The sequence below is a fragment of the Panicum virgatum genome, chromosome 6K (assembly GCF_016808335.1).
Source record: "Panicum virgatum strain AP13 chromosome 6K, P.virgatum_v5, whole genome shotgun sequence".
Taxonomy (NCBI): domain Eukaryota; kingdom Viridiplantae; phylum Streptophyta; class Magnoliopsida; order Poales; family Poaceae; genus Panicum; species Panicum virgatum.
The window spans coordinates 3,417,123-3,488,873 of record NC_053141.1 but is presented as its reverse complement, the minus strand read 5'-3'; the positions used below and the strand labels follow the sequence as shown (position 1 = coordinate 3,488,873).

Below are 71,751 nucleotides of genomic sequence, written 5' to 3'. Positions count from 1 at the left end.
CACCAGTTAGGCGTCTCCCGTTCGAAAAAGGTATGGTTGAAAATATGCAGATATTTGCATATCGATGGCCGTATCTGTTTCGAATTGTCCACATTTTTGGACAGCCCGAGGATGCGTAGATGTGGTTAGTTTATATGGTCCACTCCGATCCGAGGTAGAGTTTCGGCATCATCTCCCTATTGTTCTTCGGATACACAATCTCCCTTTCGGGACGTGTATCTGGAGAACAGTGGGGAGGTGTTGCCGAAATTCTGTGTCGGATAGGAGTGGATCATATAAACTGACCCCATCTACGCATGGTCGGGTGGGATTAGGACCTATCTTTACCTACTAGACTCTAAACCGAACGTCTATATGCATTTAAGTTTGATAGTAATCGCTGACATCTTGGAAGATGGATGACCGTGAGTGGATGTATACCGGCCGGGTAACTCGAGCTAGCATGACCAATGAATGGATTGAGAAGACCAACGAGTTCTTGGAAAGGGCATGGGCGCAAGCTGAAGGGTCGAGTTTCATGTGGTGTCCCTGCAGCAGTTGTGGAAATCAGAAACGAAAGACAAAGAAGGTCATGGGCGAACATCTTGTCAACTATGGGGTTACGCCAGACTATACCCGGTGGATCTTTCACGGTGAAGCGCATTGTATGAGGGACGGGGTCGTGAGGCAACGCATCGATGAATGTGATGCTGCTAGTGGGATTGGAGACATGTTAGACGACTATGAGGAGGCACATTTTGGTGAAGGACCGCAGGAGGAGCCAGAGGCAACCACAAAGGCGTTTTACGAGATGTTGGAGGCGGCACAGAAACCCCTTCATGGCCAAACAAAGGTTTCTCAGCTGGACGGTATTGGACGCCTAATGGCCTTGAAGTCCCAGTTTGGGCTGAGTCGTGACGCCTTTGATAGTATGTTGGCCGTTTTTGGCCGCATGCTTCCGGAAGATCACATTCTGCCCAAGACAATGTATCAGCCGACGAAAATCCTTAGTGTACTGAAGATGCCATATGAGCAGACAGACGAGGCTTTGCCGAGTGCTATGATCTAGCACTCAGCAAAGCCGCCACGTGGGGCGACCGTTGCCGGGGACTTCACCGAGTGCCAGATGCCGACACTCGGCACAGTTTAAAACTTTGCCGAGTGTCTGCCGTCAGGCACTCGGCAAAGCCCCGGGCAAAGGTCGCCCCACGTGGCGGCTTTGCCGAGCGCCAAAGCTCTTGGCAAAATCTTTGCCGAGTGTCCGGGATTAGACACTCGGCAAAGCCCCCTTTGCCGTCAGGGGCTTTGCCGAGTGTTACACTCGGCAAAGGCTTCGCCGAGTGTAAACAGGCCTTTGCCGAGTGTAACTGGCACTCGGCAAAGTCTGGAAGTCCGGTAGTGTTACATGTTGGATCCCTTAAATTAGCATTAGAAATTCTATGCCTCATTGTTGATCTGTGTTTCTGCATTCTGTTTCGTTCATGTGTGGCCTTATCATTCTGATGTTCAGAGTGGCACTGCTGATCTGCCCATGCCCTATCTGTTTGTTCAGAAGTCTGAAACTTTGGCGTTGTCTGGCTTGGCAGTGAAGGCCAGACTTCCAGGAGAGACCATGTGATGATTAGGGCAAAGCAGGCACACTCTAAACAAGGCGAGGCATCGGGATTATGGGGCCGGCCGGACGACGGACGGAGAGATGAAGCAGCTAGCCAGGGAAGAGGGAACAGCTGGCCTGCCTGCCTGCCTGGGACTGCGATGCTTGCTTGCCGGCAGACCGGACAGCACGTGAGATGGCGACGCGCAGGAGACATGGAAGGGAAAGCGTGCCGGGAAAGGCACGCGCGGGAGCGGAGCAACCAGGCAGCCGCACACATAGCGGCCTAGCTAGCACAACTCAACGGCGACATCGACCACGACGCCGGCGGTGCATGGAAAGGCACGCGCTGGAGCGGAGCAACCAGGCATTCCGCTGCAACATAGCTGCATAGCGCCACTCAACGGCGACATCGCCCACGACGCCGGCGGTGAGCCTGATGAACAGCTCCGCCACCGCTCCGCCGAACAGCTCGGGCGCGCGGTCGTCGCGGCCAGCCTCGTCGCCCGCGCCGGACCGTTCTGGCCTGGCAGTAGGTACGGAGAGCGAGCGCCCGAGCTTCGCCGTCTCGGCGCATGGCATGTTGCCGTCCTTGAGGTGGAGGCCATGGTGTCGCAGGAGACGACGGTGCTTGTTCCCGGAGCCGCCCGACTGACGCTTTCGCCCGGGCTCCGACCCGAGCCACGCCGCCGCGCAGCATCGTGCTCTCGTCGTCCGGCGGCTCTCCACCTCGGCGCGGCGCTGCTCCCGCGCGCGCCAGCTTGACGCGAGGGTGACGAGGACGACCGAATCCGCGCAAGATCTGGGCCGACCGCTACCGGGAGCCGGGGGTGGACGGTATTTGAAATACCGTCCACCCCCCGTCCACCCCGGGTCTTTTGCCAATGCCAGGACGCCTCTCTCGCTCGCCGCACGCCGCGGCTCGCCAGAGCGCCGCCTCGTCCCTGGAAGCGGTTTCCTCAACATACTACTCCTTCCCGGCGGCGCCCTTGCTTGCATCCTCCGACGGGATTTGCCCTTCGTTGACCAGGGCGGTTCAGCAGGCCGTGGACTAAACGCCGGCCGGCGACGAGGTGCCGGCGCTGCCGCTCCTCAGTCCGGCTTTCTCCCGACGCCCAGAAGGTGTATCGACGCAAGGGATCGGACCAGGTCTTCCATCTCTGCGCCCGTGGAACGCCGCCGCGTTCTCGTCGAGGAGGCGAAGGCCGCTCGCATCCCAGAAATCGCGCGGCGCGGCGCCGGACGGACACCGTGTCAAGCACCGACCAGACCACCAGCAGCACCGTGCCTCGTCCCGGCCGCGCTGGCGCGCCCCTGCGGGCGGGCAGGTTCCTGTTCAGTTACCGCGACGCCCCGGCGGGCATGACGTCTAGCTCGGGGCGCCCTGGCTTGATCCTGCGAGCACTAACTGTGTCGCACTCGCACGCCCTGGCTCGCCGTCGCCGGAGCCCTTCGCGTGCTAGGAGTTTGCACGGAGCCAGTGAGCCACCATCAGAGGAACAAGAAACAGGACTTGCATGGACCAAATCGGGTGGTGACAAACATCGATCTGAGTTCTGAACCCCCTCTCTATCAGACACCAGCACAGCGCTTATCTGAATTCTGAACCCCTCCCTAACTGAATTCAGTAGTTAACTGACAGAGCTATTCCTTGCTTGCAAATGCCTAAAAATTTAGAGAGTGGCATGGTGATGAAGAACATGCCTTGGACCTGCTCCTGCACCAACCATTGTATCTCTGCTTATTTCAGGAAACTTTGGAACGGACGCTTTCGCCGCCGAGGGCTCCGAGCCCGACCCACGCCGCCGCGCGCGCAGCATCGTGCTCTCGTCGTCCGGCGCCGGCGGCCTCCACCTTGGCGCGGCGCCGTTCCAGCGCTCGCCAGCCTGACGCGAGGTTGACGAGGACGACGAACGAGTCCCTGGCCGCTCAGTCCGCGAAAGATCTGGACCGCCCGTGCTCGATCCAACCGCTACCGAGGGCCCGGGTGGACGGTATTTGAAATACCGTCCACCCCCGGACGTTGTTCCAGCTACCGTCCACCCCTGGACGGGTCTTTGCCAGGACGCCCCGCCCACCGCACGCCGCGTCCCTGGAAGCGGTTCCCTCAACCTAATCCTCCTTCCCGGCGGCGCCCCTGCTTGCTTCCTCCTTCCCGGCGGCGGCGCGTTCTCCTCGAGGAGGCGAGAAGGCCGCTCGCATCCCAGCAAGCGCGGCGCGGCGCCGGACACCGTGGCGCTGGGCGACCAGATCCAGACGGGAACACGGCGTCCGCACACCGCCGCGCGCGTGGTGCCTCCTCTGCTGATGCTTGACGAACACGATCCACCATTCAACAATGGCGGGTGCTTCAAGCACCGACCCGACCAGCAGCACCGTGCCTCGTCCCCGCGCCGGTGCGCCCCTGCGGGCTGGCTACCGCGACGCCCCGGCGCGCACGAACTATCGCACGCTGTTGCTCGCCATCACCGGAGCGCCGCCGCGTTCTAGGAGGAGCTTGCACCGAGCCAGTGAGCCACCAACAGAGAAACAAGAAACAGAGCTTGCACGAACCAAATCGGGTGGTGCCAAAAATCCATGGCCACGGCCCACAGCAAGCAGCGTGTGCTTGGAGGTGGAAACATCTGAGTTCCGGACCCCCTCTCTATCAGACACCAGCACCGCTGATCTGAATTCTGAACCCCTCACCAACTGAACATGCACTCTGCAAAACTCCTACTAACATTTTCAGATACTTTTCAGTCCTCCAAAAGTCCCTCCTTGTTCTACTCCTAAACTAATTCTTCTAACAAAGATCAGCGAAATGGTAACGATGGGGGCCCTGAGCTGGATGACACCGGATATACTGTGAAGTCTGAAGAACCTACAGTCTGCTGGCATTCGTTCATGCTCGTTGCTGACCCACCGACCATCGTCCCCTTCGATCATGTGGCAGGGGATGGGCGGTGCCGGCGAAGGACGCTTTCGCCCAGCCGAAGATGGCTTAGTTTCCCGCTGAGAGCTCCGAGCCCGAGGCACGCCGCCGCGCAGCATCGTGCTATCGTCGTCCGGCAGCCTCCACCTTGGTGCGGCGCCAGCCTGACGCGCGGCTGACGAGGACGACCGAGTCCGTGGCCGCTTATTGGTCCACGCCCGATCTGGGCCGCACTTGCTAGATCCGACCGCTACCAGGGCCCCCCGACGGTGTTTTGGCTGCCGTCCACCTCGGGACTCGGGTCTCTGCCAGGACGCCTCACGCCCTCACCTGCCCGAAAGGGATCCGCTGCAGTTCGGCAGCCTGCAGTTGGGCCACTGACAGGTGGGCCTGCGTGTGTGGGGCCCACGTGTCAGGGACACCACTGCAGGGCACTCAACTGCAGCGGATCTCGTTCCTCACCTGCCGCACGCTGTGGCTCGCCGGTGGCGGCCAATCTTCCTGCCCGCCGTTCTCGCGCTTGCTTCCGTCTAGTTCACGTCCGCGGCCATAGCTCGTTTAATTTGGGGATACTGCTCGGCGCCGAGTGGAGATGTAGCACTCCACGGGCCGCGCCTGCGGACGGCGGTGCTGTCCTCGAGGTGGTGCTGGCGGCCGCGCGAGCATAGGCTCTTCGTCCCCGGCAGCTATGGAGCCAGAGACTCTTTGTCTGTTTCCTAGCGTAGCCCAACTCGGGTCTGCTGCTCTATGCTATTTCAGAGTGTCGTTTATTCTAGTGTCAACAAGTGTTCAGCTGTTTACAGGGAAAGCCTTTGAGTGCTGCGTCAGTTAAGAGTGATGCTGGGGTTCATACTCATCATACTCTGTGTTTCTTGAGCTGTGTTTGTTCTGATACATGGAGCATGGATCGAATTGTTATCTCGGTTATAATGGCAACTGCTGGGCTGCTCTCTCCATTGGTTCAGTTATGTTATTCATGTCCAAATATAAACCTTGTTCATTGCACATTCAGCCACCGTCCACCCCGGGTCTCTGCCAGGACGCCTTACCCGCCGCACGCCGCGGCACGTCGGAGCGCCGCCGCGTCCCTGGAAGCAGTTCCCTCAACATACTCCTTCCCGGTGGCGCCCTTGCCTGCTTCTCCGGCAGGAACGCGTTGCCCCTGACCTGTGTACCCCGATAACGGAGACCCCGACCACGAAGAACGCCTCCTCCGGCATTGTGTGATCGTACGACCTCTGCTCCTCTCTTCAGACTGACCGGTAACAAAATCGGTACCAACATTTTCAGTCTCACAAAAGGCTGTGATCATCCTACCAGGCTGTAGTGCCAGAAGTTCAGGCTGAGATTTCTCCATTTTGCTTTCTGACTCAACGAAAGATCGGCCAAATGGTTTACCGTGCTTGAAGCTATCGGTATAGCTGCATAGACGATAGATGCAGTAGTTTGCTGACAGGGCTATACCTTGCTTGCAAATGCCTAAATTTGGAGAGTGGCATGGTGATGAACAACATGCCTTGGACCTTCCCTGCACCTACCATTGTCTTTTTACCACACATCTCCGATTGCCCTGGTTTCTGAGGTCAATCCATGATTCCACAGTAGATGTTGAGTGATCGCATACAATGTAAGGCATTTGCTTCAACAGCCACATACTTAGTCAGGTCGTCTGCAACCAAAGTGTAGCATTTTGTAGTTTCCACAAGGCTGAAGATACTTTACTCTGAAAAAAAAACACCCACCCAGCCTTTTGATACTAGCTTAGAAATTAGATGAAGAAAATATTCAGAATTTCCAAGTTCGTGTTGGTGCTTTGGAGTAACAGACCAAAGCTACTGTCAAAAGATTCAAAAATTTTAGCAAGGCTACTGCTTTCTTCTATTCAACCTCTGTTTTTTTTATGGGTATTCAACCTCTGTTCAGTAGCAGACGCAAGGCCCACTAGGATTAGCTTTTTCTCAAACCCCTAAAAAAGCTATTTTTTCATTGGTCATCAGTTTTTTTTTTCATTCACCCGCATCGCTTACTCCAAATCAGTCACATCGATCCCTGCAAATTAAAAATTTATTTAGTTCGAAACTGATTATCCAAATGAATTCAAAACTGGACTACACTTAATTATATTTAAATGATACTTTCTGAAACACTTTTATTTGTTCCAGAACACCTGTTCAAATAATATCTTTCTGAAATATTTTATCTTGTTCTCAAGAACATCTTGTTTTGTCCTTTGAACATTTTCTATTTTTAGTCATAATTTTATTTGTTATCCCGGTGATGGAACGTTTTTATTTATTTCAGAATAATTTCTAATTGTAAATGAACATTTTTAGTTGTTCTAGAACATTTGTTTTAGAATATTTTTTCTTAAATATTTTTCTTGTTTCAAGCCATTTTTTTTTTGACGTGACATTTTATCTGTCTCAATTTTTCATAAAAATTATTATTTGTTTCACTATTTCTCCCATGAGTTGTTATAGAACAATTCAACGTTGCTAATCACGTTTTTCTTCTCCCGTAGACGGAGGCCTTTTTCTTGTAGCCTGTAGGCCTTGCAGTTGCAGACGCGCGGTAGCATAGTATGGGGCTCGTGGCCTTCTGCGATAGCATGGCAGCCAATAGCCCGTGTGATGAATAGACGTCCCCGTTTCCGCCTCCTTTTCCTTCTTGAGCCAATGCCCGCGCCGCCTCATAAATCGTGTGGGCACGCCGACGAGTCCTTGTTGGTCGAACCCTAGCGCCGCCGTGCGATTGACTGCCGAGGACCAGAAGTCTCCAGCTCACCATAGCCACCCAATCCTGAGCCAACGGACCAGATTTTTCTCATGAATCAAGTCAACCAAGTCAAAGCAACCTATGTACGCATCGCGTCCTCGGCTGAGTATATATGGGCAATAGTATAGTATATTAATTGTCATTCTGTTCCTTCAGTCAAGGAAAGTAGAATTTAAATAATGATTTGGTAGCCAAGTAGTGTACGTGGCTATGTGCAAAAACAGTAGATTAATATGCATTTTATTAATCCTTCAATGAATAAAATGGAAATAAAACAAGTGATGTGGTAGTCAAGTATATCCACACACCCTAAATTTCATCATAAATGCAATATAGAAAAGCCTGAAATTTGTTTAGAATTATTTAAGGCTCCAACGAAATTTCTAGGATTTAAAAATTGTGTCCCTAGCCTTTTAATTATTTAAATATCACTTCAATAATTTTAGTTCAAATAAGTGCATTGTTGCATTTATGATGTTACATCTTTCATCATTTCTAGTGTTGTTCAAGTTCAAATTCAAACTTGGTTTGAATTGCGGATTTGAATCTAGTATGTTTGTGTCGTCTCTTTTGAAATAATAAAATCAAATCCAACCAAATCTTCTTTGGGCCTTTACCCTTCCGACCGACCCATCTTCTCTTGGGCAACCCAGCCGAGCTCCCCTTGGGCCTTGAACCCTTCTTCCTTGTGGCATGTCTTCTTCTCTTCCATAGCCGGCCTAGCTAATCATCTTTGCCCGACACTGCGAAAGGGCCTGTAGCCTAGTGGTTACAAGAGTCTCAGTAACAATTATCAGACCCGGGACAGCGGGACTGCTTATAGATATAGAATGTTCTAGAGTAAGGGATAGCTCATGGATGTACCTTACCTCTTTTGTAACTACCCGAATAGGCATAGAACTAGCTGCATTACAAAGGAAACTACCCAATTGTGTTGTAGTAGGACTCCAACTGTACTCGGTTAGGACTTTCCATATAACCCTGTCCCCCCGGATATATAAGGGCGGGCAGGGAGCCCCTCCAAACAATCATCAACACCTAAGGCAATACAAACCACACAGGACGTAGGGTATTACGCAAACTCGCGGCCCGAATCTGTCTAAATCTTTGTGTTCCTTGTACCATCGAGTTCTAGAGCAGTCGATCCCTACCTACAAACCCTACTGCTAAGGGTATCCCTGAGCAGGCTTGGTGGTAAACACCGACAGCTGGCGCGCCAGGTAGGGGATTCGGCAAGTTCACCAACGAATTCGATGGCCGGATCAAGCAACGCCAACAGCGTGCCAGATGGCACGACTTCCGTTTTCGGTTCCTGGGCTTGCACGGCTGATGGAACGGGAGGCTTTTCCAGCCACCTTGTCACGCCTAACTCGCCTAAATCGAAAACCCGCTCCCAACTCACCGGCATCCGCGAGTCCGCGGATCTCGACGAGAAAAGAGTTCTACCCGAACTCGACTCGGACAACCCGGAAAACATGTCAATTCAAAACTGAACTCCTGGTTTGGTCGAGTTCGACATAAATTCTGATTCCGAAAAGCCTCATTTTTCTAAAACTCTTGGAAAATACCTAGCTCATCTCAAGACAATCAAACGCCCTAAGATCAAAAACTCAGAACTACTCGCTGGAGTAGATCAAGTTTCACGATCAATTGAGAGCTGCATCAAACTTGCAGAAACCGCTCTCAGCTCATCTGCACCACAGCAGAACCCTAAAGCACTAAACCCACTGCAAAAGAGGTCGGACCAATTGCATTAAGGTGGCTGAAAGCATTCTGCAAAACAAAGAGCAAGAATTGGGAGGAGGAATCTGCGGGAGAGCTGGTGAAACAAACCCTCGGCTTGTTCGGATGGGACCGTCAATCTCTAGGATACCTCAGAGCTTTTCACCGAAACCTGCTCACACTTGGACTCCGAAACCAGTCGAGTCCAAGTTCGATCAGGACTTTGATCGCTTCATGAACGGTCTCGAGAACTTTGAATCATTTGACGATCTTGAAGTGTGGTCAGACAACGGTCTCAGGGGTCGATCTTGAAGAGTTGTTCATGGATGCTATGACCAAACCAACTGAGCATGGCGACACTCTTTGGGAACTATCCAAGCTTTAAAAAGGAAAAGCCCAGGCCCCAGAACAATCCAGCGACTCAACTATGACAAACCCTGGATTAAGGAGCCTGATGGGCTAACTCCTGCTCAATCATGACTACACTGGATGAACGAGAACGCCCTCCGTGTAGAGAAGGGCATACCACTTCTCGCTCACCCAAAGCATACATACTCAAAAATCGGTGGGTTAACCGACTCCGAATCCGAGTACTCCTCCGATCCGGAGGAACAACTGGATGACATAATCCAGTATAGTAAACAAGCCGAGTCCAACTCAGCTAAGAACCTAAAGTCCGATCAGGACTCCCTCCCTAACCTGATTATATATGCAATGCCGCAAGGACGGACGGTGCACCTGAGGAAAGCACAAGATCCCAACGCTCCTGGTTCACTGCTAGCGGATCTGCCTTATCAACAGAGCACTCATTTAGACCGGTCCTCAAGCAAACAAGACCAAGAAGTTCAAGATCTCTGCTGTGAAATTCTCATGGTTCGTATCGCCGAAGAACCTGAGGGCGATCCCACGGAGCGTCTTAACCTCGATGACTACAATTCTGATGATTTCAACGAGTACCTTTCCGACAACACGGAAGCTACTCCTCCTACAATCACAGAAGCCCAAGTTACTACCAAGGAGAATCTACCTGCTCCTCCTCCTCCTCCAGCGGTGACCATCACCGTCCAACTGGACGAGCATCATCCAGCAAAAGATCTCTATGAACGCCGTCGCCAGCTCAACCAGAAGAGGGCGTTCAGGCGTCAGCGCCTTGCTAACAGCCTTCAAGAACAGCAAGGCGACAACTACGACTACTCCAACTGCGACCTCCGTAGTGTGATCAACGTTGGGCACGATGCGCGCAACATCATCATCTCAAGGAGAAAGGAACGGGAGGAAGTCGAGGCATATAGCCCTTCTTCCAACTACCACATCCTCCCAACAGCTTCCGCATCCTTCAAGACGCACAAGCCGACAACCTTCACCACCCGTCCTCAGGGTAAACCACGCACCCAGCATCAAGCTGAATCGTCTCAGAATGAAAACAGGATCAACAAAGCACTGCTGTGCAAGTGCTTTATCCACCCAAAGAGCTCTCACACCATCTTTCAGTGTGACTCACTCCGCAAGGCCCTTGGGGCACCTCTCCTGAAGGATACCCCACCAACAAATCCAGTCGACCTTTGCATCGACTAGCACTACCCCAAATCTAGTCGACCCCCATATCGACTAGTACTATCTTCGAATAAGTTTTATTCAGTCATGTAAATCATTGCTCACGTCCAACGAGCAAGGGGTAGGTCTTAAGAGTCAGAGTCTGTCACTTTACAGTTATTGTAATTTTGACAAATCCAAATAAAATTGATTTCTCCTATATCGACTACTTGGCTCTCGCTCACACGACCAATACCCCATCTCGAAAGTCTTGCTCAACATTAGAGCAGCTATCGAGTAGTTTTTATGATTCATACTCGGGTGTTTTTTGGACATTTATGTCGTGGGCAACCCGACGGGGTTCGTACCTAACAGTTCTGTCCTAAAAGACACTCTAGTCCTCTGGTAGGACACCCTACTCGCTCCGCTCGAGTAGGTCTTGGATACTCTTTCGGCACCTTCATCTTGGGCAACCCGACGGGGTTAGTACCTAACAGACTTGCCCTAAGAGTTACTCCAGTCCTTGGTTAAAAGGACACCTTACTCGTCCTGCTCGAGTAAGTCTTGGATACTCTTTCGGCACCTTCATCTTGGGCAACCCAACGGGATTAGTACCTAACAGACTTTCCCTAAGAGTTACTCCAGTCCTTGGTTAAAAGGACACCTTACTCACCCTGCTCGAGTAAGTTTTGGATATCTTTCTGACATTTACGTCTTGGGCAACCCGACAGGGTTCGTACCTAATAGTTCTGTCTTAAGGATTAATCCAGTCTTTGGTTAAAGGACACCTTACTCGCCTTGCTCGAGTAAGTTTTGGATATCCCTTCGACATTTACGTCTTGGGCAACCCGACGGGGTTCGTATCTAACAGTTCTGTCTTACGGATTACTCCAGTCCTTGGTTAAAGGAGACCCACGCTGGCTCGAGTAGGTCTTGGATACTCTTTCGGCACCTTCATCTTGGACAACCCGACGGGGTTAGTACCTAACAGACTTGCCTTAGAGTTACTCCAGTCCTCAGGTAGGACACCTTACTCGCTCTGCTCGAGTAAGTTTGGGATGTTTCTAGAATATTCACGTCTTGGTTAACTCGATGGAGTTCAATCCTAACAGTCCTATTCTAGAAATCAATCCAGTCCATTAATAGGACATACTACTCGATACGATCGAGTAGTTTAGGCCATTTTCGTAAACAACTGCATACTATCTGGGTAACCAAATAAGGTCTATCCTAAATGGTCAACTACGAAAACCCCTCAAAGAGTACATATAAGCCCTTGATACTCTAAAATAAGTTGACACAAGTTTCCCGATTACTTAGTTTACTATGGGAATCTCTGTTACAGAATCTTTTTGCCTCGAGTACTTGACGGGTACTACTCGCTTGCTTGAGATACAAAAAGAACTCCTGTTTTCCCTTAGTACTCTGAGTAGTTGTCGAGAGCTGCCTGTCTTCTTATCTATCAAGAAACTTATTATACCTCCTAAAATACTCAATAAGAGTTCCCCCCGATTGGACAATAAAGTTGATATTAGCCACGTGCTAATTGAAAATTTTTCCTCCAAAAAGGAAATTCATACTAAGCTACGGCTTCTCACACCTTTAAGTGTTATTCCCACTTGGTTAATCCCGCGGGATTCAATCCTAACCGGTCAGCACTATGGTTATGATTCAGAACCATACAAACTCGATTTGATTCGAGAATATGTTGCCTCCTAAGGCACCCACGGATACAATGCATCGTATATACTATTATGATTGAGTGGGCCCAATGCTGCCTACACTCAGGACCCACGAGTACAACTACTCGACACATTAAGGGATTTCACAATCCTAACAAGTACTTGACTTTACACAAACATCCAGCATTTGTTCAAAGTACTTCTGGCTCACACGCCAAATACAAAGAAAAGCTTAAGGAGACTCTGCTCTGCTCAAGGCTTCTACAATCTGATCAGCCACCCCGAAATTTTCCGCCAAATATTGATGGAACTGATCATCAGTACAATCAGCCTTGGCTCCTCATCCAAGAGCATCTAGACGAGTGGTTGGCCAATAAAATTTCATCAACCCAAGTATGTGACCCACGTACTGGCGGGTGATGGTTGAAACAAACCTCTCAAAAGCTCCGGGAACTTTGTGAAGCCTCCCTGCTAGTGTGAGCGGTTCATCTCCATCTCTAACTGAGATATCCATGGCCTCAGCTACCTCTAGGGCAGCATCTCTGACTTCTTTCAGATCCACGAGCTCACGCTGCATCGAGTCTCGAGACTCTGACAAAGTCTTGAGCTGTTGCAGCACCGTCGCTGCCTCACGGTCAGAGTCCTCCTTGATCTTCTTGAGCTTATCCATTTCATCTGCGTTTCGGTACATAAGAATCTTTAAATCGAGTACCAATCTTTTCTGAATCTCTAAAGATTTGGCACAAGCTGCGTACTCGATAGAAAGAAAATCTTATAAACACTAAGCAGATCTACTAGTCGAGTGCATATCAAATGCAGATGACTAACCTTTCTTAGATTGGGAAAGCTTTTTCAACTTCCCTTCAAGAGCAGTCTTCTCAGATGAGAGCGTCTTAACCCTCTCCTTGAGAGCATTTAGCTCTGTCTCATCTGGCGTCGGGACACCCTTTTGTCCCAGTGCCTCCTGCAAAACAAAAAGATCAGCATACTACTCGATCTACTATAAAAGTACTCGAAGCATTCGACTACTTACCTCCAGCAGCTTAAAAGCATGCTCCACCTTCTCTCGCGACAAGTCACTTCCCGATGTGACTTGGGAAGTACTCGCCACAACAACAGCCTTCTTGGGCACTTCTTCAATCCTTCCAACAGTATTCCCCGTGTTTTGGGAATCTAAAGGAAGAACATGCTACTTAATTAAATTAAGAGCAAACAAAAAGATACCTTTCTACAAGGCACTACAAGCTTACCTGCAGGGGTCTCCGCAGGCTGTTTATCATCGCCTCCCTCAGGAAGCTTCTCGCCTTCTCCTTCTCCTGGAAGATTGCCGCTTCTGCCATCCTCTGGGATTTCCTCATTGGCCCTCTCCAAGCTCGGCAATGGAGAATCCAGAAGCATAGCGTTGGCCATCGCCTCCACATCATGAGTACTCATCTCAGGAGTACTCGGGGGCTTCTCCAGCCCTGGCTGAAAATCTGAGTGGCTCTCAGCCCCCACGTCCTCTCCCAGGACTGCATCTCTACAATGACAAAGTAGTTACAAACTATCAGATTCAAAACAGATCCTACACATACTAGTTCTAACGAACTTACGCAGGAGCTTGTATTAGGGCAAACCCTTTGATGCCAAATTTGCGGGCAGGCTTTGCGATTATGGCCAGCTTACCCGCATCAACGGTCTTATTTATATCGGAACTACTCGCTGAATGAGTAGTCCCGATCCCACTTGATGGGTCCACTGTGGTGGAGGGGACAGTTTGTCCCATCGCAGTATTATCCCCAGATGGTGAGGTCCATGGCATTTTAGCTGCCGGACTGGAAAAAGCAAAAACACAAATCAAAACTTGCAAATTGACAACTAGATAGTACTCAATTGTGAAATAACTAGCTAGTGGGATGGGAGGAGCTGCTACGCTTCCTTGCCGCTGACCGAGTACTCCTTGGGCGCTCGGTCTGGGCATCAGCACTTGGAGTAAGGTTGTGCTCCCCATCATTCCTTTCCCCAGATGTTGCCTCATCTGCACAACCAAGTCTGGATATCAGTACTGATATATGAAATCTCATATGAGCATACTAAGATTTGATTAACAGATCGAGAAAATTAGAAAAAGAGCGAACAAATGCCTGGTAGCGAAGGACTACTCTTAAAGTGATCCACGTCCTCCTACAGAAAGAAAATCCTGTCAGATTTACACTATGGTAAAGTACTCGATTTCTATGAATCGACTACTCTTATCAAGAACCTGCTTCGGTGGATTCGCAGCAGAAAATGTACCAGGAACAACTGGGATATTATTTACATTCTTCAAAAGTCGTTGTATTCGACTAAAAACTACATCATCCGAGATCTCTTCCTTTGAGTATCTTGACGGATCAGTTGTTCCCTGATACTGGAATCCAAGCGATTCCCGAGCCTGCAATGACTGGATTCTTTGCTTCATCCAGTCAAACATGACTGTTTCCCCAGTCAACATATTTTGCCTTAAAATGGCAATCCGCGCGAGTAGTTCAGAGATTTGACTCTCGTCGGCTGGTTTTTTATTCCACTTGGGCCATTGGATTGGAGGGCCGGGAGTAATGGATGGAAAACTTCTCGACTGGTTCTCGACATATTACCACTTGGGTTTCCATTCGATTACTTTATTACTAAGGTCATAAGAGATATACACTCTATCCTTCCTTTGCCTAAGTTGGAGACCCGCACCCCCTACTACATCTAAGACGAATCTGTTGGGCTGCGGTTTCAAATGAAAAAGAAAGCGAAAGAGCTCAAAATGGGGCTCGATGCCCAGAAAAACTTCGCATAAATGCACGAAGATGGAAATATGAACAAAGGAATTTGGGGTCAGATGATGCAATTGGATCCTGTAGTAGCGCAGGAGTCCAGAAAAGAAAGAAGAGCAAGGAAACCCCAATCCTCGTTCCAAGTATGAGGTGAAAGCAATGATTTCCCCCGTATTTTCATACGGATGATCTGAACCCAAGGCAGGGCGCCATTGGATAACAGATTTGGGAACTAAAAGACCCTGCGACACCAGAAAATCTAAGTCAGATTGAGAACACTTACTTGTGTTCAAACCCTCATCACGGGTTGGCTCTGCAGCCACGCCCTTCCCCTTGGTCGCTTTCTTGGGGGCCATCCGGAAATCTACGGATCGCTTCACACGCATACACTGGCGGAAATCCTAGGGCGATAGTGGGGAGCAAAGGGAAACAAGAACTTTGGATCTGGGAGCTCAAGAGTGAAAAGACAGATCTGAAGCAGTAAAAACAAGTGGCGGCCGGTGGGGTAAAACCTAAGTTACCGCTTCATTTTATAATGACGGTGACAACATGGTAAAAACACCCAACATGCCAACAGTCCGTTGCAATTCACGGAAATAACAGGATTTAAAAGAGACATTCCTTTTTCTGAGATTACATTCTGGAAAAGAACACACTCACATCCCTAGTCGACTACTTGACACACTTTTCCTTAAACTGGGATTACATTCCAAAACAAGGATAAATACTCGACACAGTATAACTACTCGATATTACAACTCGAGTACTTTTTACATAACTTTACAAATGACTCGGACCTACATGCCCATCGCCTGGATCTCTTGGAGCTTCTAGTCGACGCCTGCTGCAGACTAGATCGGTCCGAGGCCATGACAAAGTACAAACTTGTTATTTCCACTAAGGGAATAATGACACTCATATTCTAGGAGGAAAGTTTCAAGAGTTTGGATGCAGATTACAGTAATCACCTCGCAAGTCCTCTTGTAGCATCTGGTGGAGAAATTTCTCCTTCTCCCAGAATACGTTGTGACAAGATTAAGTCTCCAGATGCAGTTCTTGGGCATCTAGAAACAGGCCACTCCAAGAATAGGACACAATGTGGTGTCACTCATCCTCTAAAACCCTGCTTCATTGGAATATGCAAGGACATGATGTCCTGAATGGATCCGATGAGAGCACTAGGGATGCAGGATGAGGTAGTAGGGACCTCTCTTGTCACTCACAAGTTCTCTTCTAGCATCTCTTGCTGGAAAGGACTACACAAACTTCAGGAGGGCGAGAGCAAGAACACCAAGGAAAAGCCATGGCTACTACACTTCGGTGCTTCTGCTAAGGACCTCTCCCCTGCCTTTTATAGCCACAAGGAGACTTGCTGAAGGAAAATCCGTGAATCAACAGTGCAAGTTTCACGGACACATTCATAGCAGCATTCACGGACACAGTCAAAGTTGCAATAATGCATATTCTCCAAACAGTAACATCTCATGTGAGCACTGAATAAAGAGCCGTACATCCCGGGTTTTATTCCTGAAATTATTTCGGGTGCAATCAGTGTGGCGGATCCAATTGTATCATTTTTCTGGGATTTTACCCGAAAAAGAGGTCTTTTCGGATTCCGAATCTGATGAATCCTGCAAATAATCTAAAGGACAAAATCTGATGCCACGACTTAAATCCTTAATTCCAAATCTATGCTCGAGGGCTAGTCGCAGCAAAAAGGATTTTGATTTAAGGCTCGGGGGCTGCTGGATATAGGCATCCGAGATTTATTTTTCATTTTTTTTTTGCAAAATGGTCTGAAGTGACCCTCAGCCTGATTCTGCGATTCAACATAAGGCTCGGGGGCTACTCCATATGGAGCGCGAGTACTTCGCGCACCATATATGATCAAGATTTCAGGGCTTGAGCACCTCACAGCCTCGAAGCAAACATGAGTACTTGAAGGACTACTCGACGTATTTGAAGGAAGGACCAGAAGTAACCAGAAGGATGTTCTGACTACTTGAAGTACTCGAAGACACCCAGCCAAGTACTCGACGCCTGCAGGACTCGGCTACGAAGAGCTCGGGGGCTTGTTAGACCCGGGACAGCAGGACTGCTTATAGAGATAGAATGTCCTAGAGCAAGGGATAGCTCATGGATGTACCTTACCTCTTTTGTAACTACCCGAATAGGCATAGAACTAGCTGCAGTACAAAGGAAACTACCCGATTGTGTTGTAGTAGGACTCCAACTGTACTCGGCTAGGACTTTCCATGTAACCCTGTCCCCCCAGATATATAAGGGCGGGCAGGGAGCCCCTCCAAACAATCATCAATACCTAAGGCAATACAAACCACACAGGACGTAGGGTATTACGCAAACTCGCGGCCCGAACCTATCTAAATCTTTGTGTTCCTTGTACCATCGAGTTCTAGAGTAGTCGATCCCTACCTACAAATCCTACTGCTAAGGGTATCCCAGAGCAGGCTTGGCGGTAAACACCGACAGCACTTGAGGTCCTGGGTTCGACTCCCCGTGGGAGCGAATTTTCTAGGATTTAACGGCGTTTGAGCTTTCAGTGGTAGGTGACGTTCCCGTCGACAGCGAAGCGCCTACGGTGACTTCGTCAATCTCGAGAATTTGCCGGCCCAGTCTCTCGGAGGTGCAAATAGGGGTAGGGCTACATGCGTGTATTCATAGGAATGAGTGTGCGTGCGTGTTTGTGAGCATCTGCGTCTGTACTGTGTTTCTCAAAAAAGAAAATCCAGCCATAGGCCTATTTCCTTTCCAGCCCAGTGGCAACTTTTCCCCTTTTCACTCCATACTGCATAGGGGCCCGTGTCGGACCCGTCCCTAACCTTGGGTCCGGTTCAGACTCGGGCTTGAGCTCGGTTCGGACTCTGTCACCGCCTTGTGGCCCTGCTCGCGCCCATCAATGTCCACCTTGCGACCTATTTAAGGTGACGCCGCCTCCCCGTGCTCCTCCATTGACATCGTGCCGACACCCAAACCTTAGTGCCACCACTGCTCGAGTTCCCAACCGCTACTCAATGCTTGCTGCTCCGCCTCTTCCCTGCCACCCACAAGGGGTAGCCTTGGAGGATCACCGCAAGGTAGCGAGCGCATCACACCCTTTTCTCTCTTCCTTCGCAAGCAACTGCTCACTGGAGCCCATTTCTTGTTCAGGACCACCACTAGTAGTCGCCAACCTGCTGCACCGCTCCTTTTTCGACGAGGACCCCATGGTGAGCTTCGCCTTGCCCCCCTCCCATTCTCTTCGTATCAAAAATCGATGCTGCTAGTGCCGTTTAGCCCCTTGCCGGCAAGCCTCACTGCAAGAACACAACGCCACCGCCTTTGATGGTCGCCACCGTCAGCCGTTGAGAACCCCTGCTGGCTGTCCATTTGGAGATCTACGACCCAAATCTTGACAAGCACCGGAGATATCACACTACTAGAAAATGGCTCATTCGTCCCTAGCTGTTAGTACCGGTCATGCTTTGGTCCGGTACTAAAGTTGCCTTGATGCCACTTTAGTACCGGGTCTACATTTGAAAGCCCTCTTCACCTTCTAGATTAATGACCTCCTTCTCCTTTCCCTCCTCCTTCTCCTTCTCGTTCTCTCTATCAGCACCTTCAATGTTGTCATCTTCTAGCATTTCCCCATTAGGCCCGGTGTATTCTGATACCCAATTACTTATCTCTTGCTGCAAATCCTCCTGAGACATCTGAAAAAAAATGCAATTAAGTGCTGTCACACAATAAGATCTAACCTAAATAGCCATGGAAAGGTCCTAGATGAGCAAACAAACTATAGAGCACAAACACTACCACTTACATTGCAGGAAGCCCTTGATGATGTAGCCGTTGTGTGGAGGAGAACGGGAGTAGTGGCCGGCGCGGTGACAAGACGAAAATGTGGCCATCGATGAGTAAATCCGTGCGCGGGGGCGGGGGCTGGCAGCTTCGTGCCTCATGCACTGGCGGCGGTGAACGGTGGCAGAAGAGAGCGCTAAGCCGCTGGCACAGGGTGCTGGCGGCCGGCCGGGCGGGCACTGGGTGTGGCGGATCGGAGCAGGCACTGGCAGTGGAGGGCAGCTGGCGGGGCGGGGATGCCGCCGCGTCCGGGCATCGGGGGCTCGGGGCCTCGCCGCCTCGCTGCTTGGGGATGTGGGTCGCCGCCAAGTGGGACTGGGGCTGGGGGTGGGGTGGGCGCCTGGACAGGTTGTGATATTAGGGTTTTGGTTGGGCCTTCGGCTAGGTTCATGCCTTCTTGGATTAAATGTATGATGTGGTCAGTTCTTCGGTTAACCTGCTTAGGAACCAAAATCGAACCGAGTACTTCAGTTTCTGAGAACTAAGAACCAAAATGGAACCGAAATTCTCGATTCCGGTTCGGTTCGGCTCCGGTTCTCAGTTTTTTTGATTTGGTCCTCGATTTTTCTTGACCAGGATGAAAGGGGGACCCATGAGAACACCTTTGTTGTTACCGGCCCTTAGGGTGTTACCGTGTTACCAACTTTAATTACAATTTAATTTATGCATAAAAAATTTAATAAAAAATATGGATGGATAGATAGAGCACACAAGCATCTACCACCATGCAAAGTTTGAGCATGAATAAATATTTATGCAAAAAGAAATAAGAAAGAGAAATTTGCAATTGAATAGTTGTGGGTTTAACACTGTTCATGGATAATCCGTAACTCGCACTATTCATGTGCAAGTTTCTCTTTTTTTGTTTCTTCTTGCATAAATTTTTATTCATGCTCAAACTTTACATCATGGTAGATGCTTGTGTACTCTATCCATCCATATTTTTGGATAAGTTTTTTATGCACAAATTAAGTCATAATTAAAGTTTGTAACACGGTAACACCCTAAGGGCCGGTAACACCAGATATGCACTCTGGGACTCATATTTATATAAAATTATACTATTTTGCACAAAGTATCCATTTTGACATGTCCTAACCTGCATTTATATCGTCCCGCCTCATTGACTAATACAACATATTTTGATCCATACAGACACATTTCGAATCAAAACTCACCCTATATAGAACATATTTCAACCACAACACTAGCAAGCCTACTCGAAGAGCGCAAGGGCCAAATGGGTGAACAGGAATACCATGTTTTCGAATTTTGCAGCGACCAGTTCGAATTTTTGCAATTTGTCAACATGAATACCAAATGTTTTCGAACATATTCATGTTGACGCTGAAATCGCCGGGAAAGATAGTGATAGCTGTAGGGAGCGCAAGTCGTACTTGCATGGTTCTAGGCTTCTAGCAACTTAACAAGCAGGCAGAAATGCATGCGGGCTTTGCGGGTCCTTAGTAGATGCCACGAACTCATGCTGTCCGCGTGGTTAGAGTTGGTGGTCAGCCACGAGCTCGCAAGATTAGTTAGCGACGAGATTAGTGGGTTTGTGGCTTCCCACGACCCGCCCCGCCTGCAAACTGACAATGATGCCACCACAAGACACGAACCGCAAACAATCGAGCAGCGCAACTACTAGTACTAGAGAAAGGAGGCGGGGGGGGGGGGGGGGGGGGCACCGATTAGGAGTACCTCATGATGAAGACTAGCATTGCTTGATCACTCTCCTACTTTGGCCTTGCAAGGCCAGCACTGCCGGATTCATGGCCTCTCAAACTGCTTGGTGCCCCCTGTTTATAGAGCTCAAATCCCGCACACTAATAGCGAGCATCTCCAACAGACTATGTAAATCATCATGAATAGGTAAAAAAAGTAAGAGTGCTAAAAACTCGTTTCCAACAGAGTAGCTAAACTCGTGGAATCGTTTTCTCCTTCTGCATCCCGGAAAAGCCGGTAGGCAACTTTGCCGATGCTCGCCAGTCACCATCCCTCCTGTCGCGTGGTCCCGCCCTCTCTCCCGGCCCCTCTCTTGCGCCACCTGCTTGCCTGCAGGTGACCGCGCCACCGCCGCTGCGCTACCCAGGCTCGCCGGCCGCCACGCTCCACCTCCTCGCGGGCCACGAGCTCCGCCGGCCACCGCGCCTCCTTGCTCGCTGGCCGCAATCTCCGGCAGCAGCCGCTCCTCCATGCTCGCCCGTTCCGAGATTCACCGACCGCAAGCTCCACCGGCACCATCTCCAAATTCCTCACACCCGAAGCTCTCTCATTTCCCTAGCTTCCTTCCCAGCCCCTCGGACCTGAGCTCCGACTGCCGTACGGCCAGGAATCAAGGATTCCCAGGCCGCCGGCCATCCATGGCCCTCGAGATCCGCCCGTTGTCGATTTCACCCCTTCGACCACCATTTTCTTCGTCCACTAGTTCAAATCGAACTCTAGGTTCTGATGCCCGCGAGTTTCTGCGCTCGTTTCGAGCGCCGCTGCCACCGCCAAGCAGCTGCCCGCCGCCACTGCCCATGCGGCTCCCCCGCATCGCGCCTCCGCGCGCGCCGGCTCCGTCCGGCTGCGCTAGCCGCCGCGCCGCCCTGCCCTGCCGCCGGGTGTCCTTGCCACCGGCGGGCTGCAGGAGGAAAGGAGGGAGGGGCCGGCCATGGAGATGGTGGGCGGAGATGAAAGGGAGAGGAATGTCGTGTGGGACCCATGTGGCAGTGTTGGAGAGTTGAATAAATGGATAGCTAAGCTGTTGGAGGGCACAACAAAATAGAGAGACAATTTTAGCCAAATTACTAGGTAAATGAGAATTTAGCTAGTTTCATTTGCCTAAACTCTTAGAGATGCTCTAAGAAGGTACTTTCACCAAACGATGATCTAGTCGGACTTGCATTTATAGATTGATTGAGAGCCAGGCAGGCAGCCATAACCAAGGAGACAAAGTTTTCTATAGGCAGAAACAGACTCGCTTTCCCCACCCCGATCGCCATCGCATAAATACGCCCCGCGCCCATCTCCCTCAAGCAACAACTTCCACGCCACCCGCACGTCACGCAGCGCACGCGGCACGCACTAACCCTACAGGTGGTGGTGGTGGTGGTGGTGCCTGCGCGGCGCGGCGGGTCGAAGCGGGCGACACCCGGTCCCGAAGCACCAGATGCATCCCGTCTCCAGCGGCGGCAATGGTGCTGGGCTCGCCGGTCAAGCGCCTGGCGTGGCAGGCGGCCAAGGGCATGCTCGAGAAGGCCGGCCTGGCGGGGGTCGCCGCGTTGGCCGTGGCGGCCGCCGCGCTGCTGCTGCTGCTGCTCGGCGCCTTCTCGCTCCGCTGCACGGCCGCCGCGCCCTGGAGGCTCTGGGCCGGCGGGGTCTCCATCGCGGCCGAGGCCGCGGCGGCGGCAGCGGCTCAAACGAGAAGGAAGGTGACGGCGGCGGCCAATGAGGAGGAGTGCGACCTGTTCGACGGGGAGTGGGTGCGGGCGGGCAGCGGCTACCCGCTCTACGACTCCAGGGACTGCCCCTTCCTCGACGTCGGCTTCCGCTGCTCCGAGAACGGCCGCCCCGACGCATCCTACACCAAGTGGCGCTGGCAGCCGACGCGCTGTGATCTCCCCAGGTGCCTTGATTTGCTGCTTGCTGCTTCTTCCTTTTTTCCTCCATGGGCAGTTGCCCCCCTCCTTCCTTAGTTCCATTGCCTGCTGGATTTGGGGGTGGTCGCGAATCCGCTAGAGCGTCTCTAGGACTTGGGTTGATTTGGTAAGCTAGCTTGTCCAAGCTTGAATTGGTTGCCAATTTTTCATGCTGCATTGTTTGTTGAATCTGTCTAAATTTGACATTGCCAGTTCAAGCTTTCAGCTTCCAACGAGGGACTGGAACACCCACTGGTGCCTGCCTAGTGTCCCGGATACCTGGAATGAGCTTCTCTACGCCCTCATCATGAAGAAGCATACAGAAATGGATCAGAATGTTTCCCTGTCTGGCACTGTAACAGTGAACACTGGGTAATAATGGCGATCTACCAGATGCTCTCTATCTAAAGTCTGCCCTGTACTGCACTGCACTGCACTGCATCCTAGGCAATGACACTGTTGATTGATGACCTGCCGATTAGGTTATAGGTAGGATGCCAGAATGGGCGAAACACATTTTTGGATAATGAGTGTCAGTTTGCAGGCAGCTGCAGCACCCTGCTATTTCTGTACATGTTGATGTTGGTGAATAGCTGAGCAGAGGTAGAGAACCGTTCAGCTTTGAAGAAAAAAGGTCTTTCATGCAGAGGTTATTAGTCTTAGCGGTGGTAAATATAGATAGTTAGGGGCGCATCAGTGAATGATGTAAATATTGGTTGCATGTGATTCAAGAATCTGTAAGATTTAATATTTCCTTCGCTGCTCGACCTGGACGGCTGTGTTTCTATTTTGTGCCCTGATGATTGTGTACCTGAGTAAAGTTTGACGTGTAATCTGAACATCCTCTTCAGCCAGAAAAGGCCATCAAGGAATATTAAGATATATCTCTTGAGTCTGAACAATCGAATAGGATCTATTTGTGTTTTCAACGATCACCGATTCAAGTTGCAGACAAATTGAAAGTGTTAGCAGCATGTGTTTGGTTTTGAGATCGAGTAGGATGGGTTGGGTCTTCCCTTGTTCTTTTGGGTAGTGTGTTACCCAGTCATCAGCCAGTATTAATCATCAAATTGCTAATAATTCATCACTTGAGATTAAATTGAAAATCAAACCCCTAACGTTCTGCCATAATAATGTTATTAAATAAACATGTACATCAGGTCTTGGATATATGAAAAAAAAACTCCGATGATATACAAAGATGCAAGCATTACGATGATGTTATCAGTTTCAAACAAAGATGCAAGCACTACCATTTCCTAGCAGATAAGTCACACTGCGTACCATTGCCACACGCCCACACCCAACTTGACACAATCATCATTTGAATACGCCAGAAACTTGAATGGAATAAGTATGAGCACCTTTAAATGGATCAGCCAGAAAACGTCTGAAGGTGGGGGGGGGGGGGGGGGGATTCCTATATAACTTCTGAAAACACACATTGCAACATTTTAGAAAAATTACTACATTCAATATTTTTTACAAACTATCTCAGCATTTTAAAAGAACACATTCAACATTTAACAACATTTTTTTCTTAAAAACTAAATCCTTCACACGTTGTTCTCCGGCACCGGCGGGAGCGGGGGCGCGCAGCCCAGCTGCATCGCCCAACATTTTAATATTATGATTGATGGAAATATTGCAATAAAATTTATTGTGTTATATATAACCTGAAGACATGAATAATGTAAATTTTGTGCCATGTGTGTTCGGTTAGTAGTGGTATATAACCATCAGAGAAGCAATGCTTTGTTTTGCGAGGATAATTTAGAGTCCTACTCCTATGCATATGTTCTGAGGATAACCATCACGATGAACATCATGTTTCATGAATAAAATTATGCATATGCTGTTTTTTTGCATGCCAATGTTGGCAGAATGTTGGGAGAGAATACATATGAAAAAGACCATTGCAATGGTTGAGAGATAAAAAAAATTGAGATTATTTATGACATATTATTATACTAGGCTAAAAAGACTAGTATAAAAAGCTACAACGGTTAAAATTAATTGTATACCACTGAAAACTTCTTCTAATGTATGGTTTGTGTACATAAGTAGTATATGGTAGTATAAGGGTTTTGTGGGAAATGATTATCATCAAGGGAATAGATTTGTGTGAATAATTTTTTCAGTTATTATTTTTTTCTGTATAGATGTGTTATATGGCCATAAAGAGAGAAAGTGTATGGACTTTGTGGGCCATAAAGACCAGAGGCCCAGCAACCCAAGCCCATACGCCAAAACCCTTCAACCGGAGCCATAAGCTTCGGAGATACGAGTAATGATGTTTTGGCACATATTCGTATGTAACAGTATACAGTCTACAAAACAGCACTTCAATTTTGAAAACCAACCAAGGCAAGTCAATCCTGATTCACCAACACCACATCAGCTAATCAATAATCACTGTATGCTTCTTCCATCGAAAGCTGCTCGGGCCTGACTCACCTGGATCTTTAGCAACATGGCCCACAAGTCTTGGTTTTTTTTTATGTGACAAAGCCAACAGATTCACCCAAAGTGTTCTACTGCAGAGTTGGTGGTGTGGGTTTGGGTGAAAACATCAAATTTTGGCTATAGCATTCGCTCCTAATCTAATTAACTCACCCGAGAGAGAGAGAGAGAGGTGGGGATGTAGCTAGGTACTATGTTTCTGGACCAAGGTTGGAAATAGCGGGCTATGAAGTTTAGCGGTAACCTTCTCTAAAAGCTATAGAATAGCTATAGCGAAACTATAGCGGGCTATAGCGAAAGCTAAATCATTTAGCGGAATGATAAAATAATAAATAATCTCATACAAATTATAAGTATTGTCGGTCTAACACCTAAAATTTGAGTCTAACACGTCTCTTAACTACCCAACAGTACCCAACTGACATTTAGCGCTGCTAAGTCTCACAAAAACCTATTTAGCGGACATTTAGCATGGCTAAATCTCATAAAACCTCCTTTAGCGGATATAGCGGACAAATGTTGTATAGCGTAGCGGTAGATCTCCTAAAAAGCTATTAGCGGGTTATAGCGAGACTATAACGGGCTATTTCCAACCATGTTCTGGACCTAACCTGCAAGATTCTTTCGGAATTATGAAGGTGACGATATCTAGTGTGTGCTTGTGGAGAGATAGAAGATTCTGTGTCCTCACCATCCATCTGACTCCACACACTGTAAAGTGCAAATTTAATATTCCTCCTCTCTTTCTGCTTGGTGCCAAAGTGATGGAGCCTCTTTGTGGTGAATAGATTCATTTGTCTCAAGGATCGAGCTGGGCTCGGGCAGCCCACCCGCATTCGAGCGACGACTGACGCGGGTAACTCATCTCCTTTTTGTGTGCATGATGGGCCAGTCATTACACTAAACCAGAATTGCCTTGGCGGCCAAAAACCGCCAAGAAAATGATCCTTGGCGGCCGGCCGCCAAGCAAAATTCGCTTGACGATTTGACCGCCAAGTAAGGTAGGGTAGCGTTCAAATTGCAACTGCGCCAAGGAATTATTACAACCGCCAAGGATACAACTTTCCTTGGCGGTCGTCGACAGCCAAGAATACAACTTTCTTTGGCGGTCATCACTCATCAACAGCCAAGAATACATCTTTCATTGGCGGTCATTGACAGCCAAGGAAAATTATTTATTTGGCAGGCCTCAACGTTTCCTTGGCTGCCAACCGCCAAGAAAATACATAAAGCTAATAAAAGAATAAATGTTACCAGCTAATAGCAACATAATATTGTTGGATCCATAGGTAATTCAAATTGCATCCATAAGGTATTCAGTCCATACCAAGTTCCATTGATCAAGGTAATGACCGGCAACATATCATTATTCTTCCAATAATATTACAGGAACAACATATGGCACATAAAACAAATACATTGCTGCTGATATGCAGTAATTTTAATGAGTAGAAATATTCATAGATATTCCAGTAGCAAGTTACAATGAACTCAGTTGAAAACTATTGAATTAATCTAACAAGACTTGATCTACTTAACACAAACATAAAAAGATCCTTCACCAATGCATATGAGCTCGCTTGCTACTCCAAGTGCACTCAAACCATTATGTCTCTCTAACCCATAAAAACAAATTATTAGATTGGTGAAAATGGAACCATTAGGTGGAAGCATGCAGGTGAAAAGGAAGAAATAATTACCTCACAATTACGCTTTCTTGATATATATCATTAGGAACAAATAATGTGTTTCAAGACAGGAAGATTAGTGTTTCTTGGTTAGGTAATTATGCATTTTCTTTTTTCAGATTTCTTGTTAACCAGCATCGAAATCACTAATCAATTTTTTTTGCATTTAATCAGGTCTACAACAGTACATATGGGGATGGAGGGCAACGAGGTGAATTTTTAGGTCAATGTGCTTTTGTTCATGTCATTTTAACATGTCGCTTTGCTAGTGTTTGCTGCAGCTGCTAATATCTATCCTGTAGCAATAATTTTTTGCTAGTTCTATTGTTTCCAATAAGCAATAATATTGTTCTGTTTAGGCATAAGAGTACACTTCATTAAGCAACTTTGTTTGAGTATGTCACAATTCATCTTTTTATTGGTTGCCTTCAGTAATAAATAGTTAACATACAACTACCAGCAATAATTTTGCAGCCTACTAATTTGGAAATGTCTTTTTGACCTCTGTTATTTACATAGTTGCATATCCTCTCTGATTTTTGTGTTTTGTTCCATTATATTTTGCAGGTCACCAAAGTATTGAACAAGAATGCAAATCGGAAGGCATTTTGAGTAATTAAAAGCAAATATATTTAGCAGTTGGGAGCACATATTGAGTACATTTTGCAATTTTGATTCACATATGCAGCAATGAAAATTGTATTCAAATTATCACGTAACTTTCTAGGTCTGAAAATTATGTTCTGAGATGTATGATATTGCATGATATTTTTATGTTCTTTTATTTCCCTGAGGAGCTGATGCTGTGCCTAATGAAGTGCCTGACAATCTGTCTGTTGCCTGATATTTGTTGTTCTATGATCCTTGATGTTGCTGCTTATTATTTGCATAAACCACATACCTGAAGATTTTCTAAACTGCTTGGGAGAAAGAACGAATTTGCTAGCAGTGAATTGAATGATGTTTTTTTTTTTTGTCTGGGCTGCTGGTAGCATTGGAGAAAGGATGCGGGAAGAAAAAATATAAAAAAGCAAATTTACCATAATAGAAAAATGTGCTAGTCATATTGATTAGCTTTCCTAATTAAGGGCGGCCGTACAACTGGCCAAAATTACGGCCGGCCGTACGTTAGCCAAGTCCAAGAACTAAACAAGGCTTATAAGCTGAATATTACAAATGGCGTGAAGAAATATTACAATCTTTTAGTAGTAATATGTTTCGTTACATAACCCAGGTAACGGACACAATAAAAAATGACTAGTACTTTGCGCGCGCCTTGGCGCGCCCTCGTGTTGTTTTTTATGAGTTAAGCGAAGTTTAATAGCTTTTGCGTGTAATAAGTGTGTGTATAAGAAATGGATGCTAGATTTGGTTGTCGCCGGCGACATTGGCGTAGCACTTAATGACCAATTGGGACCTCTTCTGGAAGAAACGGCGGAAGCCAGAAAATAAGAAGAAAGAAGAGGTAAAAGGTTAGTCACTCGAGATGATATATTTAGTATTAGTTTGTAATCAAGTACGAAGAACAGGATCATTCCTAGAATATTGAAGGGTACGGAACAAAGATACGAACATAGGTCCAAAGAATAAAAATAGATGGGGGGAAGGATCGACCAAAACAAAACATTTGCGAAGAGGAGTTGGCCAAAAGTACTCTGGCAAGGAAATGTATCTAACAAAAATTGAAATGCAAAAGATAACAAATCTAGATGATGTTAGGTTACACGCACAACAATTCGATCTGTATCGCGCAAGACCATTGATCTATGGAAAAATTACCAGGAAGCAGATAAGGAATTCAGATTGAATGTTACGAATCTATTGTTGTAGGAATGTTAAATTTTAGTTAAAAGTTACCACCAATAAACATTTGCTGCTACTGCTATTGGTTGAAGAAACATACGGTATTTCAGAAGCAAGCATGATAGAGGTCACAACATATAGGAGAAACATAAATAAAATGCAGGGAAACCTTATATTGATGGAATTTCTCTGAAACCTTATAATGATTAGATGAGGAACTTAATGCTACAGCGTCCACTGCCAGATTATTTTTTCAAGAGAAGTGGTCAATTGCTTAAGGCATGACATATATTGTACATCAAATGATTAGGATAAGATGGTAGAAGCTCGAAATGTTCTGAATACACTACCACACACTATGAAACTTGAGAAAGAAGTGAACTCTAACAATACCTTCAGTGTTGATGGCCACAGCTACAATCTTACAAAGACATATTAGAAATTCATAGTTCTTGCTGTTCTTTGATTCTTCATGGCAAGGTTGTTTTATGCACTGATAAGTTGGTTCCCTACCTGACTATCAAAATATGTCAGGTGCTTAGTGTCCTAATAAATAAGATGCATGACGATATAGGTCATTGGAGTACTCCATCTGACCTTGAATTCATTGGAAAATAGTCTGCACAAAAATGGCATCAAGGTATTTCACTTCCGTAATACTTCTTAAATGTTTATTCTAAATCAAATAGTCCAGTCAAGCGGGAATTGAAACTAAGGCACTAATGAGATATTTTGTATTTCAAGCTTCAAGGTCAGTGAAAGGAATTTGTACATGGAACATAGCATAATTCAGAATAATGGATGTTTGGTTGGTGACAGCAAAATTCAATGCGAGACCAAATATCCAAGATAATGTACTCAATAGGAAGATATCTAAAACGAACTGCTCCAACATCATTGTTCTCATGGAACTGGTAGTGTAATGGTAAAAGTATGTGGATATCTAGAGCAGCATTTGGTGAATTAGAGTAAACATTTTGCAATAAACTACAACAATGATGTATGCAGAAAAGTGATAAAAAAAATACATTAGGCTGAAAAAGATGCCATGGTCACACCTTGATAAAATCCAAGGCATAAGTTTACATGCAACTAAGTTCAAATGGTATACCTTCTTTGTACCAAACGTCTGTCTAGCTCAAAGAATGAGACAAGCTTTAGTAAGGTATGCCCACTAATAATATACCCTCAATGGAACTCGCAGTTTCCTCCCTGTCCAATTAATAGAAAGAATGTATTAACATTATATTTGAAACAGAGACATATAATTATAGCCCAATTCATTCATAGTTCCATCCAGGTTAAACGCAGATGATGGCCAAGAATAGCCTCAGGTGAGGTCCCTGATGTGGAAGGGTGAAAAATTAAACAATTTTATTTCTAGGCAAATATAAGTCCTTCACATAGAAGGCATGTGAAGGACCAGATGTGATAAGCCTCCCAGATATTTCTCTGTCTCATCCCAAACCAAAATTGTGGAAATATTTATCGAGTAGCAGCCTAGCAGGATAATAATGTGCCAAATAGTAAACTTTCTTATGGAGGTGTTAATATATCCACTATATTACTGGACTCCATAACAATCAACAGATCTAGTATTATAATGTTTTATCAGTTGTTGGATTGGTTTAGGAGAGGCTACTTTAGTAATTAGCATTTGGAGCACTTCTGTTGAAATTCAAGCAGGAAAGATTACACCTGGCAAGCTAAAACAATATGCTTCACATCTCAAAGGTCTTTATTACATACATAATATTGCAGCAATTGGTTATAGAAACATGCAAAAAAATGGGCTACCTGAAACAAAAGAATTTCAAGACGGTTTAAGTAAACAACATAAACATGAGAAGCAGGAAGGCATGGTCCAAGGACACCTTTCCAATTAAGCAGCTTTCAGCTTAAAGTCCACATAGATCCAAGGGCATGCCATGGTTCACACTCAGATACATGGGAATTATTAGGTGCATCTTTGACGTATGTTGGTCTATCCAAAAGGATGGTTGGACTTAAAAAATGGTAAACAGATCATCTTTTGATTTCATACACATTCATATATATTTGTGAAATGTAAAATGAAAGGCTCACATGGTTTCTGAAGAAACAGAAGCAACCAAAAATCAGTGAAGCATGGTAGCCCTTAACTAATTGGAAGGCTTAATAGTTCTAGATAATCATACGACATGCACTTCTAATTGTGTTTATATTACTGAATGAGACAGAACAATCTGTATTCTAAATCCTAGAAGTGACTATTATATCTTTTTGTGAGTCTGAGAAGTAAGAAGTGAACCTGTAAGAGGCAGCCATCTTCCTCAGAGGTATCTACGCATAAGCCCACAACAGAATTGGCATGTTCCAGACGACGCCCGCCCAAACGTGCAGAGGTGGGCTGGTATGGGCAGAGCACATGATAGTAGGATATTACTCAGACAATCTGCCATGAAAATCAAAAGAACGCGATACATGGGAGGGGGAGGGAAGGCAAGGCTAGAGGCGCACAAGGAGAGTAGCAACTGCTACCTGGAACAACACGACCTCCAGCCGTCCAGCGGCTTAGTCTCTGCCGGGGTGGGCACCTGCTCGTTGCTGGCGTCGCTAGCAATGAAGCCGGCTGCAGAAGCGCCGAAGAGCTCAGCCGCGGACCGATCGTGTCGCATTGGGAGCACGGGGGAGGACCACAATCGAGTGAGGAAGAGGAGTGGAACCAGCGCAGCAGAGGACGTGGACCTCCGCGCAGACTCGGAAGCGGCTGGCACGGTGGCCGCTCTTCGCCTCCTGCTGCAGCTGCTCCTCGGACACGTCGCTCAGGGCCCCATTGGTGGATGGTGGCTGCCTCACCGTCGATTGGGCTTGGACGGATGGATTGGTCCGTTTCCCCGTCGAGGCGCGGCACGGCGGTGATGGCCTCGGCGAGCCTGGCGGCTCGACGCTGCAGCGTTAGGGGCATGTCGCCGACCTGCAGGCTGCATCCCCATCTACACCTTCGTACTGCTGTCCTCCTCAGACCTCTCTCAGCCTTCCCCTTGACCTCTTTTCCCTTGCCATCGCCCCCATCCTCTATGACCTCCCACTTCTCCTTATCCCCCCATCGCCAGCGCCAGGTTGACCTCCCTGCGCTTCCCGACGGCGGGATCCGGCTTTGGCTCTGGGTTTGCTGCCGCCGCCTCGAGCTCCGACTCGAGAAGAGGAGAGGGGTCGGGGCCGGGGCCGAGGCCGGGTTTGCGCGTACGACAGTGAACTGCTGCGGCAGGGCGGCGGCCGAAGTGGCGTGGAAGCGGGTGTGGCCAAGGCGTTAGGCCACGGAATCACGAGGAGGGAGGAGGAGATCGGGAGCGGTTGGGCGCCGGTCGTAGCCAGGACCGGCGCGCTGGCGGGGAACACTAGCCTAGCAGGGCGGGCAGGGGAAAAGGGGGCGCCGAAGAAAGAGCCCACGGTGGAAGCGGAAGTGGGGATGGTCGGGCGGCGGGGGGAGCAGCTATCGCCGCCGCCATCAGCACCTTTGCCATGGAAGATCCGGAGCGCCGGCGGGGGAAGCTCACAGGGAAGACGCGAGAAGGTTCCAGCCAATGGCTGGGGAAGAGGGGGAGAGAGTGGCACCACGGGCCGTTGGATGGACATTGTGCGGAGCACATCATTTCTGCTATCGTGGACACTCTAGAATGGCCAGGAGCGGTGCGCAAATAACATATAGAAATAGAAATTTTACCGTGGCGACTGAACTCCTAAGTATGCTGAATCATTCATGCTGACATAGGCATTACTAAGCTCGATTTCAAAGCAAGCGTTGGGTGATCCAACAAACAAGGCCCTGAGCTCCTCGTCACAAGTTTCCTGCCCCCAGGGATGCTGCGACAGGTTCCTGAACCTGCCAAGCTCGTCTGCAACCTCCCTCATGGATGGCCTCTTCTCGCTAGCCATCTCCAGGCATCGCTTCGCTAGCTCCGCCACCTGCTCGATCAGCTCGATGCTCTCTTCTCCTTTTATCTGTTCGTTCAGTATCTCTCCAAGCCTGTTCTCACTCACGGCCAGGAGGAAATGTGCTGACAGATTTTTCTCCTCATCGATGACTGAAGGTTCGTCGCCTTCCTGCAGGTAAGCAGCTCGAGCAGGACGACACCGAAGCTGTAAACGTCGCTCTTGCTCGTCAGCTTCGAGGTCTGCATGTACTCCGGGTCGAGGTAGCCGTAGGTCCCCTGGACGAACGTGACGAACTGGGCCTCGTCCGTCGGAGCCAACGTCGAGGCTCCGAAGTCCGAGACCTTGACGGTGTAGCTGTCGTCGATGAGGATGTTGGCCGATTTCACGTCGCCGTGGATGATCGGCGGCGAGGCCGAGGAGTGCAGGTAAGAGAGTTCTTCGGCGGCCTCCTGCCCGATCTTCAGGCGCGTCGCGAAGGAGACGCGTGGCTCGCCGTGGGGGTGGTGCTGCCGGCCATGGATGAGCTGGTGCAGGGTGCCGTTGGGGATGAACTCGTAGACGAGCATCGGGACCTCCACCTCGAGGCAGCAGCAGTAGAGCTTGACGACGTTCCTGTGGTTGATCTGGGACAGGATGAGCATCTCCTTCCCGAATTCCTTCTCCTGCCTCTCGCTCATCAGCTTGCACTTCTTGATCGCGACTGATCTGCTGTCCTTTAGAGTTCCCTTGTAGACAGTGCCATTCCCTCCCTTGCCGAGCACATTCCGCTCGTCGAAATTACCGGTCGCCTCTTCGAGCTCTGCTTTGGTGAACAATGTGAAGGACAGCCCCTGTTTTGACTTCATCTCCTCTAACAGCAAGAGGCCCCCGTGCTGCTTGAAAAACCTCTTCTTCGCAGCGGCGAGGCTCCTCTTCTGGTGGAACAGGTAGGCGCAAAACAAGATCACTACTAGCACGACTGCGGCAACGCTAACACCTGCAGCAAGGTCGCAGAATCAGATAGGGATGGGGACATGGGGTCGAGGAGATGATCGAGCAAATAATTCAGGTAGTAAGTGAGACGACCTACCGATCAAAAAGTTATTAGATTTGTTGATGGGTGTGCAACGCCTTTCTCGAGTATCATACACTGTTTTATGCGGACAAGGGGTGCACATATATGATCCTATAACATTAAGGCAGATTCCATCGCAACTGTGAACTTCAGCGCACTCATCAATATCTGCAGCAGCAGCAGCAGCATACTTTAATGGTATAGAAATTAACAAAATGAAGATGATACCAACTGTTGAGAATTCAGGCTTTCTTCGGATGACTAGAAATCTCCATGTTAATTGAAGAGGGTGTTTTTTTTTTTTACTCCACGTGAACTTGGAACAGATTCCTAGAACCATATGTGGATGTGAAAAAAAAAGCATGACTTAATCTTTTTTTTCTTGCTGTAAAAAAACAAAGAAAGACATCAAGTATCCCACATTTGGGGTGGGGGCCAATTGAATCTTTATGCAGGCACAATTTTATAGAAAGATTTGTTCTCGCCAGTAATCCAGAGTGACTTTCAGTTTTTGTCAGAGTTTTCACTAAAGTGCAGACCCAAATCCTGATTGTTAGTGAGAAAAAATACTGTTGCACAACGAGAAGAGCACCATGTAGTAGCAAAAAACATAAGTGGCATGTAAATATTGAACGACAGCTTTACTATCCATTCCACTGTCTTATACTCTTATTACGGTTAGTGATGGGTAACAGAAACAAGCGATGTGTTTAGGCATTGCTATTCAGTGAAGTATGGAAAGTCAAAATACAGAGAAGGATTCTGCTCTCCGGACAGTCTAAATGCCTAATAGTATCAGAGATCAGACATGCAAGACTCAGTGCTGAGTATATTCTCTTCAGGAGGGTTATTCATTTTTTCGAGTGGACTGATTCATGCAGCATAAGTTTCCAAAGAATGTTCTAAATTTGAAATATCAGAAAAATTATGACTCATAGCATAAATTTCCCAGGATCAAAAGCTCTTATTGGAAAGGAAACCTGCTGTCTAGTTATGAGTATTTTCCAAAGTGCGATGACTGTCAAACCAGAATGATTTGGATAAATAATGTATAAGCAGAGAGACAGAGAGAGAACCTTGACAGCCATACGGTATATATGGATTCCCACAAAAGCCCGGCATACATTCGCATCGATAACCAACATTACCATCTGCTGAAGTGACATCCAAACATGTACTATGGTGGTCAACACATCCATATCCCGAGGAGTTTTGCAGTGCCTCCTGACAGGTCAGATTGGCAAAAACCCATTGCACAGAGGATGATACCAAGGAACCGATATACATGCCAGATTCCTTCTGTGCATCCACTCTAAACATCTGCTGTGGAGTGTACTTGATGCCCATAAGCCCCTCACTGACATTGATATACGTCACCTGATGCCCGTCATCAAACTGGAGACTGGGAGATGTCCCATTTGTGCATTTGAGCTGAAATTCCTTCCTTGCTGAACAGCCTTCTTCCAGGCCAAAAGGGTAGGGAACAGCGATGTTACCACATGATCGAAGGCAGTTCACCTTTTGTGCAGCAATCGAATTATATCCTGTTTTTTGACAAAAGAAATTCATATATGTTTTCTATTAATTGCAATAAGATTATCTCCAGCAGGCTTACAACCTGCTTTGGCTCAATGCCTTGTAACTCCACACTTTCATCCTCCGGCTAGCCGGCATCTATGGAAGTTAATTCAGGTGGGGACTATTCGTCCCCCCTGGTGTTTCCCTCAAAAAAAAAAGATTATCTGAACTTGCACAAATAAATGATTAAACAGCATGGAAAGAAGTACCTTTATCATCAAGCAGCGAACATCCATTGGGTATGTATGGGTTGCCACTGTACCCATCTTCACAACCACACTGATAACCAGCAGGGTATGATGTGAAATGACTGTCGTCGTAGCACTTGCTATTTCTACTTACACAGGCATATGCTGTCCTATTGTCACCCAAGGCGCTGGCACATGTCGGTTGATCCATAATTCTCCACGAGATGCTCGCAGAGGCGTAGGTTACCTTGATGCTGTCCCACAGTGCGCTAGGGGTAGTGAGCTCGCGGCTACTGTTGAGGACAAACTTCAACTGGATGGCGCTGAGATAAGTACTGAACTCGATGGAGCAACATCCGGTGCCATTGCAGTTCTGCTTGGCCACCTCGTCCGTGATTCTTGTTGCATCAGGACAGGTAACCGTACAGAGCTTCCAAGTTGTACTCCTGCTCCCTTGGCCAACCCAGTACGCATCGAAGTCACAGCCTGTGAAGTCACAGCGGCGTCGCTGCCACGGCCAGGGGGGGACGTTCGGTAAAGGAGACGCCGACGGGGTCCTGGCCTGGCTGGCCGGCGCGGCGGCGCTCCGGCGAGCCACGGCATGCAGCCACGACCTGGGGCGGACGGTAACGCCGACCGGGGGTGGACGGTATTTCAAGTACCGTCCACCCCTGGGTCTCTGCCAGCCGTCGGATCGGTCACGTGCGGTCTGGATCGGACGAGGCGGCGGCGGCGGTGCTCGAGCTCGGTGGCTAGTATCCGCCGGTCGACAGCGCGAGAGAACTCGTCCGGTTAGCTCTGGGCAAGTTTGCAACGCCGCGGCACGGAAGTCCGATGGCATCCATCCAGGACCTTCATCACCTGCCGACGCTCATCTCTCCAGCTGCCTGCACTGCAAGAACTAATCCTCCAAGTCGAGGCCGGTGGAGACCCGCCGGAAGAACCGGGTCAGCGGCGACGACGTCCTGTTGTCGCGCCCGGCAAGCACGCGGCTGCTGGTGTGGCGGACAAGCGGTGGCCACGCCGGCCAAGCCACAGCTGGAGGCTCTCGTCGATGGCGGTGGCGGCGAGGCGCGACAGGACGCTGGAATTCGTCATAGACTGGCTGATCGGTGCGGCGGCGCTCCGGCGAGCCATGGCATGCCGCGGAGGCGGCATCGCGGCCACGACCAGGGGTGGACGGCAAGCGAGACGACGACCGGGGGTGGACGGAATTTGAAATACCGTCCACCCCTTGGGTCTCATCCAGCCGTTTGATCGAGAACGTGTGGTCCAGATAGGGGGAAAGGTTCGCCACGCCCAGGGACTCGGTCGTCGTCCTTGGTCTTTCGGCAGCCGCGGGAGCTGGATGGTTGCCACGCGGGGAGACCGTCGAACGGCGTGGCGGCGCCGTGGCGGTGCTCAGGCTCGACGCCAAATGTCCGACGATCGACGACGACCTCGACGACGGCGCGGCGGCGGTGCTCAGGCTTGAGCTTCTCAGTCGGACGGAGGAACGGGTCGAGGGCAGGCCGCTGCAGCCGATGGCGAACAGCCGAACAGGCGGACGAGCAACGGTGCCACGAATGTCCCTGCTGTGTGCGAACTGCGAACCCAGTCGACCTCGACGCAACGCCGCCGTACCGAGACGGCGCGAGCGTCCGGCCGATGACGTGGGAGACCTCGCCGCTTCATTGTTCGAGGACGTCGTGTCGCGCGCCCGGCGAGCAGGGAGCTGCTGGAGACCACGCCAACCCGGAGGCTCCCGTCACTCGCGGTCGCGGCGAAGCGCTACAGGACGCTGGAGGTTGTCCCAGAAGGTCAGGCCGGCGCGGCGGTGCTCCGGCGAGCCGCGGCATGCAGCGGAGGCGGCGTCGCGGCCACGACCAGGGGCGGACGGTAAATCAAGCCGCGACCTGGGGTGTGGGGTGGACGGTATTTGAAACACCGTCCGCCCCCCGGGTCCCTGCCTGCCGTTGGATTGGCCACGTGCGGTCTGGATCGGACTCGGTTCGCAGGCGCAGGGACTGGATCGTCATCCGCGGGCCATTTTGGCAGGCGCAGGAGCTAGGTGGGCCATGCGGGGAGGCCGGACGGCGCGGCGGCGGCGGTCGGGCTCGAGCTTCTCGTCGGACGGAACGAGCCGACGGCACACCGCCGCAGCGGATGGCGAAGAGTGGCAGCGTCGGCGGGTCTGGCACGGCGGCGCTTCTAGCTCGCTGCCAGCGGCTAGCTGAAGCTCCGCCTCGCGGATCTCCCGTCTCGCGCGTGTGTCTCCGGACGACGGGTGGAGGCAGCAGCGCGGTGGCCGCGCATCCAGGGGACGGCCGGACCTCCGCCGTCGACCGCGTCGCGGAAAGCCAACATCTCGCATCGGCCGCTGCGTCCACATCAAGGGTGCGCGGCGTCTGAATGTCTGATGAAGCGACGCGTCCGGCGGCGCGCGGGACGACGACAGCCAGCGGCCTCACGACGCTGCCCGCTTTGAGAAGGTATTAGCCAAACACTCGAGCGACCTCGTGCCTTGCCGATCTCCTGTGCCGGACTTGGTCGCCGCGCCGCGCCGCGCTCCAAATCCCGACCGGGGGAGGACGGTGTTTGAGATACCGTCCACCCCTTGGGTCCCCGCCAGCCGTCGGATCCGCCACTTGCGGTCCTGATCGGGCGAGATTCTCACGGGCAGGGGCTCGGCGGCTGTCGTCGTCCTCAGTAGTCTGGCAGCGCACGGGGAGCTCGGCGTCGCCGTGCTGGAGGCCAGATGGTGGCAGCGCGATGCAGCGGCGGGCTCGGTGGCGAGTGTTCGCCGGCCGACGACGCGGGAGACCTCGCGCTTCATCGCTGAACAGAACCTCGCCCGATTAGCTCTGGGCTAAATCGCCATGGTGCCACGAGGATGCATGCAATGGAGGGATTCGTTTCCTGCGAATCCGCCGAGGCTGAAGCCAATTTTTTTAAAATATATATATATATATATATTAATTCAATGCGCATATGCCATTCTGAGATCACGTTTGATCTTTTGCCAGAAGCTGCCGCGCAGCCGCAGATGTGATGGCAGACCTGTCAGTTGGTCCGATCACCGGCCAGAGCGACCCCCCGCTGCACGAAGAGGTGACGTCGTCAAACGCCGGGCGCCCCTGGCCTCACGCTGTGTCAAAGGGCCGACGCTGGGAGACTGGGAGTGGTCACAACTCACAAGCCTGATTAGCTCCGCCAGCCATCATCTCGGCCATACGAATCTACGTATCATGATCAACCAGGATGTAACAGTTCCAGTGGCTTTTCTCCTCTATACCTTTAGACACATCCCACATGCCGGCGATACGAACGAGGCATTGAACATCTCGAGCCAACAGTTCGAGCACCACACTTGGCTAGAACGAAGCAACAACGCACTTCCCGATGATCAACGTCAGCCTGGGTTGGAATCAGAATCACGCAGCCACTCGAAGCGAAACCCATGAGAAGGAACGAGGCAAGGAGCACCTCCTGCTCTAACAACATAGCTCTGGACACACCCCGAAGCCAAAAGTGACGGTGCTTTCCAGCAACCATCAAAATGAGCCTGTTGGAATCGAACCACAGCGCCAACTGACGCTGAACAAAGCGAAACCAAGTAAAGGAGGCATCTCATCTCATTCTTCCAACTAAAACAACCAGCAGGACCCCGAAGGAATGAAACAGCCATCCCGGGTTGCTTTAATGCTTTTCCAGCCAGCAATCCCCCAAAGCCAACCAGGCATGCAAAGACTATGCAACTCCCAATCTAAAAGAATGGATCATGATGAATGCATAAGAGGGCAGAAAACTCTGGGAGCAGGAACCAAGCACGAGGGCATAAAACTCTGGGAGCAGGAACCAAGCACGAGACTGTCATCGCCAAACACAAAAAGCTCATCTATTCAACAAACCGACCGACACAGCAAAATTACAACCCCCTGTTTATATTCTTCACAAGCAAAAACTAAACTCAGGTCCATATTAGCAACTTCGTTACAGGAAGGTGGAGATAGCAAAAACAAAAGGTAACACATGTCCCAACTTAGCATGAATCCTGGCGTCCGAAGGGCACCATTCACATTTATTCTCTGCATAGACAAGCAGTAGGCCGGTCGGCGACCAGAAAGACAATGGGCACCATCAAGCCGAAACGCTCTACTGGGTCTTGAACATGTGGCGGATCAGGTCGACGACACGGTTGCTGTAGCCCCACTCATTGTCGTACCAGGAGACGAGCTTGACGAAGTGCTCGTTCAGAGCAATTCCAGCCTTGGCATCAAAGATGCTCGACCTGAGTGGAAACAATGAAATGATAATTGAAATACAGCAGAGAATCACCAGACTTCCTTGAAGCAGGGTGCACTAGGAAGTGTAACAATAATCCACTGATTCCTAAGAGGATCCAAAACACAATTCAATACCTGCTGTCACCGGTGAAGTCAGTGGAGACCAAATCCTCCTCTGTGTAACCCATGATACCCTTGAGAGGACCCTCAGATGCAGCCCTGCAAAACCAAAGCAATAAAATCAATGATGTTTTGTGATCCCAACCAATAAATGAAACATGAACCAAGAAACCTCGGTCCACATCAAACATAGCAAATGTATCATGCCAACACAAGAAATTTTAAGACATTCACAGAGGTTAATTTAAAAATAAACGAGAAACTACTCACTTGATAGCCTTCTTAATGTCCTCATAGGAAGCAGCCTTCTCAATTCTAACGGTGAGGTCAACAACCGAGACATCCACAGTGGGGACACGGAAGGACATACCAGTGAGCTTGCCATTCAATTCAGGAAGAACCTTGCCAACAGCCTGCAACACATTAATAGAAAAGTCAGCATTTGGAATTTCAATCAAATTTACTAGAATATGTAATAGATACTATCACATCAAGCAGTATAATGAGGTGGAGTAACCAAACCATTTAAATAAAAAGAGTATTGGTTGCATATCATGGTATCAGTTAGCACTTGTACAGCAGTCATTTCAACACCTGGATACCAATGTATGTGCATGCTCATTTAGCTATGTTACTTCAGCTCAGAATGGACCACAGTATATAAATTAATTCACAGAACTAAGTAAACCACAAAACACAGTAAAGCAAGTTATCACATTTCTACCACTAATTGTCAGCCAAACCAGTAGGTCAGATCAGTTTTTTTCCTAACAAGTTACTACAGAAAAAAGCAAGGAAATATTAGCTCACAGCATACAACATTGCGAGTTTATCATATACCTTGGCAGCACCAGTGCTGCTGGGAATGATGTTGAAGCTGGCAGCCCTGCCACCTCTCCAGTCCTTGGCTGATGGCCCATCAACAGTCTTCTGGGTGGCTGACATGGAAGTATGATGCTGTCATTTTACAGCCAACTACAAGTACCTTCCCAACAATGCTAGTACAGTACAAAAGATTGGTCAACAGCAAAAAAAAAAACTCACCAGTAATGGCATGAACAGTCGTCATCAGACCCTCAATGATACCAAAGTTGTCATTGATGACCTGGTTTATGAAAATAGACATCATTAATTAATAACCAATCCGCATCAGAAGAGCAGGAACAACTAATAAAAGCTCAAAGATGCGACAACACACCTTAGCGAGGGGAGCAAGGCAATTTGTGGTGCAGCTAGCATTGGAGACAATGTTAATATCTGAGGTGTACTTGTCCTCATTGACACCAACAACAAACATAGGGGCATCTTTGCTTGGAGCAGAGATAATAACCTTCTTGGCACCACCCTATTATACGAAGGAAAATGCAGCTATCAGAAACAGGCAATTGGAACTTAGAGAAAGCATTAGAACTTATGTAGAAGGGGGAAATCACACAGTTCAAAAATAATTTCTTGAGTATAAACTACATACATGTATGTATTTTCCTAATCATGACACTAAACTACCTTGTTTCGGTCTCCCAGCATCTATGCTTAAAACAGCAAAAACTAATAGACATTATACAAACCGGTATGACTAAACAAGAGTAAATTCCAAATGATACTACAGCATGTCAGAAGCAAATGAACAACTCAATTGGGAACCAAGAAGCTACCATTAAGCACAGGCCAGACATATTGCAAGTTAAGAAATATGAAAAATTACTCCTAAAAATTAAGACACCATTTTGTTAAGCCCAACTAAGTTGGCCATCTAATTTGTCATCCCTGCAAGCATATGAATGAATTCCCCTAAATGCATACATTCAGAAACTAGAGAGAACATAAACATAATACACAAACGAACTGCAAACTTATACCTTCAAGTGAGCCGCAGCCTTCTCATTGTCAGTGAAGACACCGGTGGACTCCACGACATAGTCAGCACCAGCCTCACCCCATGGAATCTCCTCGGGGTTCCTTACAAATTCCAAAAACCCAAACATCAGCTCACAGCTTGAACAGAAAGCTTAATCCATCTCTGACTGAATGAAGCAGTAACAGGGGCTACCTGATGCCAAAGACGGTGACCGGCTTCTCACCGAAGAGAAGGGTTTTGGAGTCCTTGAGAGTGATGTCACTGTGCTTCCAGTGGCCGTGCACGGTGTCGTACTTGAACATGTAGGTCTACACAAGACAGTTTGTGCATAAATCATGAGCACAGCACAAAAAATTGACAATTCAGTACCCTAGCAAGACTAAACACAGAGCGAAGCAGTAATCTCAAGCTGTGCGTACACAGAACTAAGCACAAAGAGGAGCACTAGATACCAAGATGTACACATACCCACTGAAAGGATAATAAGATCTTATAATTAAGCGACAATACCAGCAAATCCCCGCAGATCCGTGAAATCCTAGTAACTCTGGAAGCAACGATTAACCACTTGAAGCACGCTAGCTCACGAATCGGCGCTAAACCCACCCCAAAACCCCCCATAAACCAGCAGATCTACACACGGCATGTCCGCAACGAGCAAAACTCACAGATCGAGGCGCTTACCATGTAGTCGGTGGTGATGAAGGGGTCGTTGACGGCGACGAGCTCGACATCCTCGCTCTGGAGGGCGACCCGGGCCACGAGCCTGCCGATCCTTCCGAAACCTGAGCCCAATCACAGACGCGGACGCGCGAAAAACCCAATCAGATCAGTCCAGATGCAACCACACCCAGACCAAACGAGCACGAACTACAAGCACGGGGCACAAACTCACCGTTGATTCCGATCTTAATCTTGCCTGCATCCCCAAATCCAGCCAGCGGAACGAAAAGCAAAAAGCAAAAGCAAACAAGTCAGCAAAAACCGTCTCGGCCAGATCGTGAATGGAGCGGAAGGGAGGAGCCGCTAGGCGGGGAGATCCGGCGCGGGAGAGAGGAATTACCCATGGCGAAGGAGTGCTGCGAGATCGACGAGACGGGGGATGGGAGATGCCGCGAGGGGAACTGTCTAGAAGCGGCGGATGGGGTGAGGTGGGGAGGAGGGGTTTATGTGGCCGCCCTTTATAAAGCCAAGAGCGAGGCGAGGCGACGAAAGGCAAATTTATAATTGTAAATTTAATTCATAATTCAATAATGAAAGGAGAAAGCGAAATGCAACTTGGAAAGTGGCCTGGTTCTAAACAAATGGGCGCAAAATAATTCTGGAACCAGGTGCGGGGGTGACCTGGCCGGGCCGGCCTTTCTCCGGAAGGCGTGGGCGGGGGTGAGCTGTCCCGATGACGTGTGGGCCCGGGTGTAGAAGAGGCCCACGTGTCATTGGTGGGGACGGGGAATCCGGGGTAGGCGCGCCGCGCTGCCCGCGTGTGGCTTGTGGCGCAAGAAGATGTGGAAAGGCATGTCTCGCCTTTCTTTCTTTCTTGGGGAACAATAATGCCGGTAAAGAAACCCAACTAGTGGAAGTTTTTTTATTATTTTTCTTGAAGGAAAAGAAAAGAAACGGAATAGTGGTGGCTCTGCTTGAGCCGGCGTGAGAGTAACTCCAACAAATTGATCTTCTTTTTTTTCTTTTTTCTTTTTTCTCAATATAAGGAATTGATTTTGAAAAAACCTACTCCGGCAAATTGATTTTTCATCTTCTTTTTCCTTTTTTTTTCTCAATCCCTAATAATTTCACTTCAATCTCCAATAAAAAATGGAGACATCACATCTCCTTTTCTATATAGAAAGAAGAAAAAATCAATCTGGTATAGTACTTTTTCCATATATATTGAAATTGAAAAATAGAATTTTTTTATATGGTGAGAAAGAGAAAAGAAAAAGATTGGAATTTGCTCTGAGGTGTGCACGACACACGGCCATGGCCGGTTGTGGTTGGAGTTGGAGATCGGGACGTGGCGGACGGAAAGCGGCGGGGAACAGTGTGGTCCGTCGGCGCACGGGAAGTGTTCGGCTTGCCCGGACGGCGAAGGACGACGGCATCGAATCGGCGAGCGTGTAGATGCTTTGGTTTGCTTTTTTTCCGCGCCATGTTTGGTTACCCATCAAATTAAGATTGCACAAAAAGACGAATGTTTGCATGGAGTATTAAATAAAGTCTATTTACAAAAAATTTGTAGAAATGAGTGTAAATTTTCGAGACGAATCTAATGAGCCAAGTTTCATCATTATTGGCTACAGTGATGCTACAGTAACCGTGCTCAATCATCCTCTAATCATGCGGTCAAATGCAGCATTAACTAGAGCAACTGCTACAGTACCATAGTTGTGGAGATAATTTTGTAATTAGACTTTATTTAATACCTCTAATTAATAGTCAAAACATCGTTTCTCTCTCGTCAAAACATTTTCACGTTTAATCCAAACATGACCTTTAACAAACAATCTTTTGTGTCAGAGCACACGTGTCCTCTGTCTCCCCTTGCCCGTTGCCATCTGTCGAGGGCACTTTCGGGATTCGGGGACTGGATCGGTGACAGTCCACGTGACAGCAGCGACGCCAGCGCCTTTTTGCTTAGATGTCCCATCAAGCTTGCACAAAAAGACGAACGTCCGCATAAAGTACTAAATAAAGTCTATTTACAAAAATTTTTTAGGGATGAGTGTAACTTTTCGAGACGAATCTAATGAGTCAAGTTTCATCATGATTGGCTACAGTAATGCTACAGTAACCGCGCTCAATTATCCTCCAATCGTGCGGTCAAAGGCCTCATTTGATAGAGCAACTGCTACAGTACCATAGTTGTGGAGGTAATTTTGTAATTAGACTTTATTTAATACCCCTAATTAGTGGTCAAAACATCATTTCTCTCTCATCAAAATATTTTCAGGCCACAACCAAACATGGCCCAGGTGGCCGCGGCGGACCCCGCCGCGCCTGGCGTCCCGTGCCTCGCCGCCGTGGGGTCCCCGGCTGGCGGATAATCCCGAGGCTGCCACGGCGAATATGCTCGACACATTCTTCCTCCCCTGCTTCTATATGCTTCGGTCACTAGTCCCCGGCGGGGCAGGTGACCGAGTCCCCGGCGGGGCAGGCCGAGGCCAGAGCAGTGATTTTCTCCTCACCCGCGCCCACCTGGTCACCGCGGCCGACCCTGAGGTTGGAACACGTCCGCGTCAGGGCTCGTGTCAGGTTCCGGAAACCAAAGGCCACAAGACCGCCGCGGCCGCGGGTTCCGAATCCCGCCGGCGGCGACCAGCCCGGCGCCACGTTGTGTTGTGCGCTCGCTGCTCGGTCTCCTTTTTCTTGTGCCACCAGTTTGCTGACGTTCTGCACGGGCGTCTGGAAGCTCGCGGCGTTTAGAAGGCGTGTCAAGAACGGAAGGGGAAACGAAAAGGATGGTCCGGTCAGCTTGTTCTAGGCGCATCTCACAGGAACGGTCGGCAGAAATCAGAATCTTCTTTTCTTTTGCAGCTTCGACTTTCTCAGCTCGCTGTCAATCGGTGTTTTCGTTAAGCCTGCTCCTGAAAGTCTTATTGGTGAAGTGAAGCTCGATGTCATGCCGGCGTCAGGAGTCACGGGCGAGGACCGTGGAAGAAGCTGCGGCTATTTGACTTTTATTTTCAACAAAAAAAAATTTGTTATAATGATTCCTTGCGCTTGCTGCAGCCTCGCAGGGTGATTACGTATGCAAATACTACAATTATGATTTGTCATTGTTAAACCTCACTGGTTCTGACGAAATCAAACTGACTTTGGGTGTGCGACCCTTAAAAATAGAACGTTTTGATTTTAGGGAAAAAATAAGATAAGGCCCATGGTGAATCCCAAGTGAAAAGCTAGCCCACCATAAGTTTCAGGCCCACTCCTGGTGATATCTATGTAAAATTTGGTGTGCCATGGGCTGGACACGTTAGCGAAGCCCAAGAAACAAGAAACAAGAGTCATCTGGAATACTAGCATAGTGACCATGCGTTGCTACAGGAGTTTAAAATTTTCAAACACAATATATGGACCATAAAAAAAGTATGGTTTTGATCTTTCTCAATACATGCATAGAAGTCCATAGCAAAGAAGACAAAATAATCAAAATTAACATGTATTTTATTGATAAAATATGATGCTCATATGATTCGGAGACGCACGCAGGATTCAGAGACCACATACTTTGGGTTCTTTCATCTCGATCAAGAGCAACCCCATATTGTACTGATATTCATGCAACTGCAGATACACATAAACAGAGAAGTAAATAACTATTACATTAATGACCAAAAGCCAATCAATTGGAGGTTTAAAATTAAAAATGACTCATAGCAAATAACCTGCAATGAGGAAATAAGAAATCGGACAAAGAATCAAAATTGCATATGAATGTAGCACGGGATAAAAGGTAATCACAAACTTTGTATAGCCGTTGGCATGCCTTCTTTTAAGTGATATTTTTGTTATAGTTCTTTCCGCAATTACAGTTTTTTCAAATCACTGAAACAAACATGGAAAAATATTTAACAGGTGTAAAAAAAGTCCTATTGCCCTGGAAGTACTGCTTATTTCACAAGTATTTGATCATTGGGCCATCTGAAATTTTGCTTATGTCCAGAAGTGGTGCATAGTAAACCCCTCGCTCCATCATAAGAGCATCTCCAACCAAGACCTCATATGCTCTCTCATTCTACTTTTGAGGGTCCAAAGCAAAAAAACGGCTCCAACGAAACTCTCATCCGACCCCCGACGGATGAGAGAGCCCTCATTTCCCCGACGTCCTCCCAGATATAGGAGAGAGAAAGGAGCTCTCTCATCCGGCAACTTCCGCAACAGCTCCGCCTCCCGCGCCGGCGCGGAGCTCTCCCGCCAGGTACGAGTTCTCCCCCTTCCTCGTGTGCCCCCATCTTGCTGCTTTGGCGCCGTAGCATCAGGCCATGGATGTAGATTTTAGGGAGAGGGACAGAGGGGGCGGACCTCCGCCGGCGCCACTGGGGGCCATTCCCGCGCTGGACGAGAGGGCCAAGAGCTCGTATGTGCACGGCACGCGCAGATCTGCACGTCCGTGTTGCCCCACGCGCAGATCTGCTCGCCCTCGGTGAAATCGAGATGGGGGAGGGCCGTGCGCGGTTTCCTGATTGCCGTGCTTCTTGATTGGGTTCGTTGCCGGCCGGTTCCGCGAGATGCGGCATGGGTGCGCTGCGAACGGAATTCAAGCGCCGCCTACTCTCTCCCCACGCTGTTATTGCTTGCTTTTTTCTTTAGAAAAGACGGGACAAAGAGTGTGGAGGGTCTGGGTGGCGCGGGGCGTGGCTGCCGAATTCCTTTTGACGGCCGGCCTGCCTAATTCTTCTATTTGCCCCTTGCGCCATTGCTTGAGGCCTGAGCTGCTGCTCCCTCTGGCCTCTGCCGCCATAACTTGGATGCAGGCTGCGCTGCCCTGGACTCCGCTGAGAGCATGGAGAGGCGACCATGCAGCTGGATTCTAGTGTTTTTGAGCTTCTCCATAATTATGCATTTGGATTCTAGTGCTGGGCTGGGACCCAAATTAATTAATCGGACCAGCATGCAGCTATCCATCCAACCGATTGGGCATTATTAAATTTAGATGGATGTGCTCTTGTAATTTGATTCGTACATGATGTGTTTGCATGGAGAGATATAGTTACATACATAAGGGAGATACAATCATATGTAATAAATAATTAATACATGTCTCCATGACGTTGCCAGAGGTGTTCGATTAGATCTTCTCGAAGTTGAGAGTGAGTTTGCACATTTCGTATAGCATGATGAGCTTGCATGAACTCATGGAATTCATGTGTGCGATTACGTTCTTCACTCAGTGAAGGTCTAACAAGCTGCCCAACACCATCATAGCGGAAGTCTTCATTTCCATCTCGCTCATCTTCAACGATCATGTTATGCATTATGATACAAGCTGTCATGATCTCTCTAAGGGTTTCTTTATCCCAAAAACGAGCTGGTCCACGAACAATAGCAAAACGAGATTGTAGAACTCCAAAAGCCCGTTCTACGTCCTTTCTAACGGCTTCTTGTGCTTGACAAAAATATTTCTTCTTATTCCCAAGTGGAGACTTCATGCTCTTCACAAATGTTGCCCATTTAGGATAGATGCCATCTGCAAGATAATAACCCATTGTATAACTATGACAATTGATTGTATAGTTAACTTGTGGGGCTTCACCCTCAGCTAGCTTTGCAAAAAGATGTGAACGGTGAAGAACATTGATATCATTGTGGGACCCTGGCAAACCAAAGAAAGCATGCCAAATCCATAAATCTTGAGAAGCAACGGCTTCGAGAATGATGGTGGGCTTATGAACATGACCTGTATATTGCCCTTGCCATGCTGTTGGGCAATTTTTCCACTCCCAATGCATGCAATCTATGCTCCCAAGCATTCCGGGAAAGCCTCTACTCTCACCGATTGCAAGTAATCTAGCTGTGTCATGCTCGTTTGGAGATCTCAAGTACTCATCTCCGAAGACCTCGATAATAGATCTAACAAACCTTCTAAGACTCTCTACGACAGTGCTTTCACCAATGCGAATATATTGATCCATAAAATCTGCAGGTACTCCATAACTTATCATCATGTATGCTGCACAAATCTTCTGCAAACATGATAACCCAAGGCGTCCATTCCCCTCTCTTTTTTGAACAAAATAGTCATCATGTTGCTCTACAGCTTGCACTATGCGCATAAAGAGAGAACGACCCATTCTAAACCTGAGGAAAGAAATACGAATAAGAAAACACAAGAAAAGAATAAACTGAGAATTTCGAAACCAAATTGGAGGATTGAATGCAAACCTGCGGCGAAAGAAATTCGGACCATAGGTCGGATTCTCTGAAAAATAGTCATTGTACAACCTCCATGCGCCGCCTACTCTGTCGCGATGAATATACTCTCGACCAACCACAGAACCGCCCCATCTTGGAACATTTCTAGCTTTGTATTGTGTGTGTGCTATGTGTAATGCTGAAAGGATGAGTTCGTCATCGTCATCTGACGACGACGAGGAGGAGTCCAAGCGAGACAAAGAACTCATTTCAGTAGGGGAGGGAAGAATGACTTGGTGTGGGAACCAGAAGGGTGGACATGCATATATATAGCGAGCTGAAAAATATAGCCGTTGGAATTATGACCGTTTGAAATATGACCGTTGCAAAATAGCCGTTGTAAATATGACCGTTGCAAAAAAAATCCGTTTCAAATATAACCATTCGAAATATGACCGTTGCAACAAATCCGACCGCTGAAAATATAACTGTTGCAAAATACTATTTCCTGCAAAATATGATCAAAAAAATGTTTATGTAAAACTATACTCATGGTAGTTGGTCCATGTCAATAAAATATGAGAGAGTTGAAAGTAAGGGGGCAAATATGAGGGGTTTGTTGGAGTACATTTTGAAGTAGGAGAGAGAAACTGGATGAGAGGTCCTCATATGGGAGAAATAGGGGGCCAAAAATAAGAGTTTGGTTGGAGATGCTCTAAGCAATGCTGCAACAGTTTCGTAACTAACTTTCTTTATGCTAATAAAATTGGATAGCAATACAGACTTTTAAAAAGCAGCATGGTTTAAAGTGAAGAACTGGATATCTACAGATTAAAGCGTTTTTTATGTTTACAGAATGAATACATTCTACAGGAACATCAGGAAGGGGGCACGAACAGCAGGTAGGGGGCAGGGGTAGGGGCAATATACCTTGGGCCGACGCCGAGTCAGGGAAGGAGCAGTCGGCGTGAGGAAGGGGGCTTGCAGCGCATCGGAGAAAAGGGCCGGCGGTCAGCACTGATGGCGCCGTGCAGGGGACCGGCGCCGATGGGGGTTGGAGGAGGAGAAGGGGGCCGGCACCGGTGGCCTGGGTGTCGCCAGAATCGGAGGCCCCCTCCGGTGGGACGCCGCGGAGGCCTAGGCGGCCGGGGTTGGCGGAGATCGGGGCGGCGTGCAGGGGACCGGCGCCGATGGGGGTTGGAGGAGGAGAAGAGGGCCAGCACCGGTGGCCTGGGTGCTGCCGGAATCGGGACGGAGCTGTGTCGCGGGCGGCGTCGGGATGGAGGGCGGGGCGGCGCGCAGGTGGGGTGGCGGCGGAGGGTATGGGTGCGGCGCCGACGGAGCGTATTTGGCGTGGGCGTGCGGAGGCGTGGGCGTGCCAAGGTTAACCTAACCGGTGGGAACCGGTCCGGTTTGACCGGTTACCGGTCAAACCGGTCCGGTCCGGTTCCGGTTCCGGCCGGTACCCAACCGGCCAAAATTCAAATTTTAAATTTAAATTCAAAAAATGAAAAATTTTCAAAAAATTCCTAAAAATACTTCAAGGTGTGATGAATCTAATGGTGTCAAATTTTCTCAAAAATTTATTCATTTAGTATAGTTTTTGGGAATTTAAAGTTAAATCAAAAAAAAAAGAAAAAAAATGGGCCGGCCCATGAAGGCCCACCGATCAAACCGGTCAAACCGGCCGGTAAACCGGTCAAACCGGTCGGTAAACCGGTAAAACCGGCCGGTAAACCGGTTGCACGGGAGCTTTTGAATTTCAAACCGGTCAAACCGACCGGTAAACCGGTCAAACCGGCCGGTAAACCGGTCGGAACCGGTTGCACGGGAAAATTTGAATTTATTTGAATTTGGATTTGAATTCAACCGGTTTCCACCGGTTACCGGCCTAACCGGTCCGGTAAACCGGTACCGGAGGGCGGCGGTAACCGGTTTCCGGTTGGGATTAAAAACCCTGGGGCGTGCAGAGGGGAACGGGATTAGGAAAGGTCCACATGTCTGAGAGAAGGAGAAGATCGGGTTAGGTCCACATGTCTGAGAGAAGGAGAAGAACGGATCCACCAGTTATTGAGGCCGTGTTTAGATGTTTTGCAAAAAAAATTGTGATGAAATTTTGCTAATTTGAAGTGCTAAATGAAGTCTATTTATAAAATTTTTTGCACAGATGGGTTGTAAATCGCGAGACGAATCTAATGATGCTAATTAATCCATGATTAATTAATAATTACCGGATGGTTACTGTAACATCACTGTTGCAAATCATGGATTAAGTAGGCTCATTAGATTCGTCTCTCGATTTATAGCCCATCCATGCAAAAAGTTTTGTAAATAGACTTTATTTAATACTTCATGCATGTGTCGAAACATTCGATGTGATGTTTTTTTTTGCGTTTACGGGGTTTATGGAGTGAGAACTAAACAGAGCCTGAGTAAATACGGACCAAAGTCAACGGTACCGCAGAAACCGGTCCGTTTTTTATAAGCGGTCTGTTTTTTATAAATAGGTAAAGATTTTTCCATATGGAAAATTTGGTTCTATGATCTTTCTTTTCGAAACATACCACACCGTGCTCATCTCATTTTTTGAGATACACAGTACAACTCAGACACTCACAACGCACGCACCAACTAATCCTCGAAATTGACGAATTCACCACAGGCTGTCATACTTAAATTGGAAGTTGTATATTTGTATAAGATCAATACAAAACTTTTCACTCTAAAATAAAAAAGGGTGAATAAATAAAATTCAAGAAAGCATCATTATTTTTTGTTCACTCTGTACTGCAGAACAATTTGTTGGCACACTGACACCACATTGATCTACGATGCTGATAGAATAGCTAGTCACGACGTACACAGTCACACACACACTGAGATTTAGTCAACCAAGCTGCCAAGTAAGCAAGTACAAGCAACCCTCGATGCAGAGAAAAGAGCCGAAGAGGACGGCACCATCATCCGGACGAGGTTGGCTCATCAGGTAGAAGGCGGCGGAGTAGGCAGCGTTGTCTCTGGTTCGTTGTCCGCCGGCGGCGGCGATCCGAGCCAGACCGACGGAGCGGGGCGGAGCGTCAGTATCAGCGGCTGGCGCCACCGCGCGGCGCAGACCGGGCAGGTGCCGGCGGCGGGGCCGGCGATGATGCAGCGGAAGTGGAACGCGTGGGAGCACTCCGCCACGAAGGTGACCTCGTCGCAGCTCGCGTCACCGGCGTCGCCATGGCAGACGCCGCAGCGCCGGACATCACCACTGCTCGCCATGCATGGGAACGGTGTATGGCGTTGCAATGCCTTGCTTTGCTTTGTTGGCGATCAACCACAAGCACACAATTTATAGAACTCGGCACGGGATAACTTTGGTAGTATGATTAGGTTAGATCTTTCGAGGGTAATGATTATAGGTTTATAATTTCTAAAGAATTACGGTGGACAAGATGCCAGCCTGAACTCGATACACAATTTTTGGGGTACATAATTTGGATGGTATTAATACCATTCGATATTTAGGCACAATATAGTAGGTAGATTCTCTAATAATAAATATTTAAAAGGATTATATTTTGGTGGGGATATATAAATACGGTTTGCATACGAAAAACGGGTATACTCCATCCCGCTCGATTCAATTCTCGGCAAACCCACTGACAGTGGCGGAGCCACAGGGTATGCCATTTGGCCCACGGCATACCCTGTGGCCCAACACAGTCCAACACATAATACATGTATTTATATAAACAAAATCTGCATGCTAGAATTCTACCTTGCTGAGCACACTCAGGCCTTGGCCACCGCCATCGGGCTGCTGCTAATTGCTGCTTGTGGCCTCCAGCCTCGCGCGGTCATGTGCCCCATTTGTCGACTGCCCAGTTAATTGCAGCCGTGCAGGAGAGGCAAGGCATTGTCCAGGCATCCAAGATTCACATCTGCTATCTACTTTGTAAAATATCTAATAATAGCCTTTTCCATTGTTCCATATACATGTAACTTGTTGAGAATTATTCAGTAGTTATTGTTAATGCTCTTGGCGTTGAAAGAAAAAAAATAAAAAGGATAGGCTGAGGTGCTGCATTTCCATGATAGATCCAAGCTCTCTGCCAAATGATCCCAAGTTCATTTTAATGGACAATATTATCCATGTTAATGAGAAGTGGTTCAATGCCTTTAAAAAAAAAAGGAAGTTCTACTTGCATCCAGAATAGGGAGGCGTTGAGACGATGATCGGGGCACTGCTTCCGGGCGGACGGATAACCTCTAACTGTCCCCAAAATTGCATTTTTTGTTGGGATTTTTTTCAAATTTAGAAATACACTATTCACGGGACGGAGGGAGTAGTCATCACCTTAGGCACAAGTATATTTATCTTACACACAACAGGTGCAGATGCCCCCCCCACACACACACACACATGTGTGTGTATATATATATATGCTTTTGATGTAAATTATTATTATAACTTAGTCTCGTGGTGGGGGTGTATTGACTCTGAGGTTGCTTTTCTTTTTTCTACTATTAATGTGATAATATCTTGAGACCATGATTAATATGAGTAATAATATGCTCCCTTCATTCCAAAATGTAACGCGCGCGTTTAAATTTTGTTGTAAGTGAAACTTCTCTGTCTTTTTCTGAGATTATAGAAGAATATATTAACATCTAAGATATAATATAAATGCACTACTGAGGTATAGTATCTATTTAAATTAATTTGATGTGGTATATTTTTTTAATATTGTGGCTTTTCTATAAACATGGTTAAAAACTTAAAATCAGTTAAGTTTGATTCAAGATAAGAGTAAAATTGTCTCGGTATCCGTTGGTGACGATTCAATGCAGACATGGATGCAATGTGTCCGATGCATGGTTGTAGACATGGATGGGTATGGAGGCGGAGGTCGTCCAGTATGGTTTTTGCTTCTTTTTTTTGTTTTGTTTTGCTTCCTCTTGTAACCTTTAGCGCTGTGTGCTATCGCAGTGTTTTTTCTTCTTCTTCTTTCTTTTCTGAAACGAAAGGAGCAGAGTATTGGAGACTGTATGCGGGCTTGTTCTGAACTAAAGGCAGCCGGATCGATGAAGATTTTTTTTTTTTGTTCCCTTCATCTTTGAGCGGTGAGACGAAGCAGAGCAACTCCAAAACGTACAGCATCTTTCGATCTCTATCACTTGGTTATACGTCAAGTTGCCGGTGGGTATCTGTCCCCCGTACCCATATCCACACCCGTGATAAACGGGTAGGATACGGATGTACCCATCTGAAGCATATAGGAGGTGGATATACCCATTTGTGAGGAGGGTATGTGGAGGGTATTAGTGTAGTTGCCTATTCCTTCCCCGTTATCCAGAGTAGACGCAGGCGAAGGTCTTGTCGCCGGTGGTTCCCGCGAAGACGACGAGGAAAGGGCCGCGGTGCCAGTCAAGGTGGTCGCAGCCGTCGCCCGCCACCGCGGTGTCGCAGAGCACGATCGCGCCCCAGGTCCACACGGACGAGTGCGGGTACACCCGCAGCGCACGCTGCTCGTCTCCACCAAATTCGTCGTCGATGAGCCATCCCTATCCAATTCCTCACACCACCAACGGCACAGCCTCCCCGGCGACCGATTTGAGCCGCTCCCGAGCCAAATCCCTCACCGGAGTCACCGCTTGCCATCATCTTCTTCTTGGTTGTGCCGCCGGCCCTGGTGGCCATAGTTGCCAGCCGTCTCTGGTGGGGGAAAAGGAATGCTAGGAGGGGGAGGAGGGTCGTGCTACGTGCCTGATAATTGCGAGATGGAATTTGCCGGCCAAGCACGCGGCGATGAGCACGGCGGCGCCGTCTCGGATAGGAAGAAGGCAGAGGAACAGTAGGGTTTAGTTTGTCGTTCAATCTCACCGACCACCCACACAACGAGTATATAGGTTATTTAGCTGGGCTTAGCCCGTTACATGCCTGCAGCTCACAGGCCGGCTTACGGCTCAATGTAAAGTAAGGTAAGGTTCAGGAGGACGATAAGGCCCAACAGGGCGGTTGTGGCATCCCTCCCAGCTTGAGTTGCAGCTTGTCCTGCAGTATCATCAGTGTCCACGAACAGAGATGCTGAAGTAGTACTCAGAGGTAACGTGTGCATATTCTCCCAAGACAACCATGACGTTGGAGAAGTACCCCACTGCACACAAGCATAAGGAATGGTAGAGCTACCTACTTTACGAAAACCAGTATGTGATACCTGATGTGTTGTAGATGTAGAAGTTCCCTCAAGAACAGCCAATTCAGAATCTGGCAGAGGTTGGATATCAGGAGGTAGGGCCTTCTTAAGTTGGGAGACGTGGAAGACAGGGTGGATCTTACTAGACGATGGTAGCTGCAGTTTATATGCCACTGGTCCAAGGCGTTGCAGCACTTCATATGGCCCAAAGTACTTGAAACTGAGTTTATGAACCAAGCGGCGGTGAACCGACTGTTGCACATAGGGCTGAAGTTTAACAAAGACCCAATCACCAACCTGAAACTCACGTTCTTGCCTGTGTGTTATCCTCCTGGTGCTTCATGCGCTGTTGGGCACGCTGGAGATTCTGTTGAATCACTTGTTGCATGGCAGAACGTTCATTCAGCCACTGTTGTAAGTCTGGGACAGTGCAACCATCACTGGGCACAATGCCAAAATGAATTGGTGGGTAGCCATATAATACTTCAAATGGTGTTTTGCCCAGAGCCGAGTGGTAGGCTGTGTTATACCAAAATTCGGCTAGGGGTAGCCATGTGGCCCACTTAGAAGGACAGGACTGAACTAGGCACCTGAGATAAGTCTCCAAGCACTGGTTTAATTTCTCAGTTTGACCATCGATTTGCGGATGATATGCTGAGCTCATATTGAGGGTTGTATCAGTCAACTTAAAGAGCTCCTGCCATAGGGCACTAGTACTTCAACCTGCAGGAGGGCAAGAGACATGGCCGCATCAACAGTTCTAGGTTTGTGCAACTGGATGGCAGATTTGATGTCAGGTTTCAAACCATCTATGAACCTTATAACAATGAAAATATCATCGTATTTACCATTATGAACTAAGATTCTGTGCATAGCCTGATTAAACCTATCATAGTAATCCTGCAGATCCCCTGTTTGTTTGAGGCTCATAAAGTCCCTCATGTAGTTCTGATAAAGATCTCTACTAAACTTAGTATCAACAGCTACTGTAAGTTCTACCCAGCTTTCTATATCATGTTGAGCCTCATATGTTTGTAACCAGAGTTCTGCATTTCCTTTAAAGTGTAAAGTGTCAAAACTGGCCCAAAGGTGTGAAGGAACATGATACATGGAAAAATACTTTCCACACTTCTCCTTCCAAACCCTAGGGTGACTACCATCAAACTTAGGAAAATCAAGTTTAGGCAGTTTGTAATCTCTATTGTGAGAGAAATGATCACTGTCTCTCCTATGGCTAGATTCAGAAAAATCCAAAGTACGGGAAACATGGTGGGGTTGGTGCTCACCCTTGACCAGGGCGTGATGGAGAGAAGAATTCCTCCCATCATTACCCTGGTATTGTGTAACGACGCGGTGGCCATGGGCCCGCCCCTCTTCCTCGCGCGGCGGGGCATGAGGCGAGGCAGGGGATGTAGCGGCCTCCAAAGCCTCGATGCGCGACATGAGATCCTTCATGGTGGTACCCAGATCGGTGGTGATGGCGTCGGCGGTGATGCTCCACTTGTTGAGGCTGTCAACGGTGATGAGCAGCTTCAATTGACCGGCCTGAAGCGACTTCACTTCAGTGACGAGGAGATCCAGCTTTTCCTCTGCTGTTGTCATCCTTGTGGTGAGAGTTGGTGGTTGCTTCGTGCGTTGTTTAGGTTGGGGAGGTGGTGGCTGGCTAGATGAATTGGGCGCGGAGGTGGCGGCGGTGGTAGTGGTGGTCTGAGGAGCAGGCGCCAGGACCGATTCTAGTAGGTGGAGCGGCGGAAGTCGGAAACTCGGAATGGCTCTGATGCCAGTTCCTACGTGCCTGATAATTGCGAGATGGAATTTGCCCGCGAAGCATGCGGCGATGAGCACGGCGGCGCCGTCTCGGATAGGAAGAAGGCAGAGAAACAGTAGGGTTTAGTTTGTTGTTCAATCTCGCCGACCGCCCGACCACCCACACAACGAGTATATATGTTATTTAGCTGGGCTCAGCCCGTTACACGCCTGCGGCTCACAGGCCGGCTTACGGCTCAATGTAAAGTAAGGTAAGGTCCAGGAGGACGATAAGGCCCAACAGGGCGGTTGTGACATCGTAGGAAGGTGGAGGTGCTCGTGGGGCAGACATGGTCAACGGGAGAGATCGCCGCCAGCGGCTAGGGGGCACCACCGCCCTGCTCCACGACCTGACCAAGCCCTATGCGAGAGGAGTTGTTGGAGGAGAAGATCTGGCCCACATGTCCGTGAGAGAGGAAGAAACGGAAGGGTGGAAGTGAAAGAGATAGAGATTAATTACCCATATCCATCATATTTACCTGTTATCCAATGAATATGGATAATTTGAAGAGGACAGGGTACGGGGAGGGTAACGATTGGGTAATTGATTTATGGGTATGGGTAGGAGAAGGCGCGGGTATCCCTAAAGTCTGCCCAGTGGCAACGTGAGTTATACGGTTACAGTGGCTACATGTAGTGTATCTTACAGAATGAAGTCACGATTCATGAACACACAACACACGCAAATAACTAAAGATGCTAATCGATCGATGGAGCTGCTCTGCTGCTGCCAGTGGCAGCCAGCTTGTTACGTATATACTACCTCATGACTGCAACTGCAGACGCGATCGAGGAGCCGAGGGCCGCCGCGCGCGCTGCGGTGCAGACGGCGAGGCAGGCGAGGTAGAAGATGGCCGCGTCTGCGGCGTCGCCCCGGTCGCCACCGCAGCCGCCGGCGAGGTAGCCGCGCTTGAAGCGGCGGCGGCCCTGGTCGCTGCAGCGCAGCATCTGCGTCTTGATCGCCGCGATCGCCTCGCCGCGCCGCCGCCGCCCCCTCTTCTTGGCCTCCCTCGCCATCCTCCGTGGTGGCTAGCTCGATCGCCCGCAGCTGCAGACTCGTGCGGCCAGACGACACTCTGCACCACGGACGGTGGATGATATCCTCTCTTTTTTGCTCGCTGCGCTTGTGGCTTTTGGATTGTGTTGTACCTGATGGTGGAGCAGTGTATAGGAGACGTCTTTTTATAGCAGGAAGAACACACACGACGCGAGGCAGGCAGGCCTGAAGAATGGAGGAGGACAGGGGCAGGGCCTGATTTGAGAGAGGACAACAGGTGCGATCTGGAGGGGACAAAAACATGAATTTTTAATGCTTAACGATCTGACCTTGATTTATTTTGAGATTAACGATCTTAATTACCTTGATGCATGGCATTAGTATTGTACCTTATTCCTGTTGAACCGTACCCATACACATACGGATCCAGCCGAAGCAGGAATATGGTCGGTGTTGGTTGGAGATTATAGTATCTTGATGACAGTGGTTGATTGCTGCCGTGTCACTCCATAATCACGTGCAAACCCATCAGGCTCCAAACTTAAGCGACGCAGCAGCAGCAAGCAGTTAATTACTGACTCCGGCATTACGTGTGTTATCGCCATAAATTAACAGAGCCGAAAGCAAGTTGGGTTTCAAGCAGAAGATTAAGAAGGCTTGTAAATCAGTTCCTGCGTGAGCATTTGGGCCACATGGGCCATGTATCTTTAGATTTAGTTCAAGATTAGAGATAGAGTCCGATCGGGACAAGATATGATTAGATTGTTTCCCAAGTCTCCGGACTATAAATATGTATCTTATGTTATTCGTAAAGGAGAGAACGTCCTCACGTTTCGCAACAACAACTCGGCGCAACGCCACCCCTAATTCTAGGGTTTCATCCAAGTAAGCGCCATGCTGCCTTGATCGATTCGTGCGATCAAGGCAGCATTGTTCTTGCTTTTACCTTGGAATTACTCGTACTGAAGCGTTTTTGATGGCGGATAGTACTAATTATCTTGGTGTTCGTAGCACAGCTTTTAGTAGATCTATCGTGTTTCTGTTGCTTATTGTCTACGAATATCATGTTGTCTTTACACGATCATGTCATCATCTTATACTAGCTCTTGGTGCATAGAATGAGCTGCGTAAGGGCAACACCCTGCTTCTTTTATGTTTAGTAGATCTGATCAGTTATGGTTGTTCTCATGCTTGGGAATTAGCGTAATATCTGCTAGGTTAGGCCTTGCAAACGGGTTGAATGATCCGGCGGCGTATTAGATGCCTTGTTTTGATCTTGATAGGGAATTGATCCGGGAATAGGCTTTTGCTTGTTCTTAGGCCTCTATTTTGGTTGATGCATGGTTGTTTGTTACGTTTGTTAGGCTCAATCACGTGTAGGATATTCCGATTTAGCAGTGAAGCTTTACCATCGTGGATCAGATTAGCTAGATTTAATTGAAGCAGTTTACATAATTATGCTTTATTTAATAATATCCGGATATACAGATCTGATCTGACACTGGGACTCGATAGGCTCTTTAAAGTCGATACAAGAGTCGTCCCGGGAGCCGACCACGGCTCGGACTTACATTTACACGTGTCTTTGTACGCAGGCAAACCGTTTGAAGCACGTTCGCACCTTTCTGATCGGGTATAGGTCAGGTGGCACGCCCGACATTCTCCATAATTTCCGGGCGCATGACGGAATTGCGGGCCGTCGACGAGAAAGCAGTGCCTGCCAGCGCCCCGGCGACCTCCCGGCTCTTCGTGTTGCCTGTCGCTGCTCGCTGGTGGGTTTCGACCGACAACACATTCTGGCACGCCTGGTGGGACCCTTCTCGGCAACAACGTCCATTGCAACAATGACTGGAGTTCAAGACCAAGAACCCGCTCCCAAGCCCATCACATATGAAGAACTCCCTCCTGAACACAAGAAGAAGTATGATGAGATCAAAGCTCTGTTGGAAGCCGACCTCATCGGCTCTTTTGAAAGGACCCGCAGCCACGGCACCAGGTGGAAGGGGTTCTCACCCGAAGGCGCTCTCGACAACGTAGATCTGTCCGTACCATCAGAGGAGCGCACCAGGGCCCTGCGTCAATAGATGAACTACATGGTGGCCCACACGCTTCATCGGCACTCTCAGAGCCTGATGAACGAGCTCGAGCGTGTGGCACATCGCATCATTCAGGAGGTGATCAAGAACCTGTACTCTCCATCAGGACCAACCCTGGGGAGTCACACAGAGGAAGTCGCATTGCAGTCTAGGCCGCTATTACCGTTCTCGTTCGCGGCTCCAAGACCGCAGAGTTCGCCGATCTACGTCGTCCACAAGATCGGCGGTGACCCCGGAGAAGGCCAGTTTCTGACCGAGCCGCCCAAGGAGATCCCGCACGGCTACACGTGCGCGTACATCCCTGACAACGTCAATCCAACACGTTCGGTACAGCTGGTAAGCCCAGGAGCTTTAGGAGCAAACGCGGAGAAACAAGCATGGCTAGCAAAGTATGCTACCGGGCCGAGTGCTGAGCCCTCGGCCCCAGGAGTTCTAAGTGTGGAGCAGGTCAGTGCAATACCGAGGGACCAGTTCGGCATCCTGCCCAAGAGAAAGGAGATCGGCTATTCCAAGCCATATCTAAGTGACTACGACTTGATCCCGTTGCCACCCAAGTATCGGCTCCCTGAGTTTACCAAGTTCAGTGGGTCAGAAGGAGCCAGCTCCATCGAGCACGTGAGCCGATACCTAACGCAGCTTGGGATGATCTCAGTATCGGATCCTTTGAGGGTCCGGTTCTTTTGTCAGTCTCTCACAGGCCTAGCTTTTGGTTGGTACATGTCTTTGGCCCCAGATTCAATCCACACCTGGAGACAGCTTGAAGACCAGTTCCACACCCAATATCACTCAGAAGCTGCTGAAACTGGGATTGCCGACCTCGCTCAAGTCAGGCAGAAGCAGGGGGAGACTGTGTCAGAATATATACAGCGCTTCAGAGAGGTCAAGAATCGATGCTACTCATCACGCATCACAGAAAAGGAGGCAGTCGATCTGACAGTTCTGGGACTCGCTAAGCCAATCAAGGATAAGACTTTTTAGTTGGAGTTCACCTCTCTGGCGCACATGGTACAGAAGCTTACGGCGTATGAGCATTACCATCCTGAGCTGTACCAGGACAAACTCAAGCCCCATATGAACATGGCCCAGGCGGATGAATCTGATGACTCTGGCGAAGAACAAGAAGTGGCCGTAGCAGAGTGGACTCGGGGGGGGGGGGGGGCAAACCCCGTCCCGTGCAAATGGGTCAAACAACAGGGGCTTGTGAAGGGCTTTGACTTCGATGTGACTAAAGCAGAGTAGATATTTGACCTGCTGCTCAAAGAGAAACAGTTGAAGCTCCCAGAGAATCACAAGCTGCCAACGGCGCAAGAGCTACAGGGGAGACTGTACTGCAAATGGCACCACTCGTTCACCCATGCCACGGGCGAGTGCAAGGAGCTGCGTCGTCAGATCCAATCGGCTATTGATCAAGGCCGATTGATCCTGGCCCAGCACACGATGAAGGTTGACACAAAGCCCTTCCCACAGGCCAATGTGGTGGAGCTGTCAGACTTCACTCCTACAGGCCAGAATTTTCCATTCCAGATCAACATGGCGGGGCCTATGCGCCGTCGTGACGAGCAGAGGAGAGAGGACGTTTCTGGCAAACGGCCCCAAGATCAAGATGAGCCAGGGCAACAACATATTACTGAAGAACAAGTGCGTCACATCCGTAATCAGCTCCCAGCTTCTGACCGGCTTCTGGAAAAGTATGAGTATCAGCACAAGCTGCGTCGCCGGTACCAGTCAGAAGAAGAAGAATACGAACACCGCACGGGAAGGACGTTGGGGAGACGCTAGGCTATACACGATCACTGGCATTGCCCGTTCTTCAGGTATTGTTGGAATTCCGGCATGAGCCGATTGCCTACTATAGATGATTGTCTGGAGTGCAGGCCTCGGACACGCCAATCAGGCGAGGCGTCAGTGTCCAGCGATTGGGACCCAAAGTGCGTCATGATGACCATGTTGAGCAGCCGACCAGGGGTGATCTCGAGCCGGAAGAAGAAGAAGACAAGTACCATCGCCCGCGGTGGTGTCCTGATGGGCTTAGTCTCTCTCAGAAACGCAGGGTGCAGCGCTTGCGCAGTCTCGAAGAAGCAGAGGCAAGGTACCTCGACGTGCTGAGGAAGGCGCGTCCGGATCTTGTGGAACAAGTCAGGCATCCGTGAAGGGTGGAAAGGTGCCCTACAAGAAAAGAGTGGCGCCCCAAGCAGACAAAAGCCAATGAGAGGCCATCGGCTGATGTGAACATGGTGTGCGTCCTCCCATCAGAGTTCCGGGCACCCCAGCCGGAAGACTTGCCTATTGCGCAGTTGGACCTTGGCCCCCAGCCGATCATCTTCGAGAAGCCAAAGGAAAAGAGCTACAAACATCTGAAGGGACTATATCTCAAGGGCTTCATCAACGGCAAGCCCGTTAACAGGATGTTGGTTGACACTGGCGCTGCAGTCAACCTGATGCCATATTCAGTGCTGTGCCGTTTGGGGCGTTCTTCTGCCGACCTCATCAAGACCAACGTGACGCTCAATGATTTCAACGGGTAACCGTCAGAGGCAATAGGGGTCCTTAACGTGGAGTTGACAGTGGGTCGCAAGACGATCCCGACTTCGTTCTTCATCATCAATAGTAAGAGCACCTACACGGTGCTGCTTGGGAGGGACTGGATTCACACCAATTGTTGTGTTCCTTCCACAATGCACCAGTACCTGGTCCAATGGGACGACGACGAAGTGGAAGTGGTCCCTGCAGATGATTCCAGTGAGGTCTCGCTCGCAGATATGAACGCCTGGGACGCAGAAGGACAAGAGCCGATCTCAGGGATTGCGCTCGAAGACTGTGATCGGATCGAGGTGACAAAAAATGGACTGAGGCTGGTCTTATCCACCGGCCTCACAGAATAGACACGTCCTGGCATGCTACAGAATGCAGTAGAGTTAGAGAAGCCGGTCGTAGCGACCGGCCCCAAAAAATAGATAAATTTTATTTGGAATCAGAATTGTTACATCATGTACAAGCAATGGCCTGCTCTGGCAGTTGGCCACTTACTGAATATTTGGTTTCGAATGATAATGGAAGTATAGAAACGGCCAGCCCATGCAGGTGGCCAAATAATTTTTCTTATCATCTCCCTGTGTTTGCTGTTGATCTTGCGGATGACGACGACTCGCCTATGTTCGCAGCTGGTTTTTCAGACGACGGCAAGCTAGGATACGGGTTCACATCAGCTGATGATTTGGAAGAGGTTGACATCGGTCCTGGGGATAAGCCACGGCCGACATTTATCAGCAAAAAATTGGATCCGGTCTAGCATGAGGAGATGATTGTATTGCTAAAAGAATATCGGGATTGTTTTGCACGGGATTATACTGAGATGCCCGGTCTAGATAGAAGCATCGTCGAGCATCGGCTCCCGCTCAAGAAAGGGTTTCGGCCGTTTCAACAACGAGCACGTCAGATGAAAGCCGAAGTCCTAGAAGAAGTTAAGATAGAAGTGGAGAAGATGTTGGATGCTGGGTTCATCAGGCCATGTCGGTACGCAGAATGGATCTCTAGCGTGGTTCCGGTGCAAAAGAAGGATGGCCGATGGCGTGTATGCGTCGATTTCAGAGATCTCAACATAGCAACGCCAAAGGACGAGTACCCGATGCCTGTTGCAGAAACATTGATCAATGCAGCTGCCGGTCATAAAATGATGAGTTTTATGAATGGCAATGCCAGCTACAATCAGATCTTCATGGCCCCAGAAGATGTAAACAAAACCGCGTTCAGAGTACCAGGCGCGGTCGGCTTGTTCGAGTACTTGGTTATGACCTTTGGATTGAAAAATGCCGGTGCAACATACCAACGTACCATGAATTATATTTTTCATGATTTAATTGGCAAATTGGTAGAAATCTACATTGATGATGTCGTAGTCAAGTCTACATCAGCTGGGGGTCATTTAGAAGATTTGCGTCAGGTTTTAGAGTGGACTCGAAGGTTTGGGCTCAGAATGAACCCAAAGAAGTGTGCTTTTGGCGTATTGGCCGGTCAGTTCTTGGGATTCCTGGTCCATGAACGGGGAATCGAGATCGGCCTAAAAAGTCAAGAAGCTGTGAAGACAATGAGGCCGCCTACTACGAAGAAAGAATTGCAGAAACTCATCGGTAAAATCAACTTTGTCAGACGATTTATCTCTAATCTGTCTGGGCGCATCGAACCGTTCATGGGTTTAGTGAAGATCAAATCAGATGATGAGTTTCACTGGGGGGCAGAACAACAGCAAGCTTTCGATGAAATCAAAGAATATTTATCAAAACCTCTAGTGTTGGTTCCTCCCCAGCAAGACAGGCCGTTCTACGTGTACTTGTCCGTGGGTGACACGTCTATTGCTTTGGTGTTAGTCCCGAAGCACGACGGCCAGGAGAGGGTAGTTTTCTACCTCAGCAGGCGCATGTTAGACACCGAGACCAGGTATCCCGAGATCGAGAAGTTTTGCCTTTGTTTATTCTTTACATGTACAAAGTTTCGTCATATTTTGCTCTCGGCGGAAACTATCGTCATATGCAAATCGGATGTTATAAAGCACATGCTGTCGGACCCTGTTCTGAAGGGCCGACTCAGAAAATGGATGTTTGCATTGTCAGAGTTCGATATTTGATACCAGCCTGCAAAAGCGGTTAAAGGCCAGGCACTAGCAGATCTTGTTACAGACAGAATCAGCACCGATATTGCTGCACTATTTGTACGTGCTTGGGCCATGTTTTTTGACGGATTGGCTTGCGATGATGGGTGCGGCGTGGGAATTCTTTTGGTATTGCCTCGAGGGGCGACTTATTCCTTTTCCATCAGGATGACTACTCCATGCACCAATAATCTGGTAGAATATGAAGCTGTTCGCAAAGGGATGGAATTACTTTTGGAAGCTGGTGCAGAAGCAGTGGAAATATTTGGAGATTCGCAGCTGGTGATTTCTCAGCTCACGGAGGAGTATAGGTGCAAGAGCGAGGCTCTCTTCCCGATATGGACGCAGTGCCATGAGCTAATGTCACGGTTCAGGTACATCAATTTCCACTGGATACGAAGAACTCTGAACAATGAAGCTAATGATTTGGTACAGATGGCTTCCGGGTACAAAGAAACAGCCGATGGAGTGGACGTAGAGGTTCAGTTTCTAGAACCTGGAGATTGGAGAGCCGATATCTTCAATTATTTGAAGGATTCGGCTCGGGGGGCACCCAGAAGGATAAGACTCAAGGCTATGAAGTATGTTCTGATAGGGAATGATATGTTCGACAGGACCTTGGAAGGACTACTGCTTAGATGTCTGGGACCTTCAGAGTCAAATCGGCTCTTGCATGAGATTCACGAGGGAGCCTGCGGTACTCATCAATCGGCTCATAAGATGAAGTGGCTGATTAGGCGATCGGGTTATTACTGGCCCACTATGCTTGAAGATTGCTTCAAATATTACAAGGAATGTCGGCATGTCAGAGATTTGGCAAGATTCAGATGGTGCCAGCGTTAGTAATGAATCCTATCATCAAGCCGTGGCCATTCAGGGGTTGGGCCATGGACATGATTGGTTAGATCAACCCGTCATCCAGCAAGGGTCACCAATGGGTTTTAGCTGCTACATATTATTTCACAAAATGGGTAGAGGCAGTGCCCATGAGGTTGGTGGCGTTGAGAGATGTGATCAGTTTTGTTAAAGAACATATCATTCACAGATTTGGGATTCCTCAGACCATTACGACCGATGGAGGATCGGTCTTCATATCGGAGGAATTCAGGAAGTTCGCCGATGACATGGGGATTAAGCTGATCAGATCATCTCCATATTATGCCCAGGCTAATGGACAGGCTGAATCATCCAACCAGAGCCTTATCAAGCTGATCAAAAGAAAGATTGATGAATATCCTAGGCGCTGGCATGAGGTGTTGTCAGAGGCTTTGTGGGTGTATCATATTTCATGTCACGGGTTCACCAAAACATAACCGTACCATTTAGTCTACGGCCAAGACACTGTGTTGCCATGGGAGATCACGGCTGGATCAAGGCGTGTTGAGTTCCAAAATGATCTGACAACTGAAGAGTATGCAGCCTTGATGAGTGACAACGTGGAAGATCTCACAGAGCTAAGACTTTGGTCATTGGAAAAGATTAAGGAAAACAAGGCTAAAGTCGCTCGTGTGTACAACAAAAAGGTCAAGCCAAAGAATTTCCAGATTGGAGACTTGGTTTAGGAGGCATTGTTGCCGTTGGGGACTAAAGATAGAAAATATGGCAAGTGGTCTCCAACTTGGCACGGGCCGCACAAGGTTGATCAGGTTTTGCCTGGGAATGCATACATACTTGAGGAGTTGGACGGTGTCAAGTTTCCTTTGGCTGTTAATGGCCAACACCTCAAGAAATATTTCCCGAGCATATGGGAAGGCGAATGATGAAGCCGATGAGATCCATCTGGCTGTATTGTGAAAGGCCAACACGTTGAGTTGGCCAGTAAAAAAAAAGAGGGGGAAAAGATAGGCCAACACGTTGAGTTGGCCAGTTAAAAAAAAGGGAGATAGGCCAACACGTTGAGTTGGCCGGTAAAAAAAATAATAAAAAATAAATACATATGAGAAGCAAGACAGCCGATGTATAACCATCGACTTAAGGCGTTTTTAATGAGTACAAGTTTCAGTTTTAATAGGCAACATCAAATGTTCTGAATAGTTCTACTAGTTCAGAAATCTTTCTATGGCATGGATGACTTCTGTGCGCACGGCGTCAGCTTTTGCAATGATTTCTTCGTCGTCCTTGTCATCGCCTGTTATTATCTGACGACTCAAGGTGCTTATCTCTGCAAACTCTACTTGTATTTGTTCAGTCATTACTTGGGCTTCCTGCTTGGAGTTTGCGATCGAAGCTTTCTCCTCTTGGATTAGTCTTTGGGTATTGCGGACCTTTTCTTCAAGTTCCATCAGCTCCTTTTCCAAGAGGTTGAGTCGCCTTGTATTCTCGGAGATGTCAGTTTTAGCATCCAGAGTTGCCTTCTTTTCGTTGAGCAATTTGCACTTCTGAGTGATGTCGGCTTTCAGAGGGATTTGAGAATGACGTAGTTCTATTCTCTGTTGTGTTGCCTTCACCTCTGCCCGAAAGAAGGGAAGATGGCCGGCTGGCCAGAGCTTCACTCGAAGTGACCCTGGAATTTGGGATTCTATCTGCTCAAGAATTTCTTTTATCTTGCTGGAATCATCGACCAGAGTATTGATCGGAGCAGATAGCAGATCCTTGATGAGTTGAAGCTGGTCTGTCAGGTTAGCCGATTGCTGCAAAGATGGTGCCTTTGCTCCAGGGACAGTCAGACCCATCGATGCTGGGTCAAAGGAGAGCAAACCTGAAATGTCAAAGCCCTGTGGGCATATTTGGAGTTAGAGCAAGGTGCATTAGTGAAGCTATCGGCTGGTTCAGAATTGGTACTTGTAATGTTACCTGTTCTGAAGAAGAAGCAGTGGTCGGTCCAAATGTGATCGTCCTAATAGAGTTAGAGTCAACATCAAGAACATTGACTGTGTCAGCTTGCCCCTCACATGTTTCTATCAGTACATCAGGATTTGCAGTCATCTCATGTTGTATTGGGCTTTCTACATTGGGGATGTCTTCAGCTTTATCCTGAAAATATAATTACAGTCAACCAGAGTATATATGCATAAGGAAGAAGTTTAAGAAAAGGTGAATTACCTGGTTGGAGTTAGTATCTGATGGACTCGAGGAAGATTGGACAACCTTCTTAATGATCCTTCTTGCAATCATCTTCCTCTTTTTGGTTGGAACTCGGGGGGCAACAATTGCAGAAGTGTGTCTTCGTTTGGAAGCCGACTGGAGTAAGTCTGGCTGGATAGTCATTATCACTTTCTTCATTGATGGAGATCCCTAGCAGAAGAGCACATCAGGGGCAGTTGGAAGAAAGTGGAATGGTTCCCCGTTGCTGGTCATAGGTTCTGGACCATCTTGTTGCTGCAAACAGGGTGAGCAGGATTAGTCAAGAGAAAGATAGAGGACTCAGGAAGAGTAAATGTATAAATTCAGTACCTCTTCTTCGGTGGCTACATATTCAGGGTCAATTTGCTGCAGTCGAGGACCCAGAGCTTTCCTGAATACATGTGTTTTCCACATTCCCCACCATGTGCTAAAGTCGATTGATGAAGGAGCAAAGGACAAATCGGCTGGTACTGGGATGAGGAGCTGGTCGAACATGCTGTAGCATCTTGAACTGGTGAGACCATCGGGTAGTTCGGCTCTTCTCTCCACCAAGTGGTGAATATGGAAGTGGGGAGGGACTTGTCCTAAGCCAAATTGCCGAGCTGCTATGACTGGTTGATAGGTTTCATAACCTGGCTTGATAATTCTATTGGAAGTGCTGATGCCAACAGGAAGGAAGCCAGGATGGATCATTAAAGAATATAGATGCCGAGTGCTGTCGTCATCGGCAAAGCTATCTAATCTGAAGGCAGTTGGGTTCTCAAAAGCTTCAGATTCAGTAAATGGAAAGAAAAGGGGGTTGTCTAGACCTTTGTAGAAGACTCTGAACCATTTTGCTGCATCTGTTGGGTTCAGTCTGCTGCCAGGAAGGCTGAATAAGGCTTGGCCATAACAGGTGCATCTAATTGGCTTGCCATTCTCATTAGGGAAGGAATTCTTGGTCAGGTTTTGGGAGTTTGGGATCTGATGCTGGAAATAAAGTTGTGCCCATAACTGAATAAACCACCAGGGACCTCTAGTTCTGAGTTTCTTTTGGTTAAACAAGTTAGTTGTCATCAGATGGAGATATCTATATGTTTCTCCAAGGAAAAGTTTACCTAGGCCAGTGCGGTTGCCATGGGCCAAATGGTAGGCCAAGGGAAGATAATTCTTAGTTGGAGCTAAAGAAGAACCACAGAAGATGAAGTGCTCTAGCCAAAGATTTAAGAAGGCTGTGTGTTCTTTTTTGCTCACTGGGCCTTTTGTTTTCATGTGCTGATTTATGTATGTGCTCCAGTTTGTGCAGTCAGCTTTAGATGACAGTTTGAAAAGGACTTCTGCCATTCTGTGAGCAGCAGAATTTGGGGATTCAATATCAAGGCCAGTAATCATGATGACGTCTAGCAGAGTAGGGGTCATGGGTCCATGACCAAAGATGAAACAGTTCAGAGCATCAGACCAGAAATAACCGATGGTTTTCAGGAGGTTTTCATCTTTGTCAAAAGGGGACAGTGATAAGCTAAGTGCATCAGCTATGTTTAATTCTTACCACAGGGGCATGTAAGCTTTTGCTACTCTATTGTACCATGTAATCCAGCTTTCAGGTGGATTGGGCCAGGCTCTTAAGCAGTCGGCCCAGGAATTCAAATCAATGTTTTGGTTCACGAAAGGGATCCTATTTGCTTCACAAGAGATCAAATCTATGGGATTTTCATGAGCTCGTGGGCCAAGACAGAAAGAGTTGGGATTGGAAGGGTGCGGCAGAAGAATGTCTGACACTTGAAGTTTAGAGATTCAGAAATTTATACATGGTGTCATGTTTCAGAGTTTAATTTGTTCAGAGGCATAATAACCTGAAGAAAGACAAAGAGTTAGGCTGATTGTTACCTTCAGGTTGCAGACTGCCGCATCTTCGATTGCAGAGTTTGCTGTCTGAGCTGCAGAGTCCGCCATGGTTCAGATCTATTGTCTTAGGGTTTGGTTGCTGTGGGCTCTGATTCGAATTATGCACGCTTGGAGAGTTCTTGGTCGAACTTATAGGGCGGGATTTTCGAATTGCGCTCGGATTTGGAGTTTATTCTGAATTGAGTTCGAAGTGGAGGTGATGTTCTACTCTTGTGCGGGTTGCTTCCAGTTTGAATTTCGTCGACTTTCGGATACTAATGGAAGCCTGATGCGTTGCCATCGGCTTTTGAAGAATAAACCAAATACACAGAAATTGAAGGGGAACGAACTTCATTAAAAGTTGGTTTTTTACAGAGAAAAGCCGATTTGACAAAGGAATAAATCCTTCGGCTTTGCAATCCTACCCCTACAGTACTACATCTACTGCTCGTAGGTACTTAGTACCTACGGCGCTTGGGGCTACGGGCCGGCGCATCTCCGCCGCCGCTGCCGTCGCTGTCGTCGTCGTTGTCGTCGTCGTCGAAGGCGCTGCTGCCGCCCTCGGAGCCGAAGTCGCTGCTCTGACCGTTGCCGCCGCCGCTCTCTTTCTCGCTGTTCTCCTCGGAGGACCCGAGGAATCGGAAGGGGCTCCCTCCCGTCGGGTTGTCGCCGGAGGAGGAGTCGATCTCTTCTTTCGAGGAGGAGTCGACTCCGTCCCAGGAGAAAGCGTCATCGCCGCTGCTCTCCAGTTCCTCCTGGAACAGGAACTGGAGGTCCTCCCCCTCAGTCTCGGGCTCGTCCTCCTCGGAGGCGATCCCGCAGTCGAACTGAGCCAGCGCCTCGTACGCTGCTGTCGGATCCCACTCAGGAGTCGGCTCTTGGCTCTCCGGGATTGAGTCGATGGAGGAGGCAGAGAGGGACGAAGAAGAGGAGGAAGAGTCTCCGAAGGAATTGGAGCCAGAGGAGGAGGAGATCGCCATGGCTACTGAAGGTTGGGGTTTTCTGCGCTACTGGCTTTGGGAAGAAGAGGAGTGTGCAGTGAAATCAATTCGGGGTGAAATTAAATAGTAAAAATCAGAGATGGATCAGCAGTTTCACATTTTACGAGGAGCCAGTTGCAGAGACGTTGCGTCTTCCGTGGTGGTTGTAGTGCGGTTTTATGAGCATTAACGGGAAGATGAAGCGACGGAGTGGTTTTGAAATTATCATTGCCAAAACCAGGGGGCATGTGTTATCGCCATAAATTAACAGGGCCGAAAGCAAGTTGGGCTTAAAGCAGAAGATTAAAAAGGCTTGTAAATCGGCTCCTGCGTGAGTATTTGGGCCACATGGGCCATGTATCTTTAGATTTAGTTCAAGGTTAGAGATAGAGTCCGATCGGGACAAGATAGGATTAGATTGTTTCCCAAGTCTCTGGACTATAAATATGTACCTTATGTTATTCGTAAAGGAGAGAACGTCCTCACGTTTCGCAACAACAACTCGGCGCAACGCCACCCCTAATTCTAGGGTTTCATCCAAGTAAGCATCATGCTGCCTTGATCGCTTCGTGCGATCAAGGCAGCATTATTCTTGTTTTTACCTTGGTATTACTCGTACTGAAGCGTTTTTATGGCGGGTAGTACTAGTTATTTTGGTGTTCGTAGCACAGCTTTTAGTAGATCTATCGTGCTTCTGTTGCTTATTGTCTACGAATATCATGTTGTCTTTACGCGATCATGTCATCATCTTATACTAGCTCTTGGTGCATAGAGTTAGCTGCGTAAGGGCAACACCCTGCTTCTTTTATGTTTAGTAGATCTGATCTGTTATGGTTGTTCTCATGCTTGGGAATTAGCGTAATATCTGCTAGGTTAGGCCTTGCAAACGGGTTGAATGATCCGGCGGCGTATTAGATGCCTTGTTTTGATCTTGATAGGGAATTGATCCGGGAATAGGCTCTTGCTTGTTCTTAGGCCTCTGTTTGGGTTGATGCATGGTTGTTTGTTACGTTTGTTAGGCTCAATCACGTGTAGGATATTCCGATTTAGCAGTGAAGCTTTACCATCGTGGATCAGATTAGCTAGATTTAATTGAAGTAGTTTACATAATTATGCTTTATTTAATGATATCTGGATATACAGATTGATCTGACACCGGGACTCGATCGGCTCTTTATAGCCGATGCAAGAGAAGTCCCGGGGAGCCGACCACGACTCGGACTTATATTTACACGTGTCTTTGTACGCAGGCAAACCGTTTGAAGCACGTTCGCACCTTCCTGATTGGGTATAGGTCAGGTGGCACGCCCGGCATTCTCCATAATTTCCGAGTGCGTGACGGAATTGCGGGCCGTCGACGAGGAAGCAGTGCCTGCCAGCGCCCCGGCGACCTCCCGGCTCTTCGTGTTTCCTGTCGCTGCTCGCCGGTGGATTTCGACCGACAATAACGTGTCAGCATCAAGGTGCGTGCGGTGCAGGCCCCCTTCCATTTAGGCCAAGAAACTAAGCGTCTTTATTTGTGCCATGAATTGAATCTACAGGTATAGGTTGAGATGGAGGGTACAGAAGACAGAATGCTTGTGCTTGTCCCATGGACCATGGATCATGAATGGGCTGCTGGCTGCCTCTTGCTACATGCGTTGGACGGAAGAAGCAGGCATGCATGGTGCTCCATGCTCAAGTGCTGTATGATCAGCTGATCCATGCACGTACCTGCAGCCTGCCTGTCCTGGATCGATGAGTGTGTTCAGGTACACCCGTGGATCTGTAGCAAGATTCCTCGTGACCAGAGCAGATGGCGCAGAGTGCGGCAGAAGCATCCGAGACACCGCTACGATTTTGTATCTACTACTATACTTCTCATCCACATTT

At 48.4% G+C, this 71,751-nt stretch overlaps 2 protein-coding genes, 1 long non-coding RNA gene and 1 pseudogene across 3 annotated transcripts; all 4 read right to left on the bottom strand.

Annotated features, from left to right (window-relative positions):
- Positions 1-27,656: 27,656 nt before the first annotated feature.
- Positions 27,657-35,726, bottom strand: LOC120711279 (annotated as a pseudogene).
- Positions 35,727-39,005: 3,279 nt separating this feature from the next.
- On the bottom strand, positions 39,006-42,714 carry LOC120711278 (glyceraldehyde-3-phosphate dehydrogenase 1, cytosolic). The gene is made up of 11 exons (XM_039996745.1): positions 42,462-42,714; positions 42,294-42,317; positions 42,083-42,183; positions 41,591-41,706; positions 41,400-41,499; positions 40,739-40,885; positions 40,585-40,645; positions 40,381-40,478; positions 39,811-39,953; positions 39,556-39,639; positions 39,006-39,425 (listed from the first exon to the last, which is right to left on the bottom strand). Exons 1-11 carry the CDS (start codon positions 42,463-42,465, stop codon positions 39,290-39,292), a joined length of 1,014 nt encoding a protein of 337 aa, XP_039852679.1. The 5' UTR covers positions 42,466-42,714; the 3' UTR covers positions 39,006-39,289.
- A 2,750-nt stretch (positions 42,715-45,464) lies between these two features.
- Positions 45,465-49,619, bottom strand: LOC120711277. Its single transcript, XR_005690233.1, has 2 exons — positions 49,178-49,619; positions 45,465-45,679 (listed from the first exon to the last, which is right to left on the bottom strand). It is a non-coding gene; the product is annotated as an uncharacterized LOC120711277 (long non-coding RNA).
- LOC120711276 lies at positions 47,036-49,171 on the bottom strand. Its single transcript, XM_039996744.1, has 2 exons — positions 48,278-49,171; positions 47,036-48,193 (listed from the first exon to the last, which is right to left on the bottom strand). Exons 1-2 carry the CDS (start codon positions 48,514-48,516, stop codon positions 47,146-47,148), a joined length of 1,287 nt encoding a protein of 428 aa, XP_039852678.1. The 5' UTR covers positions 48,517-49,171; the 3' UTR covers positions 47,036-47,145.
- Positions 49,620-71,751: the final 22,132 nt, after the last annotated feature.

Excerpts from the sequence above, each read along its gene's own strand:
- LOC120711276 (XM_039996744.1), bottom strand. The coding sequence starts at position 48,516 with ATGAGTTCTTTGTCTCGCTTGGACTCCTCCTCGTCGTCGTCAGATGAC. Across the intron at positions 48,194-48,277 it reads CCGAATTTCTTTCGCCGCAG|GTTTAGAATGGGTCGTTCTC; the intron begins GTTTGCATTCAA and ends TTCTTTCCTCAG.
- LOC120711278 (XM_039996745.1), bottom strand. Across the intron at positions 40,479-40,584 it reads GACTGTTCATGCCATTACTG|CCACCCAGAAGACTGTTGAT; the intron begins GTGAGTTTTTTT and ends CTTCCATGTCAG. Across the intron at positions 39,954-40,380 it reads GCAGCACTGGTGCTGCCAAG|GCTGTTGGCAAGGTTCTTCC; the intron begins GTATATGATAAA and ends AATGTGTTGCAG.